General features: G+C 35.7%; 1 protein-coding gene across 1 annotated transcript; it reads right to left on the reverse strand.

The window, feature by feature from the left end:
- Positions 1–9,574: 9,574 nt before the first annotated feature.
- On the reverse strand, positions 9,575–9,856 carry LOC145679262 (protein CFDP2-like). The gene has a single exon (XM_081749849.1). The coding sequence runs from the start codon at positions 9,854–9,856 to the stop codon at positions 9,575–9,577; it is 282 nt and encodes a 93-aa protein (XP_081605975.1).
- Between the last annotated feature and the right edge of the window lie 62,233 nt (positions 9,857–72,089).

Here is a 72,089-nt window from a genome sequence, read left to right on the forward strand (position 1 = left end):
CCTCAAACGAAAGTGAAGACTATCCATGATTCGCAGTATTAAACTCTCTCTCACCTCTGTATTCTCCTAACATGTCTCCCAGCGATTACAACATTTTTTGGCGTCTCAATCACTTCTTATCTTAGTAGGATAGCTTTACCTAGAGGCCACTGATTAACCTGGCATTGTATTTTTCACTTTTTTACCTTTGGAATTGACAATCATCGTTTGGACATTTCAGTCGCACCTACCTAATATTAACAATGTTTCTACGATAATTTCGTAACATTGTATTATTTCTTTGTTGATTAGCTTGGTTAGGCTTATTTAAACACTTTTTTCTTTGCACCGACGTGTAACATCTCTTGGACGAAAATACACCAGCTCTCACTGGAAATCAAATCCAGAACCAATGCACTTGAACCATTTGACCACAACAAGGCACATTTAAAAAGAGGTTTCGATTTTGTTCGGAAAATTGTGATTAGGTGTAACATTAAAAATACATTTAAGAAAGGGTACGGAGCAAACGCACTGTACTTTCTCGCTTGAATTTCTTACACTGACTCGTGTTAGGCTGCAACTATTATTGAAACATTTATTTGGGAAATTGCGAATAAAATAATATTTTGGAAAACTTTGCTAGAAGAAACTTCAGGCCCAAAAGTAAAGTACCCATTGGTCATATTTTGGTTAGAAATAACTTGATCCATATATTGGAATTATTAAGGATATAATTGTATGCGAACTATAAGCAAAAGCGTCTGAGTAATTTCTGAGAAAATCATGAAAAAAGTCACCCCAAGAATAAATTATCCTTTGTGGATCTTTTCAGGACAAACAAGCTATGCTATATTGTTAGTGTTTTCATAAAACATTTATTTATGAAATACGAACACAATCGCCTGAGTCGTTCTTGAGAAAATCGCAGGGTAAAACTTACTGTCAAAAGTATTATACCACTTCTAGATTTTCCGGATGAGGGAATTATACCATATAGCTAGGTTATTTATGTAACATGTATTTATAAAATATGAACAACAAACATCTCCTGAGTTGTTTTTAGGAAGGTCATCGTTAAAAGCTTACCCCCAAAGGTAAACTCTTCTATCTGTAATTTTGACAGTATATCGAATAATTTTTAAGCAAATCGTCGGGAAAAATTTCACTGTCAAAGTAAACTCTCTCTTTTGGATTTTTCTTTTCGGAACAAGCGAGTTATGCATATTGTAAGAGTGTTACAGACAATATTTTTACTGAAATTAGAAGAAATTTGTCTCAGTTATTACTGAGAAAATTGTCAAAAAAAAGTTCCACCCTTGAGAAAACCACTTCTTCTGTATGTTAACGGAATAAACGATTTATGCTGTATCTTAGTTTATTAATGAAACATTTCTTTACGAAATATGAACAAAATTGCCTGAGGCATTAATGGGAAAACCATCGGGGGAAAGCTCACCCTAAGAGTAAACTACTCCTTCGAACGAGTTGTCATATTGTTAGGTTATTAATAATACGTTTATTTATGAAATGTGGTTGAGAAAATTGTGGAAAAAGAACGCATACCATACAGTAAATTACACCATATATATTTTCTCAGTAAAAATATTCATATACGGTGGATATTTGTTAATAAAATATATATTTATAAAAAATAAATAAAATCGTCACAGCTTTTTTTTCTTGAGAAAGTTGAATTATTTTAAATTTTAATCCTTCAGTAAATTACCCTTACTTTTAGGTGTCGAAGGATATAAAATTCGAAAGATAGTATGTTATTAAAACGTTATGTCTAGAATTCGGTCCAGATACGTTGAACAGTATGGCCTCTATTTGAGTGCATGTAAAAGCGTGACGAACCGAGAGACGAATAGATGGACAGACATCGAAAAATAATTTTTTCGATATGTAGGAGCATTGTAGCTTGAATTCATTGAAATCTGGTATTCGGTTTTTATAACTATCACCACACTTTCTTCTTTCGTCGCTCGACTGTGAAAACGAATAGGCCTATACCGACACGTAAGGTGATAATTTGTAATCCCAAAAATTTAATTTGTTATGTTTAATGTGTTGTCACGCTAGAAAAAAAAGCTTATGCATGTTACATCATTTTATTATCAGTTTTTCACGCTACTGTATAATTCGGTATGATTATAATTAATACCCATGGCATCCTTTGGAAGCATTCGTGTTCCTCACAAATAGAGCTGTTAATTTAGTTTTGTTTAAAGAAAGCATCCTTTATTTCCTTACACAGACTTATGATTGCATTTGTTGCATTTGTGGATATGAACCAAAGGAGAGAGAGAGTCAATACTCTAAAAAGAAACACACACACTGAAACACTAGAACAGTAATTTAACATCAGCTTTTTTTTTTCTTCATGACAACGAGCTATCGCTGTGACTGTGTTCGCCACGCTGTGTGTAAGGCAGCAGGTCGCGCATATTTTGTTTTTTTTACTGTTCCTGACTCACAGACACTCGCAGTGAGTTGAAGTTACTTCTGCTGACGGAGAGGGAATGATTAAGCATATCATACCATAAACTGAAAACAATCGCTATTAGTAATAATACACTAATTCTAAATAAATACGTCATCAGAAAAAACAAAAAGTTATTTCATTATTATATTGTTTCGGTTCTTATTAACATAAAAATTATACACTTTCTACAATGTTTTTTAAAGAAAAAATTGGATGGGATCGCATGGGATTCGATCTGGTGTGAAAACAATATAAGAATTACTAGTCCGCCACTCTACCCACTTGACCACACAGACTACCTTTTGTTGCCTGTCTTTTTCTTAACAAATAAATGCTCATGGCTATAGAGCATGTCACTTCCAAACTTAAGACAACAGTTTTTCTCTTTGTTTCTATACTTCCGTATAACATCTTGGTTACAGAAGCTAATTTATATTTGGTAGACAATTTACACCCTAGATTTAAGCCAATAAATGCAATATATTAGTCCACTTTCCAGTTCCTTGATTCAACTAAAGTTATTCCCTCTGCAATCGTGCTGTGCTACTGCAAAAAATCCCTCGAAAACATTATTGCCAGTATACACAAAACCGAACATAATTTTGTTTTTTGCTTCTATTTTTATTATTTTATTATATTTTTTGGAAATATCTCCTTAGATGGATTGCTTTCTATTATCTCCACATACTAATAACTGAATTTTACCCATAAACATAAGGAAAATGGAATAATTGCGAAAAATCGTGAGTTACAGTATACGCGCAATATTTTTTGCGCACGGGAGTACAAAATGCAACAACTGGGCACACGAAAGCTGTAGAAAGGGAATTTTTGTTGTTGTTGTTGTTGTTTGCGTTCATTGTGATTCAGGTAATGACTATTTTTTTAACTTGTTGATTGGGCCTACCATAATCTCACTTCTGTATACTGTTCAAGCAATGAACAAAAGGTATATTTTTAGTAAAATTAACTATTTATTACCTGTGTTTTAGCATGTGAAGCAGTTGGATAGTTTTAGTAAATTGGCCAGCTTGCCCCTCATACGGGGCACATTTTCCAACGTCACATGATCACACTTAACCATTGATAGTGAAAATCAATTTCCATTTTGTGAAACAATAACTGTTCCACTTCGCTCATAAAGGTATAAGGAATATAATGATATCCTGCTTACCTCTAAATACGTTTCAGATAAAATACCACACATGCAATTAAAAAAGTTGGCAAATGTGCCCCGGTCTCCCTATAATTTGAGGGAGTTTTTCTATTGAGTTGTGCTGTCATTACGATCCTTTAGGGGAGTAATGGCCAATTTGCAATGCACTAGGGGCCAGATAAACATTAGAATCATACTTGGTGGCCAGGCAGATTATAGATAAATAACTAAAATAATAAAACGCAGTATAACCATGGTAATTGAAGAACGATTTATTATTGTTAGTTGTTTAACCAGAACTTGGCGTGATTCAGGCGAATGTTCATTGTATTTCTTCTGATGTCTTATGATCTAATATTTTTTGAGATCGTATTCCTTAAGAATTGATAAAACTTGGAGACAAACTAACAAGGGAAGTACTTGAAGTGATACGAGGGGATCTGCATGTGTTATATATAGGTCGTTGGAAAGGTCACATCGAGTACACTTCACATGTTAAATATCTTGCTTGAATGGGACCTGTGGGGGCGTAGTGACCATTTGAAGAGGGCATGCTATAAAACATAAGAAAACGTGTACAAAATAGTAAGTTATGATGTAATTGTTTTGAGACGTGGCACATATAGGTTTAAAAGATAGGTAGATACGAATCTGTTATCAAATATTTACAAATCAAAATGGCGGATCCAACATGGGGGATACGAATTATAAAAAAACAAGCTATGGATCTGAAATTGTGTATATAGAGATATTCGACGTCGCTATATATGAATAAGATACCAAAGTGTAAAATTCAAAATGGCGGATCCAAGATGGCGCACAAAGTGCAAAAGTACAGAATGGAAACATGCGCATCGAGATGAGCCTGGGCTCCGCTTTGATCTTCTTTTGATTTGGAAAAGCGTATCTCGTTCTCGAATTAGAGACGAGATTGAGACGAGGTCGAGACTAGTCTTGGTGTTGGCACAATCCTGCTCATGAGAGTGGACATTTGTCACACATATGGTTTACAAACGTACACGGTATTATTTGAAACCGGCAAGATAGTTGTAGAAGCATAACGATGTTTTAAACTGCAACGCACACTTTTCACTGTCATTGTTCGTATCATCAGATGGTATCTGCAAATAATCGCAGCGTACCCTAAGGCCCCATTCAAACGAGATATTACAGATGTAAAGTGTACTCGATGCGAGCTTTTCAACGATATATAACATATGCGGATTCCCCCGTATTTCTTCGGAGGCGGGGGAGGGAGCGGGATAAACTAATTATTATCTATGATTGCAATCTGTTCGTGTCATAAAACTTTCATGTGCGCTTCAAAACCTGCCCTGCATTCCGTGCCTCAATTTTGGCATGATTGTATAGCAAAACACTTCCCTGTTTATTGTAAAACATTACCTGCCCCTACTTGCCCCGTTATGTACTACAAGTATTTTTCTACTACATGTGTAAGAATCACATACATATATCCGTTCTGTATATATTATTCGCACTTTTTGACCACCACATTCGATCCGTCATGTTGCACTTTGCACTTTTAACATTGAATTCGTACTCAGCGACCGCGAAAACTTCTACCTACCCTCTTTCAGTTCCATAGCAGTGTTTTGCATTTTCTCCGCAATCTTGGATCCGCCATTTTGAATTTTATACGTTTGATATCCGATTCTGTATTAATACATAGCGACGTCGAATATCTCTATACACACAATTTCAGATCCATAGCTTGGTTTTTGTAATTTGTGACCGCCATGTTGGATCCGCCATTTTGATTTGTAAACATTGTCAGATTCGTATTGAGCTACCTTTAAAATCTATATATCCTTTTCCACACGGCAACAGTCATGGCTTCGTTGAGAACACTACTTTTATTTCTTCTTGTACGCACCAACAATGACCTATCACAAACTAAAACAACTGCAAATCGTTGAACGAAACTTACACAATCACTACACAAAAATAATAGGGGACACTTCTATATCGATTTTAATCAACCCGCACAATTGTGTTTCTCCGTGTTGAAAGTGATATACCACGTCTCAAAACAATTACATCACAGCTTCCTATTTTGTCCACGTTTCCTGGTGTTTCAGATCATGCCTTGATCTGATCTTCAAATGGTCGCCACGCCCCCTACAGGTCCCATTCAAGCGAGATATTTCACATGTGAGGTGAACTTTATGTGACCTTTCCAACGATATTAACACATGCAGAACTCTGCGTACCACTTCAAGTACTTTCCTTGTTAAGTATTGAGATTTATTGTACTAAAGGACAAACAAATAGTCGAATTTCCATTCCGCCTTGAAACTAAGATTTTCACTGTTTACTTTCCTGAATTTCGGAAATGTGATAGGAACAAACTTGTTCAAATGCAGCGAAACGATAGAAGACAGACTAATAACTACTGGACATCACACCACAGAGTGTAGGTCGAAAAATATGATAGCACGGAAACAGTGATTGAGAAGGAGTGTAAATAGCGTTGTCAATCCAATTTAAAGAATTCTGCTAGGCAAGTGATAAAACATCGGCAACTACACTGCTAAGTGCCTGAGTCCGCAAAAACGATCATCACTACGATTTGAGTTTCGAGATAGGTATATTATAACTCCCAGGTTCACTCTTACTATTACATACTTGTATGCTGGTACCAACGGTGTGTTTCTGTAATCTAGCTATTTTGGAGGTAAGACAGTATGGTTTCGATCGGCGTATACTATGAGGATTTTGCATAACAGTCTGCAAATCCGACAACTGAACCGGGTTCAAGTTCTTCTCGTTAATTCGTAAGTTGTTGAAAGGGCATGGATGGATATGTATAGTGAAATGACCCCACATGAATCTTGAGATGACAAGTGGCTGGTATGTAGGTAAATCCAAGATACACTAATCTCTCACGTTTCAAACCTCAACTCTAATTAGTTCATGAGAAATTGCACAAAATAGGAAAAGTGGATTAATTTATTTCTCAAGAATGGTTCGATCGATTTTGTTCAAACTTGGATGTATGTATAGTTGTATACCAGGGCTTTATTATTATTATTATTATTATTATTATTATTATTATTATTATTATTATTATTATTATTATTATTATTATTATTATTATTATTATTAATATTATTAAATATTTTGTCTATTGGGAGGTCCTGGAACTAATGATGTTGTTTTCTTTTTTCTTCTTAAAACCATTTCAGACCTGATTTTTTGTTTACTCTCCGGTGTTATTGTTATTTTGAATTATTATTCTTTATGACTTAACAAATGAAATACAACCGTCAATTCGTTTGCGGATGTCATATTTAGAGAATTATGGACGAAACATTTTGCGTGCATAAGGGTTGAAATACGTATGTAAAATAAAAATGGGATTAATCGAACACATCATTTTGATCAATATAGTTTAGAAACTCAAAATACATCACTAGAACACAAGGAGAATTTATTGCAAATAGCTTGTTTCGCCAAGAATAAAACAGCCTACGTGGGTGAGCTTTGTCCATTGTGATAGCTCCTGCAAGTAGTCTACAAGAAATGTGCATTGCTTCCTGACAACAGATTAAAACACCACAGAAATATTGGAAAGTGATTTAGAAAAGTTCAAAGAATTCTGACATAGAAACCCAGCCATTTAGAATCCTCCAGAGTAATTATATTAAGCTTAAAACTTAATGTACACAAATGTGACCACCAGGTCTGAAAGGGTTTTGGGCCTGGAAATGTTTCTTCCACGTTTCTCGATTTTCAGCTTCCTTTTTCAACTCCCAAATTTTCTTCTAATTTTCAAGCCATCGATCAGTTGTGTTCTTCTTCTCCCTACCCCTCGCTTTCCTTCCATCTTTCCTTCTATGGCGGTATGAAGACAATTTCTTCGCAAGATGTGTCCCATCCAATTGGCCTTTCTACAAAGGATGGTGGCTAGAAGCGTCCTTTTCTCTTCTATTCGTTTTAAAATGTTAAATGTTTCTTTGGCTATGTTAATTCTCGACCTGATATATCTTGTGCAATACGTGTCCGTCAAAATACTTCCCAGATGTTTGAAATGGTCGATCTCTTCAAGTATTCTTCGTTCTACTCTGATCCGTAAGGGCGAATTTCCACGTAATATTCCCATGACTTTCGATTTTTCGATGTTGATTTCCATTTCATATAGTTTCCCAGTGTCAAATACTTTGTCAATCATCTCCTGTGGTCCTTCTTCCGTTCTAGCTATAATAACCGTATCATCTGCATACCTGATCTTGTTCATGATCTGCCCTCCAATCTTGACATTTCCAATTCCCGTTAATGCTTCCTTCTTTAAACATTCACTATAAATGATGAATAATTGAGACGACATACTACATCCTTGTCAGACACCTCTTTCAATCTCCACACAATTGGTTTCTCCTTCATTGAAGCGCATCTTGACTTGTCCTATGTACAAGTTGCGAATGAGGCATCGGTCTCACCAGTTGACCCCTATTTCTTCAAGTATTTGCAAAAGCTTCTTCCAACCGGCCCTATCGAAAGTTTTTTGCCAGTCTATGAAGCACAGACACAACTCTTCCTTTATGCCCAGAACTTGTTCTGAGATAATTCCCATCAACACAATGGCATTTCTGGTGCCTTTTCCTTTCCTGAATTCGTACTGATCTTCCTCCAACATCTCTTCTATTTTATCTTCCAGTCGCCTGTTCAGTATGCGCGCAATTATCTTTCAAGTGTGGGAAGTAAGGCTAATGGCTCTATGATCACTGCACTTCTTTGCTTCCTTTATCTTGGGTGATGTAATCATTGTAACATCAAGAAAAGTCTTTGGCCATTCTCTATTCAGGTAGATCTTGTTAATAAGTGACGTGAATACTTTCAATGCATTGTCTCCAAATTCCTCTAGCAAATCTGATGGTATGTCGCCGTCTCCACTTGTCTTTCTCCTTCGCATGTCCTTGATGGCTTGTACTACTTCACCTTTCAACTGGATCCTTTTTCATCATCATTCACCTCTTCCTCTGCTTCAAACGCAATATCTTTGGGGCGGTTCTTTTGGTCATATAGATGTGTTATGTAATCCTCCCAAACTCTAAGAATTCTTTGATGGTCAGTGACTACATGACCATGTTCATCTTCGAATCCAAATGTGCGTATGCATTTGTTAGCTTTTCCTCCTAATTCTTGTGCTTTCTGATACATGAGATCATATCTGTCGCACCGTTCAAGTTTCATTATTTCTTCAAGTATGTGTTCCACTACTTTTCTTTGGCTTTGTCCATCTCCGTTCTCAATTCATTCAGCCTTCTGTATTCTTTGATGTCCGTGCTTTTCGCCCTTTTGCGTTCTCCCATCTTCTTAAGCATCGCTTCAGTTACCAACGGTTTTCTCGATCCTCTTTCCATCTTGCCAATATTGTTGTGGAGTGCGTCAAGTGGAATCTATTTAACTATTCCCCAGCTATTTTCTACATGGTCTACCATATCTTCAATCGCGCAGAATTTTTCTTCAATCTCTTCTTTCACATCATTGTCCATATTTCTTAGTCGCTCTAAGTTCCATTTTCGATTTCTCATCTCACTTTTCTTGATTGTCTTTAACCAGGTTTGCACTTCCGCCACTAGGAGGCTGTGATCCGAATCTGTATCCGCTCCCGGTAGTGTCTTCATGTCTTGTACACTATTCCTGAAACGTTGCTTCACAAGAATGTAATCGATTTGGTAGAGTTTCTTATCTCCTGGACTTCTCCATGTGTACAACTTGGTTTTTCTTTTCTTAAACCACTTGTTCGTCATAGCCATATCATTTTGCCTACAGAAGTCGATAAGCATTTGGGCCCGTTCATTTCTTCAACCTAGTCCAAATGGTTCTACCACCTTATTTGCGGTTCCTTCGCCTACTCCGCTGTTAAAATCTCCCATTACTATGGCGTCGATCTTACCTCTTCCCTCCTGATGCAATATGTCGCTAATTTAATCATACAATAATTCTACTTCATTGTCATCATGGTCGCTTGTTGGCATATATACTTGTATTACCACAATACCCACTGGTTTTGCCCTTAGTTTTACAAACATCAAGCGGTCACTCCAACTCCAGCCTTCCACTTTGGTTACAATTATTGCTACTTCGTTCTTCATTGTTAACGCCACCCGAACAGAAATTGTGTAATTTCCCCACACTGTCTCACTTTTTCCTGGCCATCTCACTTCACTTAAGCCCACCATGTTCACTTTACGTTTGTCCATTTCCATTTTTTAAATTTTCAACTTTCTCCATACGTCGTTAATTCCGTACGTTCCAGATTCCTATGCTGAAAAGAAAGCTATTATTATTATTATTATTATTATTATTATTATTATTATTATTATTATTATTATTATTATTATTATTATTATTATTATTTCTTCCTCTGATGATTCTTCCCGTAGTATTCCCCACCCGGAGATCCGATCTGGGGACTATTTTGCCTCCGGAATTTTTTACCTCAGGAAGAACCATCATTATATTTGTTCTCCTCCTTCGTCCCTTCTGGGAAAAAGATAATGTGGTAGTATTTCCATTTCCTTTCCACATCCCCATGCCGTTGACTACCTGGTGGGTCATCTGCCTTTAAGAGTTTCTCCTTCTAAGGGCAAGAATATGCCCTGATCTCCACCGCTCATCTGCCCACCGAAAAGACTTGGCACTTGGTAGAGACTGACTGCTTATCCCGGGAGTCAGTCGGTTCCCACCTACGTTAGCCCCCTACGACGTTGCCCGCCTTCTCCCTCGAGGAGGTGTAGGTTGGGATTTTCCCTTCGTTGAGGATGAGACCCGAAGGCTTTTCTTAAACCTCTCCAGTACTTTTAGGAAGCATTGGAAAAAGCTTTTAGGAAAAGAAATAAAATTAACCATTTCCAGTTTCAACATTTATCGCTAATGAACAAAGATGGCAATATATAGTGATAAGCGGCTCTCTACAATCGATTCAAGGTATCATGAGAGCACACCATCACAACTCGCAACTCTCTATCAAAACCTCAAGTGATTTAATTTACTATTACTTCCGGTTTCAATACTGATTTCAGTAGAACAGAAACGGTAAAAGATATTGATTCAAGTTTTTGCAATCGATTCAACTTCGGAAAAGTGCTTTCTTTCTACTCTCTTAACCCTCAATTCAAACTGGAAGTGGTTCAAATTTAAGATTTCTGGTTGCAATGTTTACCGCCACATATTAAGAACAGTAAGGCATTCCGAGTACTGGCTTTCTGATATGGATTCAGCCCCCAAGAAACAGGTTCTATCTTTGATCTTATTGTTCTATTGCAATCAGCAAATATAGATTTACTACTTCAAGTTTGAATATTGAATTGCCATACTTTGGAAGTCCAATATAGTTTCACAGTGTGAAACGAAACTCACTTTTTTGATAAATTTTTATCTTAGGACAAGAATACAGGATTTTCAATAGAGAAGTGGGTGACCAGTCCTTCCTTTAATTAACACTGTAATTAACTTTTTTCAATCATACACGTACGTACACGACCCCCTACATGTTCATTTATCAACTTTGTGCCTGATGATAGATTTGAGCAGAGCTTTTTTGACGTAGAATTAGGGCCGGTGTCACCGGGATTTTCTATCCCTGGAAAGTTTTACCCTCTGGAAATCTTTACCCCCCTTGTCGGTTTCTGATCATTTCAAATTAAAAGTCAGAAGTCATATTAAAAATTTGTATCATTGAATACGATCTCTGTGTGTCACCTTGAGGAAGATTGCTCTAAGTCCAAACTGTTATTATGAGGTAATAATTCCCTAGGAAATTATTACCTTCCTGTCGATTTCTGGTTACTTCAAAAACAAACTTAAATGTTAAATTATAAATTGATACCACTCCGTGGTTCCTCTTAACAGACGCAGTCACTTGGGAAAGATGGCTCCAAGTCCAAAGATTTAATAAGGGGTAATAATTCCCTAGGAAATTATTCCTCTCTGTTGGTTTCTGGTTACCTCCAAAACAAACTCAAATGTTACATTATAAATTGATACCACTCCATAGTATCTCTTAACAGACACAGTCACTTTGGGCAAGATGGCTCTAAATCCGAAGATTTGATAAGGGAGGTTAATAATTCCCTAGGAAATTACCATCTCCATGTTGGTTTCTTCGGAAACAAAATCAAGTGTTTTACTATGAAGTTATACCTTTGCGTGTTCTCTTTACAAACACACTTACTGTGGGAAAGATTACTTTATATCCGAAAATTTGATAGGAGCAATATTTCCCTAGGAAATAATTACCCCTGTCGGTTCGTGGTTACTTCAAAGACAATCAAATGTTACATTATGTATTGATACCATTTCGTGTTATCTGTTGAGAGACACACTTAATTTGGGCGTGAAGTTCTGAAATCTTCTTGAACTTACTTTGCATGACTTGATATTTTAAGTGTACTCCACGATAATTCTGACCTTGAGGCTATTAAAAATAATATAAATTCATTCTTATGTTTTTTTCTTTTTTTTTTTTTGTAAATTTTTAACCAGGTGCCTTTCGACAGTTGCTATTTTAACTTATTTGTATTTTAAAATTTGAATTACAAGGATAATAATTAAATATTATCCGTTTATTCGAATGATTAGTTTTACAGAAGCATTTCAGAACTTTTATTAAATTTCGAAACTGGAAAGTTATTGAAGAATCGTAACTGTTTCCCTCGTAATTATTTCCATATAGGCATCGCAAAATAAATTAAATCGTTCGGAAACTACTACGGATACTCCTATTCTTGAAACAATATTAGTCAATCTCATTTTCGCGAGAAACTGAACAAATTCATCCCATCTCCTTTACGTACAAAGCGAATAAATCGCATAAAGCTTAGAGGATCCACCCTATTTCCTCTTATTTTTCGCCGTAAGGAGATAAAGAAGAAAATTTTTCAGTCACGTCGAGAGTGTGATTTGGCGTTTAAATAACTGTGACAACGGGCGAACTCTAAAAAGAGACAAACCGGGACGGGTAAACAAATACAAGTGTTACATAAAATCATAATAACTAACGCTGTGTTGTCAAAGCTCTCGTATGTATTGGTGTTGCAGACTCCATTTTAAAATAAGCAGAATTTGTGTTGGGTCGTTTACAGGATTGTATGTTCATAAGTATTTAATTTTTAAATATGTTTCTTTTGTATTAGTCGAAAAGGCAGCGGCTTTATGGCTATGTTATAGAGCCCTCCTTGATGTGGAGCTCAAAAGTTTGTCTTTACATAGGACACACTAATTGTGAAAATTTGAGTGATGCATTATATGCTCTATGAAAAGTAAGATAGAAACTAAGGGTTTTGTACTAAGTAAGCAAAATTAGAAGCTTTGTAAATGAGTACTTTGTCAAAAATTATTTTTCACCAGTACCACGGAGCTGCTATTGCTGCGTGGTGAGTCATTTTGTATAGGTATCCGCCAACGCATCACAAAACTTACCTTTTAATTTGCGATATTCCATATCACAGATTTATTTTGGGATATAGCACCAGCGAGGCAAATTTTTTGTTTCGCAATATTCCTCAGTTTTTGCAATAGATTCCCTAAAAAAAAGTTCGTAATTCATATTTTGCGTTGCGTTGCAGTACATTGATATTGCGAAGAGTGATATGGAATAAAGCCCTTGGAGGAATATATATTAGAGTAAAAATAATGATTTTGCATCAGATATGTCAGGGCTCTGAAACATTGTAGGGTTTTGAAACATTTCTTCCAATTTGCTTAGTAGAAGTGCTGCCTTCTGTTGTTCCTATGTCAACTATTCTTATCTTCCTCGCTAACTATATTTTGTTCCTCGCAGTCACTTATAAATAAGTTTTATCACAGTTTATTACCCGTCATAATAATCACTTCCGTTTAATAAAAACAAAGGAAGTGTAGTTATTTGACAACTATATTAAACAACACAATTAGTATGCTACTAAAATGACTTCCCATCATATCAGGTAGAACAAAATGTAGATATGTAATAACGTCTTTACAATCCTTTCTTTCGGTTGGAAGACATGGTTCTTAGTCATCTAGGTTATTCTTCTTTCACATGTTGGTATTAGAAGAAAGTTTTCCTTGCTTTGAAGTTATTCATGATTATATATTATAGTATTTTTCATACTAAAAACTTAGGCAACACTAGATCTGCATAACACCTTTCGTCGCCTTGTAGCCTCTGACCCATCCTCAGTGACGTACGATTAATATATATTTTTACTATAATTACACCTAATTAGATTTTATGTCCTACTTTTACATCTGTATGCTTGGGGTCCAACTTAAACATGAAAGCGAACTTTTAATAAATTAACACGAATGATTGTAAACTAACCTAAATATTACAAATAACGCATAAGTATTTAATAAATAAAGTGTTATTCAATAAACAAATAAATAAACTTAAATTAATTATTTAACTCAATTGCTTCAACTTAATTGCATTGAAAATTATTTGATGTAGTAGCATGTGCAAACTGGCAACAAAGAGGGATTTTTACCTGTTTCCCTGTTATTCCTGATGGATTGTAACCCTAAACAAGAGGAATATTTCTGGAAGTGGGAAGAAGGTACATAACAAGTTCTATTATAATTGGATAAGTTTCATGTGGGTTATCGTGAGACACACGAGAGGATAGATAGAAAGATACCAATGGAGTCGAATGATAGAAACTTCGGTAAGACTAGTTTTATTTAATTTTCTAACTTCTAATTTGAAATCAAAGTAACAGCAAAATTATTAAACAAATTTAACTACAAAACATTTACCAGCATCAAATTATTAGGTAGAAATTGAACACAATACAGTGTCTCTTTAAAGTTGATATCAAACTGTATTAATTAAAACCGTTTGATCTGAATTATTTTCCTTGGTAACCGATAATAATGACAGAACGAAATCGCCGTCAATATGAATGCATTCCATAATTAATATTTTTCAATGATGCTAAATTGTATTTTAACATATGACTGTATATTCGAAGTAATCAGAAACTGAAGAGGGAGGGAAAATTTTCCAGAATAGTAATGTGTTAGGGAGAAACCAAGAGTACAAAATGAGTGCGACTCCAGAGAGAAAATATTAAATTGTATTAATTAATATCGTAAAACTTAATTTGTATGGGAAGTAAATAAAAAAACTCTCAGCGTGTTACACCATCGAATAGAAGTTAAATGGTTTCAAAGTGAGAGCGTCATACACGAGATATACAATTATGTTAATTAATCCTCTAACTTTAGACACTGTCTGTAAAGTAACCAGAAACAGACATGGAAATAGTCATAATTTCCAAACAAATTTCACATCCAGCAAATTATTGTCTAGAAACCGCAAGAGTCCAAATCGAGTGTGGGTCCTAATAGTTTACACTTAATAGTTTCAATTAATACCATGACCGTATCTTACTTTTGAGGTAATTAGTAGCTGACAAAGCCTTAGATTTTTCGTTGTGTTTCAACTAATCAGAAACTGACCAGTGGAGGCCCCTCCAGTTTTTTGAGTGACAAAGTACTTGAAGCTATTATTTATATATTTTTGAAAGTTTATAGTTAATTGGTGATATACTTATCAAAGTTTGGGTTTTGGTTTGCCCCCCTACTTTTCATTTCTACACCCGCCTCTGAAACTGACAGGAAGAGTAATAGTTTCCTAGAATATGTATCCCAGAATTTTTGGACGAAAAGTATGACAGCACGAACTGAAAATATGTCATTAGGCATACGATAGTAGAAAATTTATTATAACACCGACCTTTAAAAAAAAGCTAGTAGCCTACAGGGTGAAATATTTTCAGGAGATTGTAAGAAAATAAAACAAATTTCTTTTAAGAGATTGTCTAATGTATAACTAGATTGTCTAATGTCTCTAAAATTATTATAATAAATATTCTAATATCTAACATTGTCTTTCAAATAACCAGAAAATGAAAGAATAATATTCTAGAAAAAGAAATCACTTCCCCCAAGCAAATATTCGTACTTAAAGCTAACTTGTTCAAAATGACTGCCAATCGAAAACGGTAACATATAATGATATCCCTTTGTACTTTAATATCTAACCGTATGTTTTAAGTAGCCATTAGACGAAATAGCCACACACTTTTGGATTGAAATAGAAATGGGACAAAATAACTGTGATTTCTACCAAAATACATAAAATTATATTAATTAATGGTAGCGTCTAATTTTGCCTTTGAAATAACGACAAACCGACAATAACGTCCTACGAAAATTTTACATCCTTACCAAATTCTCTAATATGAGTCATCTTGCCCAAAGTGAGTGCGCGTGCTAAGAGATGTTACGGAGTGGTATCAATTTATAATGTAACATTTAATTCTGTTATTGAAGTAACCAGGAACCGACTGCGAGGTAATAATTTCCTAGGGAATTATTACCCCCCCCCCTCCACATTAAATCTTCGGATTTAAAGCAATCTTGCCCAAAGTGAGTGCATCTGTTAAGAGATACTACGGAGTGGTATCAGTTTATAATGTAACATCTGAGTTTGTTTTTGAAGTAACAAGAAACCGACAGTGAAGTAATAATTTCCAAGGAAATTATTACACCCCTACCAAACCTTCGGATTTAGAGCCATATTGCGCAAAGCGACAGTGTCTGTTCGCTTTAATTAGTATATTTGGAGGTCAATTAATATCAAGAAAACAGTCATTTATTTTCCTGACCATCGGCGCAAATCTGTCTTCAACATGAGGGACGGATAAGACCGTTCCCATATTATATATATATATATATATATATATATATATATATATATATATATAAGCGATGCTCAAAATATTTAAAACAATGCTATGAAGGATCAGGGGAGCAAAATCGTCTTCAGTGGCGTATTTACGGGGCTATCAGGCTCAAGCTCCCACCGAAATAAATTTGTTAGTTTTTCGCATTCTATGTGTAAACAACAATAATCCTTCTTATCATTTCTAAGAATGTCATTGACTTTCCATTATCTTATGCTCTTTGTTCACAAATAATACTGTATTTGTCAAATTTCATTCCATGTAAGAACTACGTCCTTTTGTTCTTTCTTTCGTCCTTTCTACTTTTCTGTTTCTTTTTCTTGATGGACAAACACCGTGTGCGTGGGTTTTCTCGGGGTTCTCCCGTCTCCTCCCATTTTCTTCATTCCACCATTTCATTCACCACTCATTATCACTGTCTTCTTTAGCCTCACCGGCATAACCGTGGGACGTAAAACTCAAAAATTTCATTTCATTTCATTTTTCTTTTTCTTGATGTTACTTTCTTTCGTTTCGCCTATCATACTTTATCGACCGTTGTCAGTTGTGATTCAAATCGGACGCCATTAGTAACAGCAAAACTAAGAGGAGTTGATAAACGAAACTGGTGTTCTACACCAACTTACGCGGATATCAACATGACGGGACTTTTGTTATTATAACAAAGCAAAAATTATATCGTTTAGTTATTTTTAAAAGAAGGAAATGTTTGAATTAAAGAAAATCAAAACGGGGTAATAATTATCCGAGAAAATTAGGTAGGCCAAGAGGATGCTTCCTTTTTCTTCTATGAATAGACTGTCATTATAACTACAATTTATGCATAAATTAAAATATTTAACTCTCAAATTCAGGTGGCCAATTTCCCACTTCCTTTCCTGTGTTGGGCATAGCCCCTCAAAACAAAATCCTAAATACTCCATTGGTTGTCTTCAACATTGGGATGTAAGCAGATTTGAGGCTTATTCTAAGGAAGAGAGATGAAACTCACATTACGGTAGATGAATTTGATTTCTGAGGTGAACCTGTTGTAGAGTATATTATATATTATGTGATGTAGATGAAATAGTAGTACATATCAGTATTACAAATCACTGTCGTGAATACATTCTGAAATCTGAATACATGCATATTTATAATTGGTATGTTTCTAAGTAGGCATCCACCAAGATCCACGTTAATATTGTTTTATAATAATATAATAATATAAATAATGACCTCCCAAAAACTATGAAGAAAGAATATCAATTATGAATGACGCAACAATACTCTTATTTGAGTAAAATGGTGATAATCTCAGTAGCATTACAGGAATCGTTACAGAAATCTGACGCATGTCATATATTCTTTAGTTAACAAATGTAACCTTAAGATTATGTAGAAAACATATTCCAGCAATTGAATTCTTTTCTTTGCTTACGAAGCATCCTCTCTCAAAAGAAAACTTGGGGACACGCGGAAATGCCTAAGAACAAACCATGGTTCGACCACGAATGCATTAAACTAGCAGAGAAGAGAAAACAGGCACAATTTCGCTAGCTACAAAATCCGAATGAAATAATTATACATTTCGTAGACATCAGGCGGGAAATTTCCAACAGTTTTAGAACAAAGAAACGCGATTTTTTGAAAGCTAAAATTAAGGAACTTGAAGGTAATAGTAAAAAAAGAAACATTCGGGATATGTATAAAGGGATCAACGAATTTAAGAAAGGCTATCAACCTCGTGCTTATATTTAAAAAAGCTGACTGAACAGTTCTCACTGATACATATAGCGTTTTAAATAGATGGAAGGATTTCTTTGATGATTTGCTTAACAAGCAGCCAATAACTAGTGTGCGTGGAGAAAAGGAGATACACACCGCAGAACCGTATATTCCAGAACCCAACCAAATAGAAGTAGAAATCGCTATTAAAAAGTTAAAGAAACACAAATCTTCGGGTGTAGACAAAATTTAGCTGGAGGCGAAAAATTATGGAACAAGATACACAAACTCATCATCCAACAAGGAAGAATTGCCACAAGAGTGGAAAGAATCAATCATTGTTCCAATCCACAAGAAAGGCTACAAAACTGGCTGTAATAATTATCGAGGCATCTCTTTTTTGTCAACATCCTATAAAATCCTTTCAAACATTCTATTAGCAAGATTGACCCCATAAACAGATGAAATTATTGGACATTGTTAGTGCGGACTTAGACGAAATCGATCAACTATCGACCAAATAGTTACCATTCGCCAAATACTCGAAAAGAAGTGGGAATACAATACACCTGTGCATCAATATTTATTGATTTTAGAAAGGCTTATGACTCGGTTAGGAAAAAACATTGTACAATGTTCTTACAGAATTTAGAATGCCGAAAAAGCTCATTAGATTAATTAAGGCATGTTTAAATGAATTCCAAAGTAAAGTCCGGGCAGGAAAATGTTTGTCGAGAATGGCCTGAAACAAGGAGATGCGTTGTCGCCATTGTTATTCAACTTGGTTCTGGAATACGCTATAAGGAAAATCAAAGATTACAACCAGGGCCTAGAGTTGAACGGTGTTTACCAGGTTATGCCGTACGCTGATGATGTAAATTTAAAGGAGATGATAGGAGAACAATAGAAAGAAATGCAGAGGTCTTATTAAACGCTTGGAGGGACATGGGTTTAGAAGTAAATGCAGAGAAAACTAAATACATGGAAGTGCGTCGGGACCGTAATACGGCAAATTACGAATATGTTAAAATATTAAATAATGCTTTTGATAAAGTAGATACTTTCAAATATCTAGGATCAATATTAACAAACGAAAATCATATTCAAGAAGAAATTAAATGTCTACTAAAAACAGGAAATTCGTGTTATTATTCAGTTCAAAATCTCTTGTCGTCGTTAATTCTGTCGAGGAATTTGAAGCTTAAAATATATAAAACGATAGTCATGCCTCTTCTTCTGTATGGTTTCGAAACATAGTCGCTTAATCTAAGGGAAGAACATAGACTGAAAGTATTTGAGAACAAGATACTGAGGCGAATATTCTGACCCAAGAGGAACAGAAATGGGGAATGGCGGGAACTTCACAACGAGGAACTACATAATTTATATGGATACCAAACATTTTTAGGGTCATCAAGTCCAGGAGGCTTAGGTGGGCAGGTCATGTAGCTAGGATGGAAGAAAGTAGAAACGCTTTCAAAGTCTTGACTGGAAGACCAATCGGAAAATGGTCATTAGGAAGACCAAGGCGCAGTTGGGAGGACAATATTAGGATGGATCTCGCAGAAATAGGAATCCAAAGTAGAAACTGGATCCAGTTGGTTAAGGATAGAGGTCACTGGAGAGCTTTTGTAAAAGCGGCATTGAACCTCCGGGTTCCATAGGCCATCAGGTTGGTTAGCTTACGAAGCGTGAGTAGATGCCTAGGCTGATACTACAAATAGATGAAATGCGCAATTTACTGAAAAGATGAGTTCTACTGACATTGGGTAGTCTATATACTCTTGGTATGCTAGGGCCTAGGGGAGAGGAGGAGATAAGATTTCACATCAGGTTACGTCACGCACACCTTCATTTTCATCAAAATGGAAAAGCCAAGGGAAACCAATTCCATCTCACTTTCCTTTATGGCAGTCGAACACAAATAATCCAACTTATGTGCAAAAAGCACTTTTCAAATCGGATTATTGGGATAGCCTCCAGTTCCAATGTTGGGGTGACATGTCCTTCCATTTCCCCGGAACTTGTGCCCGTACCTACAGCTGAGACAACTCTCCAACATGAGGAGAGGGACATATCCTCCTCTGGCATTTGTTGCAAGTTGTGCCCAAGTAGCAGAAGTGGAATTATTGCATATTGATGAGCCTACTACAGCACTTATATACAGGGTGACCGCGTGACTATGTTACAAAATTTAAGGGATGATTCCTGACATGGAAACAAGAAAAAAAGTTCAAATAAACTTTTGTCCACGTAAATAATTTCGGAGCTACAAGGTGCCGAAAGCGTGGGAAACTGACATTCAAAGCTCTATAGCTCGACTATGGTGAATGATAGAGCTAATGCGGCATGGTCACGTCAAAGACACCGAAGCTGCTGTATTCAAAAATGCTTAGGTCGAGATCGTGCAATTCGTGCACAAGGGATTTCCCAAAGGAGCGTAGGGATTCCCGGATAATCTGTCAAGAAAGATACGGATGAATAGCTGTCCCAACTGCTAGCAATAATGCGTCTGTACTAAGTCGATATCTCGCACAAGCACAAAATGGCGAACAGTTTTATACGTGCCATGTGTGGTTGCATAACGCGCACTAAATAAGAATGGGAAACATGAAAGGAAAATGTGAATAATTTAGTACAAATGTTAAATACATGATATTACGCTGTCCTATCATTGAACATACGCATTTAATAAAAGGCAATAGTCATGAAACGTTCTAAAATGTTGTAAAAGGATCACACTATTAGTCTTTCTTTCATGTATTGTTGTCATTGAAAACAAATAAACAAAACTGAGCGAAACAACCATAATGCAAAAGAGGTTGTTTCCTAAAAACAAAAGTCACAAGAATGGGAATAATGTCTTCAATCAACATTTTACAGCAGGATTGAATGCAGCCAAGAACATCATCAATTACCTGTAAACGAGACAAATCTCCCAATTATCCTACAATAGGTGATGGACATGGCGTCCCTCTACTTCAACACAGGCGTTACAGCGTCGCAGTAAGATCTGACGCATCCGCTGTAACAACCCAGGATCTGTTCTTATAGTATCACAGACAGCGAGTATTCGTGCTAAGTTCTTCTGCGTTGTCTATAGACGTTTCATAGACAAGTGTTTTGACATGACCCCACAAGAAAAAATTAAGTGGATGCAAATCTGGGGAACGTGCATGCCAATTACAACGACCGCCTCTTCCAATCCATCTGTCACGAAACGTTTGATTCAAATACTCTCGAGCACTAGCTGAAAAGTGGGCTGGGGCGCCATCATGTTGAAACCACATCCGTTGACGAACACCGAGAGGGACATCCTCTAATAACTCTGGAAGTATGTCTCGCAGGAATCTCGTATACACTGGTGCAGTTAATCGTGGTGGTAGTAAATATGGACCTATTATCTGATCACTGATAATACCCGCCCACATATTTATGGCGAATCGGTCTTGGTGGCCCCTTTCCACAATTGCATAAGGATTTTCGTTTGCCCATACATGACTATTGTGACTATTAAATATCCCGTCTTTCGTAAAACAAGCTTCGTCGGTGAAAAGCAGGTAGGAAGCAAACTGTGGATCAATTACAGAGCGTTGGAGAAACCACTCTCAAAACCGAACGCGAGGTTGAAAGTCAGTTGGACGTAAGGCCTGAACCCTCTGCGGGTGATAGGGGTGTAACTGTTGCTCGTGTACTACTTTCCAAACAGTATCTTGTGCTACTCCCCTTTCACGTGCTACTTTCCGGGTACTTACTGTTGGGTCTTGGGTGAAACGGTCAAGCACTTGTTCTTCAAAGTTCGGAGTACTTGTGGTTCTTCGTCTTCCTTGGTCGTAGTATTGAGGTTGTAAATTCCCCGTGTCTCGTAAGCGTTGAAAAAGTCTGGCAAACATAGTATGGGCTGGATGTCTTCTTTCTGGATACTTCAGTCGATATTACCTATTAGCTTGTCGACTGTTGCCATTTGCTTGACCGTATACAAATATCATGTGCGCAAGTTCTGCTATCGAATACTCCATTTGATCTCACATTCGAACAAGCAAAGCACAAACTGCACTAATGAACTCGTACGCTACGAACAAAACCACATGAAGAATGACCTTCCACCTTCCACAACACCTTCTAGTAGGGTTGTCTCATACTTTCCTTACCTTCGATTGTTTTCTACGACAGAAGGAAGAACAAATGCTTGTGATCGAACCTGCAAACTGTGGTGTACTTCAGGTGATAGCACCGTCTGTGAAAACAAAATATCTTCTAAACGATAACAATACGACATGTTAAGCATTCTAGACAAAATCTCGGAATTAGTCCTGCAAAACATCGGAAGCAGCGACTAAAACAAACGTCCTGATAAATTGTTTTTCCTTGTTCTTTTTCAATGTTCGGGTAACGCACATTACGGCTAATGATAAGAAACGGATATTTTACTGTTGTTCTCTGGCAGTGGTCAAATTAACATGGGATGGTGGAAAAATCCCCCTCTCGTAAAAAGTATCCTCGGCTCGTATCATCAAATGAAATAAAGTTTCTGCCTGGAAGAAAGCACCCATATCCCCCGGTTTTTCCCCTTAGTTTTACTTGCTTTCAATGACAAAACTACATGAAAGAAAACAATGATAGTGTGATGTTTGTACAACATTTTAGTACGTTTCATGATTATTCCCTTTATTAAACGCGTCTATACGTACAATGAACAGGACAGTGTACTATCATGTATTTACCATTTGTACTAAATTATTCACATTTTCCTTTCATATTTTCCCCACTCTTATTTAGTGCGCGTTATGCAACCACACATGGCACGTATAAAACTGTTCGCCATTTTGTGCTTGTGCGAGATATCGACTTAGTACAGACGCATTATTGCTAGCAGTTGGGACAGCTATTCATCCGTATCTTTCTTGACAGATTATCCGGGAATCCCTACGCTCCTTTGGGGAATCCCTTGTGCACGAATTGCACGATCTCGACCTAAGCATTTTTGAATACAGCAGCTTCGGTGTCTTTGACGTGACCATGCCGCATTAGCTCTATCATTCACCATAGTCGAGCTATAGAGCTTTGAATGTCAGTTTCCCACGCTTTCGGCACCTTGTAGCTCCGAAATTATGTACGTTGGACAAAAGTTTATTTGAACTTTTTTTCTTGTTTCCATGTCAGGAATCATCCCTTAAATTTTGTAACATAGTCACGCGGTCACCCTGTATATATATATATATATATATATATATATATATATATATATATATATATATATATATATATATATATATATATATATATGTGAGTGTGTGTGTGTGTGTGTGTGTGTGATAGTGTAATAGTGTGTGTGTATAAGTGTTAATATATAAGGTCATTGTGAATACACACTTACTAAATAAAGTAATTAATGATACATTTCTTTAAGCAGTCCAGTGGCAGATCTAGACCGGGGCCGGGGGAACCTAGACCCCCCAGTTTTTTGAGAAACAAAAATTATTGACGCTATTGTTTATATTTTCTTTTGAAAGTTTATAGTAAACTCATGATATACCTATCATTGCCTGGTTCTGGTTATCCGCCCTGTTTTTACCTTCTAGATCCACCTTTGAAGCAAACACGTGCATCATGATTCGTAACTTATCAATCTTCAGGAGAAAAAGTTTATTTAACAATTAGCATGAAGTCTGATATTACACTTGACACATGTTTTAGTAATTTATTTATGGTACTCTCCACACCATTTTTTGTGTTACACTTTTTCCTACTGGATGTCCGATATTGTTTAAGCGAACACAATTAAGAATATGTTTGTTGGTTACCTTCCGGGTTTCTTCCTATAGGTAGTCGCTTTGTATATGTTTCCATATATGATTGGATAACTGTTCTTGTAAATGTCAAAAGTTCTATGCTGTTCGCGTTGCATATCGTTGCATTGAGAGGATACAGTTGAAATTGCTGATACCATTCCTTCATACGAATGTGGACTCTGTAAACAGCAATATTATCATCTAATGTGTCAATACCCGTATCAACATATGTATACTGCAGTGTAAATTGGTTGACCTATATCAATTTTTCTTTATAGCGCTTCAGTCCAACGCTTTGCTTTCGCTAATGGAGATGCATCTACCTTATTCATAAAAGAATTAACAATACTATATTCTCTGTGCCTTACAATTGTTACTCCTGATACTATATCTGCTATCAGATAATATTTGTCACTTAGCATTTTCTTAATTTTTTGCGGTTGTTTTAGAATTGAAATAGTAAAGGGTTGTAACGAAATAAAACAGTATGGAACATAATGGGTATCATTTCTTAGCGGTTTGCGTTGACGCACAGGAAAATTTGTGCGTAATCGTAATGGACATAACTATTTTAATTGTTTGCGATGTGTTGCAACACGCAAATTTTGCATTGAATGATACTGAATGTTGTCTATTATTTCATTTGTGTGTGTGAGAGTCAGGCCAGTATTCAGGAGGGTCTAGGGGGCGGCCAACCTCCAAATTTTTCCTGCCCCCCTAAAATTTTCACGGTAGCCTTGCAAATGAACGACAATATGGTGATGAAATATAATATGGTTGAATGGCCCCCCCTTTACTTCAGCTGAGCCCTCCTACATTTTTGGGCTGGCTACCGGCCTGTGTGTAAGTCATCTTAAACGTAGGCGATGCAAATACAAGAACCATATATTGTAAATATCGTTTTCTATTTACATCCAGATTGCAATTTCAGGTACACCAACAACTTCTGTAGGTTATACTCCAACCATGCCTACAGTTCCCATTGCTCCATTATTGGAACGTCTGAGTTTTATGATAGTTAACAATATAAAGCTTATGCGTAGAAGATATATATTATTTTTGAATATGAAAAAATGTAATACAATAGATCAATTGAATAAATGAAATTGATCAAATTTAAAACACTAAAAGATAGAAAAAACAATTCACTTTTCCGATTCAATATTTTGCTGAGTTTCCACCAGATTCACTCATTCCATATGCACTAAATAAACAAATGGCAAACAGAAATTGCAGGTCCTGTGTTGCCAAATACCAAACCCATCGAACACCTAAAGTAATTACTTTTAAATAACATAATAGGTAAAAGAAAAAAATAAATGTAGACCGTCCAATTTTTGGGGCAATGGGAAGATATGGGTTAAAGTGGCAAGAAACCGACAGGGAGGTAATAATTTCCTAGAGAAATATTACCCCCTCCCCGCCCCCGTTATCAAATCTTCGGATTTAAAGCAATCTTGCCCAAAGTGACTGCGTCTGTTAAGAGAAACTACGGAGTGGTATCAATTTATAAGTAACATTTGAGTTTGTTTTTGAAGTAACCAGGAACAGACTGCGAGGTAATAATTTCCTAGGGAATTATTACTCCCTACCAAATCTTCGTATTTAAGGCAATCTCACCCAAACTGAGTGCATACACTAAGAGACCACATTCAATAATACGAATTTTTTAATGTGACTTCTGACTTTTTCTTTGAAATTGTCAGAAACCGACAAGGGGGGTAAAGATTTACAGGGGGTAAATCTTTACAGGGATAAAAAAATCCTAGTGATGCCGTCTCAACCGTACATGCAATACATGCATTTACACAGGGCAGCAAGTTTCGCTGGAAGATAAGAAACTGGCACAACTTATACACAACTGAAATACATGAAAAATGTACTCTTTAAAAATGTAAAACTTATCGACGGTCAAAGTTAATTCGTGACAAACATAAGGCGACTTTGTACGTTGTTACCGATCTTCAACTCTTCTTCATACTCTTTTTCTTATTATTGTTATTAATATTTGATGAGTCTCATATTTTTAATACTGTTACTATTATGATGATGAGATAACTTACTTATAATCGTGTCTTTCAAGAACGTTCTTTCTAAGGAAGGGGAGAGCTATGAGTTCGAAAGTATAGCTCAATGATTTCTACTGGTAGTTTTATGCCATAGGAGCGTGCTTTCACGATCAGAAAAACTACAGAAAAAAGCACCACGAGAGAAAGATGAGAGGGGATATGGTAGAAGAGTAAAATAAGCAAGTGTAAGCTTTTGTAGTCGTAAATACAAAAGTAGTACGCCAACAAAATAATCTATTACACTACCCGTGTTCTGTTTGCCTCTCACCACTGTTTTTTTTTTTTTTTTATTAACGTAAACTTACCTGCATGCTCCTTTCCTCTTCTTGTGATTTACTGAGAAAGGAAGCGACAAACTGTGATCTTTCAGAGCATTAAGTAGCAAATGATTGTTCTAAGAAATTGGGAGGTGGTTTGGTAGCCACTGTATATGCTATTATACACCGACTTTATTTCACATTAAAACTTGCACTGAGAAAATCGCTTGCACTGAGAAAATCAATTATCCAGAGTGCGGTACATTTTAGAAATATATGGAATCCATATGTTTACGACGGAAATCTATACAGAGCAGAAGTTATCCGTATCCCATGTACGTACTGCCTTTTTCTTGCTGAGATATTAGCTACATCATACCGCTGCAGGATGTCTGACACCTATACGTATACGTGTGTTACATACGTCATTACGCCTATATATTATATACGCTCATTTGTATGTGAGATCCTGATATCCTATATACTTTCTTTGTTTCATACGGAAAATACGTATAGATGGAACACTTATACGGAAAGTATTATAAAACATATGCTTTCAGTTATACTTTTGCTACAGAATGTTACATAGTCATACGTTATGTCCAAAAACTAGAGGATTTACACATCGTAACCTGCGTTTTTATGTACGTCGCATATCCTTTTTTCTCTGTGTGTAGGGTCTAAGGATGTGATATTGGTTCATGGCGGTCAGTCGGAAATCTTGCTGATCCCTTCTTTCCTGATAATGTGCTGTTATGTGAGTGTCGTAACTGACATTAAGCTATACTGTATATAAGTAATAAGGTAAGAGACGTGATACGCAAATTGAAATCATAATATTCTTGATTATGCAGAATCTAATTTCATTAAAGTTACAAGTAATTTTTCCAAGTCACAATGCAATAGTTAAACCAATTACTGTTACTCATAATATTTGCAATTTGTCAGATACAGTTATATATATATTATAACGTTCTTCACATATTGCTAACATATTTATTGTAAAAGTTATAATAGTTGTAATGAACCTGTTATAGAACAAACTTTTAAGTCAGATATAAATAAAATCATGTACAGATTCTGTTAACGATATACCCTTCGAAAAGATTTCTTTTTATCATTTACAGATCTTTTTTCTTCAGTTTTTTTAATGCAATAAAAGTGAGAGCATAACGAGATTCAGGCTGGACGACTAATTACTCCATTAACTAATTGGAAATATATGAGAACTAGACGTGTGGAAACTCACACGCATGCACATACACACACAAATACACACACGCACAGTTTATAATACACACTCGTAGACCTATACAGGCATAGATTAAAAGATTATCTACAGATTAAAAGCAGGACTCTTTGCTTTATTGTATAAATTAATAATAGGGGAAGTTAGATGTTTTAGGAAAGCATTTTCCAGAGAGGCACTGCTAACTTTTTCACAACATGTGTTAAGTTTCTCGCGGATAGCTAAATAAAACAATTTTTATGATTATGGAAAATTGTATTTCGAAAAAAAAAAACAGAGACAAGTAAAAGTATACAGAAATATTAATTGTTCTATTGTTTGTAAAAATGTTCATATTGAAGCGAAGAAATTATACTAAAGACTATATTCGTTGAGCAGATTCATAAGACAATAACACTATTTAGCTGTCAATGCTTGCATAACACTTTCGTCAAGGCCTTAATGTACACTCACCCACAAAAGTATCTTCCCCTAATTGCTCTAATTCCATTACTTCGGGTCCAGGTAATTTGCAGTTGTGAGATGCAACCCAACTTACACGTAACTTTTCTCGGCACTAACAGCAGTTAGTAGCCCCGGTCCAGGTGTTTATTTATCCAGGTAAAATTGTAAAGTAGGTGACTAACGAAACAGTTCTCCATTCTAAGATGAATCTCTATGGTTCGGATCTCTATGGTTCGTATTTAATGTATTATTTCTTTATATACTGTATGTTTAGAGAAAAAATACTGACCACGGATGAATCAGAAAATGTTTGAAAGTAGCTGCAAATATCAAATCTAGACCAACTGCTGGAAATAAGTTAGTAAATGATTGCCTTCATTGAGTGACCTTCTCCAATTCTCCTCATTCCAACATCTTTTTCTTTCTGGAGAAGAGAAGATCTTTCTTGTCACGCTGAGTATGTATTGAAATTGAAACAATTGAAAAAGTTTCAAACCTGGCCGAGATTCGAACCCGGGCCTGCCGAAGAGAAGTTTTCGATATGCTAACAACTTACCTACCACGTCACTTAACCTTTTATCTAAACTTTTAGCTAGTTAAAATCGTTGCATTTAAGACTATGCAAACTACTAATGCTCATATGAGAAGACGTTCCTTCTGAGTGTCACAATGACTTACTCGAGAATTCCTTCTTTAACTCAAAAGCAAGTTATATAGATCTTCGTCAATGAGGAAAATATCACGAAACGTTCTTCAAATTGAGGCTACCACACCGTTTTTAACTGCACCCGATTTACATTACTACTATTCTTCCACATCGTAACTTGTATGGTCCAAAGAAGAAGAGCCAGCAGCATTTACGCCAATCCCAAGAGTTTCAGTATTCGCGCTACCCTAGCCAGCTGTTTGAAGTTGGTCATGTGAAATGTACAGAAAAATTTGAGCAAGAGAACAGAACATAACCAACCCCTGCGGGGCTTCTAACGCGTTCCTACTACTAATACTACTACTACTACTACTGTTACTACTAATGTTATTATTATTATTATTATTACAATTATTATTATTATTACTTTTACTATGGATCTGTATAGTAAACTGCAAGCTTATTTTAACGAAAAAAGTGTTATGAAAATTTAAAAAATCCTTGGGCAAGGTGTGAACCTATGACAAAAACTAATTTCATTACTAGAACGTAGAACACTCGGCTACGAGGGCCGACAGCAGTTGGCCTTAATTTCCTCTACATGTAGGTCATGACTCTTGATGTCTTATCTGTATCAGCCAAAAAGATCAGAGGATATCTGAAATTCTTGGAATCTCCCGCACACTAAGTTCTGCGGGATCGTTAGTTACGCCTCTGGAGCCGTTCCATACACTACAAATTAATTAAGGGGACAATATTGACAAGTCTGCCAATAATATATGAATATCATTCTAGTGACCGTAATATTAGACATTTTTTAGTGAAATGGTCTCACGACTCATTATTGTTTTATTTACCATTAGTGAGCTGTTCTGTTTATGTAATGTAGTGAACCTGTTTGATGCTTCACTGATAATTTCATTTTCGTATCGTAATTGGAGAAAGACAATTTTGTCTTAAAATGGGAATCTTTTGAAAGGCGGGGAGCTTTCCAGGGGGCCAGTGGCCCGCCTGATCCTACAAGTTACGGCCCTGCGTCGTGGCAATAATTTTTTCTTAACTGGAAGGTATTGTTTAAGTAATTGATTTTTAAATTCTGTTAATCCTTTATTATTATTATTATTATTATTATTATTATTATTATTATTATTATTATTATTATTATTATTATTATTATTATTATTATTATTATTATTATTATGGCAAAGTCGAGACTTGGCTACATATTTTATATTTTATGATTTTTCTGATTAGATTCCAAGTCTTTTTGTTGAATAATCAACACACTCCACTTTAGGGGGTTTGGAGGTGGCAAATATCCTGTTGCTTTTCATTTGTTTACTTGCACGTTACACAAAGCCTAGATACTACATTTCACCTTTCTATATCTACGGGAAGTACCCTAAAGGTTATGATGATCATAAGAGAATAAGTGAATAAGTCATGAGATCAATGAACTTTGCATATTAAAAACATTTAAAATATCAGGTTGTCAGAAAAGTCATGACGTGTTTCGGTAAAATATGACAAATAGGATCATGCAATAGTTTGTCATAAATAGCTAAGATGTTGGGCGTTTTGTGTAGTAATATTGCTCTTTGTTTGGTTTGGTTTTACAGATTTCATCAGAGATGGCGTGGGTCAATGAAAACTTGACCCATCACCCATTGCGACCCATTCTGACCCATGATCCATCACTCACCTTGGCTCACTCTGACCCACTACCCACCATGACCTACTCCGACCCACCACCCACCATGAACCACTGACCCACCAAAACACATCGTCATCAAATCTGACACATGATCCACGTCCTCTTTTCTACGGACTAAAGAGTTTATACCTGTAATAAAATCAGGTTCTCAAATTCTAGCTAATCGGCATTTGAATTTCTACGGTCAATCCCTCAAGCACCGCTCTGTTACAATAATGATGGATCTGACCTTTACGATATAAAATGGTAAAATTTTTGTCATGGGCAAAATTACAATGAATTTCAATTAAATTATCATGGTCTAATTATTTCTTTGTAGAATTATCGATACTTTTCAGTGGGAAAACGAATGAAATTTGAAAGTCCCAAATGAAGGTACGTAGACCAATATAAAGAAGCATACATTACAAATTTTATGTCTATTTTTGTCACAACTTTATGGGTTGATTGGCCTGTGCTCTAAGCGCTACATATAATAAGCAAGCTTTTAGCAATTATTATAAAGCGCATGGGAAGCATATATGTATATATGATGCGAAGCACTCTATTTTTTGTTGAGTTGATTTTGAGTTTAACGTCCCATTCAGCAGCGAGGCTAAATGAAACATGGACCTACCCTATGCCGTAAACGTCGCCAACACCTAGTGGCCCACTTACGGCTAAACGTCGATCGTCAATATAGAGACGAGTGGAAGGATTGCCGCTAGTGTCCCACAGGCGGCAGGATTTCGTCGAGTCGAAACAGGTATCTCGCGTCGGGGTATTGAAGTTACCACCGCGTAGTAGCGAGGACTTCGTTTTGGTCCGCGCTCCTTCGATTCGTCGCGGAGAATCGCGAAGGGACCAACACGAACTATCGCCAGTCATGTGCATGCGGTTATTATTATATATTATTTCTTCCTGACGAATTGTTCCTAAAGTGAGCTCTGGGGATCAAGAATAACCTTTGCCCCCACATCATGAAGTGAAAAATCTTGAGCGATAATTATACAAATTTAGATGGTAACTGTCGTCGATCATAAAATTACATGGCGAACGCATTTTTTCTTATCCCAAACAGTCATCGTCTCATATATACGGTTAAAAAAGCACTCTGACCAAATTAAAAAGATCTCAACGATTTATCCCTTTATAAGCGACGTCTCCTTCACCGCCTCCGTGGCGAAGTCGGAAGATCACCCGCCCAGTAATCATAAGGTTGGTGGTTCAAGCCCCCTCCGGGGTACTTTTCTGGTACTTTTTTTAGTGTTTCTTAGACTCACCTTAATGTAAACAAATCACATATAGGCGATTTGCCATATTTTGGGGGAGTAATTTTGTGGTTCATTGGCGTTTTGTCGTGTCAGAAGATGCTGTCTACAATGCAATGAGCTGAGAGGGTCGGTGGGTCAGAATGCGTCATAGTGAATGGTGGGTCACGGTGGATGGTGCGTCGCAGTGGGTCACAGTGGATGATGGGTCGCAGTGGGTCATATGCTGTTGACCCACTCAAAAACTAGATCAATTTTACCCACAGTCCCACTGCAACTCTGGATTTGACACCTCATAGAAAATGGAAGACCAAACATTGCATGTTCACCATATTTTATTGTTTCACTTCAGACAAGGGAAGAACGCTCGAATAGTTTTTGTGATTTTTACTGTCCTCTATGTCTGTGTTTTTGTTCCTGTTCTTAAAGAGTTAGTGGAAAAACTGTAAAAGTGAGTACAACGCGTCAAAATAGGAAACAAGGTACTGAGGAAGGTTTGTTAAATTAATTAACTTTAAAAATACAATCTAGTGCCCTGAAACACCAGATTCCAATCAATAAGAGTATCTGTCCAATGCCGTGCTGTGAAAAATCATGGCCCGATGCGAGAGCATACGGCAGCGCCTCCGTACATATGAGTTGTGAATTTAAAGTTGACTTCTCTAAACTATTCTTTCTCCATAATACTTTACTATTTTATCATGACTGAAATCAGAAAGTTTCAGCGTTATTACACTTTAATCGTAAAAGTGTGTAATTACTGAATTCACTATAGCTCCATTTTTTCCTTCTCCCAGAACAGTGATATCCTAGAGTAGTGGCTTAAGCGTTAGTTTCATAACGTTAGGGACGCGAGTTCGATTTCGTCTGTGGCAATTCAGAAAATTTTTATAATCTACATAACTGGTATTTCTGATGTATAGTAACATGAAAAATATTCAATTTCTCTGGGTCTAAGAGTTGAGTCAACTTCCTTTACAGGTGAAATGCCAACAACACAAAATTACGTCATCTCTATTAACCTTCGTAGCTGTCTGTCAAGTAACGTGTTTGGACAAGAATTGATGAACACATAAGGGCTAAACACGTCCTTACTGCTGTAGTATGGGCCAAAAATGAGTTTCAATGAATTGTTCCTAACTGTGCACAAATTGCAAATAGTGATCGAACTTACAATAGGGATCGCTAGTCACGAGAATGATCCTATTTAAGATGTCATCTCACCTTTCCACTTAGAAGAAGGGCGAAACTAAATGCATTACTGGTATCAGCTAACAAATCTTTATATTCAATTTCTTGTTGTCATAAAATTATAATTCTATCTGTAAATCCATAAACGTAATAATATTATTGCGTTCATGTGTAAACCTAAGAAACATCTGACATACTGTATACTGTATCTTTTGTGTTCCTATGAATACCTTCGACTATGTTACTTTTTCTTTCCATTGTGGTAATAATAATAATAATAATAATAATAATAATAATAATAATAATAATAATAATATCAAAGAAATAACATAATTACAATACAAATGACATAAATATTATCATCCCATTCAGAAAAAATACTAATTACCAAGACGGGATTTTGAACCCAAGTAGCTGCAATGGAAGTTTCCTGCTTTCACAATTTTTAAAAAACAAATCGTCCCAACTGGAGTATTGTTCGCTACTGGCACCTCATATCCTTTCGATGTATTTCCAACACTACAGGAACACGAACACAGAAATACTGAGGCCAATTAAAATTCCGTTCTTGCTCTTCAGAGGAATTCGAACCTCTAGTGGATTACGGCTCATGATCAGAATCCGAAAGCCCGGGATCACTCGGCTAGTGCCACCTGTTCAATTTGCCACAAACTCCTCATACGAATATAAGAAAATAAACTAGTAGTTGTGGAACATAAACATAAAACTGTCTATTTCTACACTTGTGGATACAATTCCAAGAATGTGAAAATAATTTCTATTGTATTTTCTTCTTTGGAAATTAGAAGTTATGGTAAAGACGAAATGTAATGTAAATCGGGACCATCCCTGCAACCGATGACCAGCGTCGTAACTTAGATTATTTTCTGGGAGGAAAGCAAACATTAAGAAGCTTATTTGGGCCCCCTAGAAAAAGTTGATTTTCTAATTATTGGGCCCCTCTCTCCAACTTCCTCTTAATCTTTATGGGCCCACCGGAGCCTGTGGGCCCTCCCGCACGGCAAGGTCTGCGGTTCCGTTAGTTATTCCCTCGGCCCGTTCCATACATGACAAAATGATTAAGGGGACAATATTGATAAATATCAAAGCCATGTAGATAAATAATACTAAAATGGGTCCACGACTCATTTTTGTTCTATTTACCTTTTTGTGTGCTGTTTTGTTTATATAATATAGCGACCCTATTTGATGCTTCATTTTTAATTTCATGTATGTATCGTATATGGAGTAAGAAAATTTTGTCTTAAAATGGGCCCCCTCGAACGGCGAGAGCTTCTCTGGGGAAGCAGTTGACCCCCACAAATTACGGCTCTGCCGATGACGTAGGCTCAACATGAAGAACATTTCGTGATATTTTCCTCATTGAACAATGTCTATAAAACTTGTTTTTGAGTTAAACAAGGAAATCTCGAGTAAGTCATTAAGACACTCACACAAGTTGCTTATATTTTCTTATTTATATTCTTATTTATATTTTGTTTATATTTGTTTGTTTTTGTTATATTTGAGTATCTTGTTTATATTTTTCAATGAAACGACTTTAAATAAGTATTAGTTTGGGTAGAATTTTAAATGGCACGGTAGGTGAGATATTAGTGCATTGAACTTCTATTTCGTGGACCCAGGTTCGAATCCCGGCCAGGCTGAAATTTTTTCAAGTGTTTCTGTTTCAATTTCAATTTCAATGCATACTCAGTGTGACAAGCAAGATCTGTCTTCCAGAAAAAAATGTTGGAATGAGAAGAATTGGTGAAGGTCTCTCAATGGAGTCAATCATTTACAAAGTTATTTCCAGTAGTTGTTCTAGATTTGATATTTTCAACTGCTTTCAAGCATTTTCTGATTCATATGTGATCAGTGTTTTTATTTCTTTGAATATACAGTATATAATGAAAAATACATTACATACACAGCAATATTGAGAATAATATATGATGTTCATTGGATAGGATCCGAACCATAGAGATTCATGGTAGAATGGAGAGTTGTTTCATTAGTCACTTACTTCACAAAATATTACCCGCATAAACACGTTGTTCAGGGCTAACAACTGCTGCCAGTGCCGAGACCAGTTACGTGTAAGTTGGATTGCATCTGTCTAGACGTTCTCACAATTGCAAAGGACCTGTACCCCAAGTAATGGAATTAGAGCACTTAGGGGGAGTGATACTTTTGTGGCTGGGTGTAATATAATATGTATCTTTATTTTCCAAACATAGTTCTAAATACACAGAGTGGTCCGAAAGTGTAGAAACTCTATATGAAATGGTAAAATACTTTAAAATATAACCAAAGGAACAATGGGTAGGGAACAGAGATAGGGGAAAATGTTTGAGGACCCATCGTAATGACGTACGACTGCTTGAATTTTACTCAGTTGTCTTAAATAGAAACAACAGCATGTAATAGGCCGTTTTAATAGCATTTGTTTTAGAAATTGAATGGGACTGTTATTTTTGCTCTAGCGCTAAACATTAGGAAGATATGAACAAAACTTCCTTGTTATGTAGCGTCGTGAGGACAATTGCGGAGCTGCTTGGAAGGAAGAAGTAGCGAATTCCAGTCTAGGAAGCTAGTTTTAACGGCGAAGGGGTTCGATGTGCTCGACACACATTACCCCAAAATCATAAAAGTCAAAAGCCAACTATTAGACACTGGCCTCCAATGGCTGTTGCGCGAAGAGTTTAGTTTTAGATGATTATTGAGGTACTTTAATGCCTGGTACTTGTATTTTACGAGTAGCTTTCATTTAAGATAAATACATAACGGGTTACTTTTTTAAAAAAAAAATGGAAACTACTAATACACTAATAACTAACCAGTTATCCAATTCCTTGTAGTGCATAGGCATGTTACTTTCTATCTCTTTCTTGCAAATATGGTAGATATTAATATTTATGAGCTAAATTCAATAGTCGTGACATTATTACTATCTGATAGGAGTCTATAAAACTGTAAAGTTTCACGGATATTTATTTCGTTTCTTTTCAGCTGCGGGAGATAATTAAAAGATGCCCCAAGAACCTGCATTTCTATTTATTGAAGATAAACCAAATGTATGCAGGACAATTATATTAAGCACAATCAAAATATTTTTTTTAAAAAAATGGAAATACTAGTACTTTCAGGATACACATTTATAAACTAAACTATTCACAAATGGTCCATCATTATATATGATATATCACACAAAAAATATTTATAACTTCAATGTACAAAATAATGCATTAGTCTAACGTCGTATTGGTGGACATACAGCTCCTTTCACAAAACCGTTTCTGTAAAATTCTAGGATTGGTGGAATCATTAGTAGTAAATGTAAGATTCTGGTTTTCATTCACGCTTTGTTAGTTGTGTTGTGGTCACTAGATCCGTTTTTCTTGACGTAAAACCAAAAGTAGTATTGTTTTTAGTCCTGAGCATTAGGAGGAGGTTTTCTCTTCATTTTCTTCTTTCAAGCTTTTCTTTTTATATTTTGGAAGAAAGTTTCTTTATCATGTAAAAGAAAGAAAAAAAAACTACATTAAGCGGATGAACATCTCGATACAATATAGGTCTTTTTTTTTCCTTTCTATACGTTTAATACTCTTTTTCTTCTTTCGTTTGAACTCTGGCATTCCATAAGAGTTGAGCCACTTAATTTCCGTTCGACTATCAAAGAAGAAAACTGGTGGCGAAAGAGTCTCTGTTTCTTTCTTCTATTTTTCCTTTTTTTTTCTTTTTTCTTTTTTTTTTTTTTTTTTGCTCCGTAGCGATAGACGTGAGCCTAAAGCTAAAGTATAGAAATCTTGAACTCTAAATGGAATGTTCCGCTGCTCTATATATTTTTTTCATTAAACAGGATTAAAAGCGTCGCAGGTCTCTAGGCTAAAAGCTCCTCAATCGTTTTTCTTATACTTCACTTTACGTATTGGGTTACTAGTGTCAAATGTTATATACTACGACCTACCTATATTGTAGTGATTAAAAAAAAGATATATATATATAACTGGGTGATGTATTAGAGATATGAAAGTAAAGGGTTAAAACTTAATAAATCATTCATACAGGATGATTCAAGAAATCTTATGTGTCATTATTAGACAATAATGTTTTATACACTTTTAGTTATATAAATGAAAGGAAAATCCAGAATAATTATCGAAAAATAATGTAAGGGCAGGCTTGCTTCGACTCGGACAAATAATGATAATGTCTTAATCATTGCATTCGTTAATATATTAGTTTCTAATCTGTATTTGTAATACTATCAATACCTTTATATATATATATATATATATATATATATATATATATATATATATATATATATATATATCTTAGTGCGGGACAAGAATAAACCCGTACTTTATATATATAGGGTGTCTCACCTAACTTTGCGACTGAAATATTTCAGAAATGACAAACAATTTGACAAATCTAGTTACGCAACAATATATCCATATCAGGGGCCTATAAAATTCTGTGAATAAGTGTCCTAGGGGTCTCATCATAAATTACCCAGAGACCAACTTGAAAATTTCAAATGGAAACCCTCTATTTATATTGCAGATTCTGATTCTGCGATTGAATATAAGAAATTTTTAATTGAAGCACCTTTCCCTTATTCTACTAGATGGCGCCATAATCGCAAAAAAGTACCATCGTATCAACGTCCCCTAACTGCGATCTCAAATATTTCCGAAATGACAAAAAATGTGACAAATTAGTTACGCAAGAATATACTCATGTCAGGGGCCTATAAAACTCTGTGAACAACAAGTGCCCCCAGGGGTCCCATCATATGGCACCGGGAGCCAACTTGAAAATTTCAAATGGAAACCCCCAATTTTTATTGCAGACTCTGATTCTGCGACCAAAAATACGAAAATTTTATTTAAAGTACTTTTCGTTATTTACCTACCCTAACAGCACAAGATGTGCTAGGCATGTGCTATTTAGGTGTCCCAGCTACTTTTTAGGGCCCGGCACTTGGCACATATGATATTCATGTGCTAAGTATGTACTTACATACCTACAGTTTTAGGTACTTGTTATACGTAATTGATATTTGCAACTACCACCATAAATATATCATTTATGTACCTGGCTCAGTTTTGCACTCTAACAGTCATTTCTTTTTATGTCGTTACTTGGGATATATATCTGTCATGTTCTTGGTACGTTCTTTAGGTACATACTGTTTCAGATACCCTAACAGCACAAGATGTGCTAGGCATGCGCCATTTAGGTGTTTTAAATTCATCTCTCACATTTGATGCATTTTTTGCTTCTTTTCCTAAGCGATTGTGTACTAGAAGCAACAAACGCATCAACTTTATTAGATGGCAACTGTCGCCGATCATTTGAAAGTGAATATGCAAGAACCATGAAATAAAGTAAATAGACACTCGTCATTTTGGTATAAAATTATATGGCGAGAAGATTTTATGTGATCCCAAACGGTTACCGTCAAATATACGTGGTTAAAGAAGCAATCTGATTAGCCAAATTGAAAAGACCTCAAGAATTTATCCCTCTACTAGCGACCTTCTCTTCATCACCTCCGTTGCCAAGTCAGAAGAGCACACGGCTGGTAATCTAAAGGTTGTTGGTTCGCGTCCACCCCGGGTACACTTTTTTCAATTATTTAAAGTGTTTTTAGACTCACCTTAATGTAAACACATTACGCATTTAGGCGATTTAACATATTTCTGGGGAGTATTATTGTGGTTCATTGACGCTTATGGCATAGGAAACATACCTAGAACATACTAGGCACGATCCCTAGGTACATATCAATACTGTGCCTAGGACGGACATAGGCTGTGATTATAACTTTCTATCCTTGTAATTTCTCTTTTAGAGGTACATAAGGCACATACTGGACACATTTTCATGTACTTAAGGGAACATGATAGGCATATGCCTGTTATGTAATTGTGCTGTTAGGGTAGGTGGCACTGTAATCACAAGAAAAAGAAATATAATGTACGTTACCTGGTATTGATAATAAACTAAATATCTCGAGAAATACACGTGCAATTAAAAGGAACGAAATACGTGATCAATATTATAAAAAAGGCTTAGCATAAAACAAAATTGCTTTCATTCACATTTCATTGTGACCGTGGTAAACCATTACGATATGGAAAGAAAACTTTTGTGCTTTACAACGAGAAACATCTTCCTTAAATTGTAAAGGTCAAGTAGACCAATATGTTCGTTAAATATCACATCACACGGGCAGATTAAGTAAAACCATTATTTCACACTAGTACGAAAAAGCACAAATGACGAAGCAGAGTTCACAGGAGAACAAATTTACAAAACGTGGATAAAGCACAAAGACTCGTAATTGATATAGAGGGCTATTGTAAATGGTCTTCTCGATTTCATAGGTTAATAACTCACGTTTATTTAGTTACGATGACATGCAATTTATGTTAAATGAGAGAAAACTCAAAAAGTTCTTTTTTTTGTTTATGAACACATGTGTGTTATGTTCCTTGTCAAAGATGCTCAAGATGAGAGTCATTTGTAATTTATCATACATCAGTATGCTAGTCTAATTCTTGACACTCTCTTTTCTACATTCCAAAGTCAGTAAATCCACCTGCTTCTTAAATGCGTTCTCAAAGTTCGGTTAAATTGTTAGGGAGGAGTGACTGATACACTTGCATTTAACGTAACCTTAACTTCGTTGAACCCTAACTACATTCCGTTTCACATGAAATTCTATAATAAAGAACGTTGTCCTGTCTTCGTTTCCTGCTATCTTGATTTACTGTTATCCTAGCTGCAGAATGCGTAACTACACATCAGCTTTACCAGACCCGTACTGTCTTTCTGTTTTTTCTCGAAGAACTTGATTATCGTGAGTCCCGTTGCTTCTCACGACTTGGTTGTCTAAAACTGGCAGATGAACAAAGTGTAACTGATGTTTTACAGCCTGTGCTCAAACGGCTTACCTTTCTTGATCTGACAGTGAACAATTCAATGTTAAAAGACAAATACTGCATTCAATAAGTGCAACTTCATCAATAACCCTTTGACGAAAATCATCCAAAGTGGTTCGTATTGTTTGGTATACACAGATTTTTAGATAAACCCAGAAGAAGAGTCTAGTGGCGATAAATCAGGAGAACAGAGAACGAGCGGGCCACTCAACCTTGCATTAGGAAATTCCTTGTTAAAAAATTGCCGCATATTTACACTGTTGTGCGGTACTGCATCATGTTGCTGGAAACATATGTGTGCAAAATTGTCTTCTACAGTATATCTCATTGCTGGAACTACTTGATTTCGAAGCATCTCCTCACACATTACAGAACTCAAATTGTCATTAATAAAAAGGGACCAGTGATTGTATTATTTAGCACTGCTTCTCAGATATTCACTTTTCAGGATATAGAGTGTGTTTGAAAAGACCAATGAGATTGCTTTCAAATCAAAACCTACAATTATGTCTGTTACTGTAACCGGTTAGTTGGAACGTAGCTTCATTAGAGAACACAATGTTGGTAAGAAAAGTAGGATCATTATTGATTTACTTCATCATATCTTCACAAATTTCTACACCGCGATCAAAAAGATATTCATTCTGCTGGTATATCAAATGATTTTTTTATGGGTGAAACTTTATTTTCTTCAATATTGTTTTTGCAGACATGGGACTAATCTCATGTTGTTCAGCAGCTTTATAAATACTAAGTTGAGTATTTTCAACAAATGACTGTAACATCAAGCGTTTTGTCTCCTATTTCGGTCGACCAGGAATGTTACACTGTTTTATAGTTACCGTTCTCTCGACGCGATGCACTTGACCCCATCCTCGTATCATCAAGAGCGTTAGAACTTTACTTTGAGAGCTCTAATACAAACCAGTTGAAATACATCTTGAGTGTTCAGACGTTCTCTGTAATAGTGATTACTGCTAGCAATATCTAATGGCTTCTACGTTACTGGACGGTAATTTACAATGAACGATAAGTATTTACAGAATATGCCATAGGAGTGACACATACGTATGTCTTCTGGTCAAATGTTATTTGTTCCACTAACTTTATAAGAGCTCATTTGCTTTCTTTTCTAATGACTAATCTATCTATCCATCAACTTTACATGTTTACATTACTTAATTATGCACATCTTTATAACCATAACAACAAAAAATAATTTCCTTTTAAACTTTAAAAGATCCACCGATCATCATTGCGTGTTCACTTTCATTTTTACCTGTCAGGTAAAATCACACGGTCTATATTCAAATCAAATTGTCATTATACATATCTACATAAACATGACAAAAATGAATAACTTAGTTGTCTTTTGACACTATGTCCGATTATTAATTGAACCTTTGTGTCCCAACGGAGAGCTACTATCAACTTTCATAGTGTCCATAATCTCACACAAAAATCTCAGTTCTTGAAGAATAGTTTTACAAATATGTTCATAACTTTATTTGTTTGCAAGTCTTAGTACCAACAACACACAGCATGTCCAGTTCTTAAACCAGCTTTTCATTTATTAACCTCAGCTGACGTACAATGATATTACTAAATTATTATTATTATTATTATTATTATTATTATTATTATTATTATTATTATTATTATTATTATTATTATTATTACGATTTATGTTGTCTAGAAGGATAATGAAAAAATACACACAATAAAAGTTGCGTATTTTCGATCGCAGAATCCGAATCAGCCTTATGGTAGAGGGTTTCTATTTGAATTTTGTGAAGATGAAGTCTTCTTTTAAAATTATTGGACAAGTATTAAAATTGCAAGGTATTTATCGAGGTATCATCAGTCTCAGGTGACGTACGTGCGTCCGATGATGTTATTTTTTTTGCGATTACAGCGCCATCTAGTAGAATAACGAAAAAGTGTTTTAAGTAAAAGTTGCTTATTTTCAATCACAGAATCAGAATCTGCAATAAAAATAGGGGGTTTTTATTTGAAATTTTCAAGTTGGCCCCTGGGGCCTTATGATGAGATCCCTAGGGGCACTTGTTGCTCACAGAATTTTCTAAGCCGCTAACATGGGTACATTGTTACGTAAGTAGATTTGTTACATTTTTAGTCATTTAAGAAATTTTTCAAGTGGCAAAGTTAGGTGAGACCCTGTATATATATATATATATATATGAAGAATAAATCATATTTTAAGTGAACTAGTTTGTTCCGTTATCTAGTTTACTGTCATTATGTCCGTGTTTATTTACAGTGTCTCAAATCCTACCGAATCCTTCCTGTTGGTCTGGTGATTAAATTAATTCTCAAATGATGTGAACCTATATTATAAGAAAGCCGGTTGTTTGGATTAAACTTGTATTTAAAAAAAGATCGATAAGTCACAAACTTTCCTCCGTGCACAAAAATAATTAGGAAAATTAAACAAATGCTTAAGAATATTTTATTTAGGTTAGTTCGTAATAGGCCACTACATTTTTCCATGTTCTCCCTGTACATGATTAACTATCGTATTTAACTCAATCCATAAACCAGTCATTTTTTATATTGAGTGAAACCATCTAGTCATTCTACACTCTTTCCGAGGGAATCTATGTAATAAATTTACGTTCTAATGACTCATTAACTTGTGAAATATCAATAAAACAAATAAAAATATCGTATTTGGAAAGCTAAAACGAAAACTAAAATTTTCTGAGAAATCCTCTAAAATCCCTAGTTTTAAAATTCCATCCTCATCCATCGAACAATGTATTTTCTATCAGACGCAGTCTTACCTTCAGTTTACGAGATCATATTGACCTCTTTATACAAGAAAAAACTGTAATTTATAATTATTACAAGCCGAGGTGAACCAAACTCAAAAGCTGCCGCCGTACAAAGCCTCTGTTGTCGAGCCGAGCTTGGCCATCAAATATTAGGCAATGGACTACTTGCTTACCGAATTTAGTTCAGATCAGACTATATATAGTGGTCTTTATTTCTTAGACGATGGTCTACTTGACTACTGAATTTTGTTTAGGTCCGGTCAAAGCAAAGCAAAGGGTATATGACAGTTTCTATGTTGGAGTATCAGGAACATTCTGTCCCCATACCTCTTATCTTGGATAGTCTTGATATGAGTTGCATGAGTGAAGAATACAACTGTCGCGCCATAGTTAGAAATTGTTGTTTAAGTGTTTTTTTTTTTTTTTTTTTTTTTTTTGCGTGGGCAAGCAGTTGTTACTTGAAGTTCTGTACATATATTATGCGTATACCAGACTGCTGTTGGTGATTGGATGGAACAAGAAAACTGAGAATTTCATTGGTGAATTTGTGTTGCTCTATGTACAATGTCACCCATCATAGTTATGGCCAAGGGGCTTGATTTTTGCACAATGCAATTAATCCATGTTATCTAGAATTTCTGCCAAGATTTCCGCTAAAGTTTGAATTTTGTGGAATTTTGGAGTTAGCGACTTTCAATCTAAGTATGCCACGTTTCAAGACAGAGAGGATGTTTTTGAACTTGTAGATCTTTGAAGAGGAATAGAAAGTCCTTCATGATTTGCCCAAGGAGTCATCGAGAGAAGTATCTCCATGCTGTTGGGAGTGGTAGTGCGTGCTGAAGTGTTATTCGCGGAGGAATTTTCAATGACATTAAATCCTCTAGAGGTGTGATCTTGTTTCGGTTCAGTTGTAGTAGATAAGGTCGAAAGTGGCGTCGATCTTTTTCTGTTAGGGAAATCCTTCGTGCCTTGAAGTTGGCCAGGTGAGCTTCTTCATAATTTGCACATCGTGTCGGATTTTCACGGATCTTTTTTCAAACAAAACTTAGAAAAATGGTTTTGATCGCATGAACACATCTTGGGGTGGCAGAGCAATTGATATGACAATGACCAAGCCACTGACGTCTAGAAGATTGTACTATTTGACTTGCACGATAGACTTCAACCTTCATGCGATAATGTAATATAGATTGCATGTTATAGATATATTCAACCTGCGGAGAATTCTGTACTTTGACAGAAAAGAGCGGGATTGGAATTCCGGTAGATAGTGAATTTGTTTGGTCAATGTCTTTCTTCTGTTAAACAGATGCAACCTCATAGCTTTCTTGTCGTAAAGTTTCTTTGATTTCCGCCACTTCGGTATCTAGAGGAAATCTCTTGATTACTAATTTAATGGCGTTATTGACGCGGCGAATTTCACTTGCGTAGACCGCTTTTGCCTCCTTGAGATGGTTCTCCAAGAGTTTGTAATCATCTAATGTTACACGTTAAAAACGGATATATTCTGGTGTGATCGTGACGTGAGATGGTTAGAGTATTACAGAAACCATGAAGTTTATGTTGATAAGTAGTGTAGACAAGTTAATGTGGAACTCGCTTCGAATCAACATGAGCCCGGCTCTAGGAAAAGAGGATTGAAGTTTAGCGTTGATTCCTGACTTAGAAAATTGTCGGTTGGCCAAAGCAGCAAATGAGTTTTGAGTTGGGTTGTGAAACTGGAAGAGTCCTGTTGTTCCTTGAAATTTTTCTTAGCTTTGGAAAGAGATTCACTGTCCGGATATTCTACCATATCCACATTGGAGCACTCTGATTGCTGGATCGTATAAATGCTGGAGGATGTGGTGTATTGAAGTTCTGTAGATATGATGATGTCGTATCCTCTGAATGCGCCGGTTGAGACTGCATTTTATCTTGAGGTGCAACTGGAAACAAGAATTGCAAGTTTTAGTAAACTGATATATCATCTGCGAAGTTGAATTGGCTTGTTGAAGATGAAATGTAGTCTTCCCACAGGATGTTATTTGGCATCATATCCATAGAATGTTAGGTTTTCATAAAACTTGTGAGATCCCAGACATCTGCAGGATTTGGCTTTTCTTCCATATGTCTTTAAGTTGAGAAATCAAGGATAACTAGTTGGTTTCAGTGAATATTTGGTAAATACTGGAGACATGTATTTTCTGTTGACTGTGTTGGCTTCCTCTATTGTGTAATGGTCAATCAGGTCAAGCAATACGACTTGTTTTATTGACTTTTCACTCATGAAAAATATTTAGGAAGTCACCCGCTAGTTCTGATAATTCTCACTCTCATTGGTGGTGGATTCGAAGGCTTCGTACGGTGCTAGAATCAATGCCTAATTGTACAGTGCGATTTTGTTGAAAAATTAAATATATTTCAGGATATGATAACGTGCCTACTTTTGAGACAATTTTTTGACTTATCCCAGCAGAAATAGACCGTTCCAGATACTAATTGAATTGTACAGTCATTAGTAACGCATAGGCTCCACGGTCATTTGTGACAATCCCCTTCAATGTCCAACTATCTCTGTCATCGAGATAGGTTTTCAATTCAGTATTCCTGTTTTCTGATCATATCTCGTCCCAAGTTCTGTTCCCGTCATTATCTTCAATACGCGTGATCCATGTAACATCGGGATTTATCATCTTTGAAACTAGGAAATGTATTTTATTTTAGAGCACTAACATCTGGCGTAATATATACACGAATAAGTTCTAACCATCATTGTGTCACAAAGGATTCTCCGAGAAGATGATACAAAGGGATGTGGAGATGGATTGATATATATGTACCTAGGTATATATACAGGGTGTTAATTAACTTTACCGACAAAACTTTAATTGGTGATTTCTCACATCAAAATAAGAGAAAAGTTCATATATAGAGAGAGAAAATTGGCACGTCCTTCACCTTACAAAAGAATGTCCTTCACAATTCCAACAATATACATACGCAAAACAAAAATAAAATATTTAATTCAAGTGCTTAATATTTAATAATAATTTTTCTTTTTGGGATCTTTTTTTGTCTTAACTTGTATTTTTGGTTTCTTCTTACCTTTTCTATACTTTCCTACTTTTCAAGTATTTTTTCCTTTTGGCTCCTGCTGAACAGCAACTAAACTCTTCTCACGAACAAAGGCTTTCATCGCTTGAACACGCTCGTACACCGGTTAACGACTCATTGTAAACTAAATGGCAGACCTCTGTAATGTACACGGCATGGCAACCATCATGCGCTGCAGTTTGGCAGTGTTGCCGACTTCAACTGTCTTATTTCCCGTAGCTCACTCTGTATATGGAAATTTTCACGTACATTACGTAAAGCTTCCTTTCGATTTGGTTATCGCATGTTTTTCTTTAAACTGCTTTAAAACAAATCAGCACCATTTACAGGATGTGTGCTGATTTCATTTAACTACACAACCATTAGGTTTTCACCTGACACAGGGGCTAATATGTATGTATGGTTTCATATGACGTATGTATTCTTTCATATGTGTTTTCTCGTGAAATCTCAAATCGACCTTCGGATGATGCTTGGGAAACACTCTACTGCAACCGAAAACGCGCTTTAAGAAATTATTCGAAACTACTTTAGCGGGAAACACCTCGACTACCACTTGAATACAATCACAGAACCGAATACAGCTCTAACAAAGTATAATTGCAATGCGTGTATGTTCAGTAATTTACAAAGATCAAATGTTGCAGTACATGGGTGTTTCTATTATTTTGATATACTGTATTCATATATAGGGTGGAGTATTTATCTTGAAATATAATATTATGTTTATAACTTTTAAACTACTAAATAAAAAGCACTGAAATGTTGTACAGCATAAATATCCATTGGGAAAGTTGTTTTAGATACTCTAAATACCATCAGATTAGCAATGCTGCCAAACCACCATAAAGTTTTATTGTTTTAAAATGACATTACGTCAACAGTATTACATATATGGAATCTACTTGTTGAAAAAACTTATTTGAAGACAGCATAATTATAATTTAGTGTTGTAAACGAAATACACTACGGTATCGAAACATCCATTTTTTAGAGGCTTCTACAAAAGGGATGAGGCAAGTAAGACAATGGCGAAGTATACATCTAAAATACCTTAGTGTCGAATATTGTGGTCCTACTGTGATGTATTGCGGATAAGTAGGAACAAAGTTATAAAAAAAATGAAAATTTTACTTTTTACAAAACTGTTACGTCCAATCACGTAGAAGATTTTCAATAGACGTAAAAATCATATTTTGAAAGCAATTTAAGGTTTTAAGCTGCAGTATGCTGTATACAGGGTGTTCATTTAGCCAAAATTCAATAGTGAAATCCTGGCACCTAAACAATAAAAAAAAGTCCATGTGAACATAGGGCGAGAAATGCGTTATTTCAAAGTTACGAGATGCCGAAATCGAGAAAGTTGTTACTTTGAGACTGACTAGCTTGAAAATTGAGAGATATCAACGGCGGTTAAAGAAATATTAAAGGAACTAGTACACTATCTAAGTAACCATTGTTTCAGAGTTGGTTTGTACCGGCCCACATGGTTTTACAGAAAGAGGTGGAAGAGCGGAACCTATAACATAACTCCCTCTATAAAATCCGTTGCGCCGATACGTCCCAACTCTGAAACATGGTCATTGAGATAGATAGTGTACTAGTTCCTCAAATATTTCTTTAACCGCATTTGATATCTCTCATTGTTTTTGAGCTAGTCAGCCTCAAAATTACAATCTTCTCGACTATGTTCATATGGAGTTTTTTTTTATTGTTTAGGTATGAGGATTTCACCAGTGAATTTTGGCTATATAATAAATAAATACCCTGTATATGAAATACTTAGGTAGAGTTTGCTATACTGCTTAAAGTGACGCATATGTGGATAGTTTTAAAAACTAGACCCAGTGTTGTTTTAGTGTACTTGTATTACATTACAGCAGAAGCTTTTGGTAGTTGTAATTATTACTATTTCTAGCAATTTCGTACAAATGTTTTGCTAAAAACGTAATTACCTTATAACGTAGTATATTTTTTTGCTTAACTATACCATATATGTATAATTAAATATATGAATACTTGTAATTATTTGAATTTGTATACAGGAGAGAGAGACAGAAAGAGAGGAATAAATAGAAAGTTAAGACTAAACTCCAGAGAGAGAATCTTTCAGAGAGCAATCTACAAGGAATGATTTTCAGAGTCAAATTAATGTATTCACCAGAGACACGATTTTCTGACCTTTGGCCTTGGGAGATCTAGCAAATATATATATACTGCATCTGTGTACAGGAAGGAAGGCAAAATACGTTCTTAGCAACCGCAAGTGATGGATATCGTGGTAATTTTCTCTGCTGATTTCAAGATTAGAGCATGAGTTCCATTTTCGTAATGGGAAAGCCTACTACATTGGATTTCTTGCGACTACAAGATATTCCAAAATTTGTTATTCCAATTTTCTTTTCACATCTAGGAGAGACACATTTGATATATAAGGTTAGATAAATTAAAGTGGTCTAAAGTTTAAAACCACAATTCATTCAACTTTAATTCAACTTATTTGCAGAAAGCAAATTGAAAACTTATCTTGTCATTTATTTTTTCTAGTTTAACGTCCAACGACTATGCACCAAGCCAATAGGAGACGATGATGATGAGTTGGATGATAGTGTTGAAATGATAGCAGTATGTGGAAATGACTAAATCTCGAAAAAAGACTCGTACACGGTGTTTGTCCATTACAAAGCGCATTTAGCTGAAGCTGAAATCGAACCAGGAACCCCACCGCTAGACATGAGTGCTCTAAAGCTGAGCTACCGTGGCCCATGTTTTTCGTTTATAAGCAAATCATTAAACAAAAATATATAATAAACTCTGGTGAAGATAGTAAAGAGTAGGAAGCGACATCGGATATATAGGAATATAGAATGGAATATAGGTAGTCACCGTAATCCGTTATCGCATTAACGAACTGACTCATTAATTAGCTCGGTCACAAGAATTCCTGGGATTATTTTGTCAAATGTTGACTAAGACAAATTAACTACAACTAAATACAATATTTTAACGGACAAGAGTCACAGCACGTCGTCCAAGTTAGTAGAACATTTTTAGATTTCGAGAAAAGGAGAGATATACATATTTGATTGATCTACTTTGTCTCAGTACAGAATCGGACATCGAAGGAAGAACTAAAAGGATATGAAGTCCATAACATTTATCTTTTATACCTTCTAGGCTAATGAAGGCAAAGAGATCATTCATGGTTATGTGTTTAGTGTGCGCGTCTTTAACATAGGAGATCCTCGGCGGGAGCGCATGTGGTTCGGATTCCACGTTAAGTCGTAGCTTCATGTCTCATATAACCTTGCTACTGAAGGGATGCTCAACTCAAATCCGATTCAATAATGGAGAGAGATAATAGATGGAAAGTAATTATTGAGAAAGAATTCGTGAAATGAGAATGTAGGAGAAAACAGGATAATCCCGAGAAAACTCATGGGTACGATGTTGTCCAGTACGAACATTTATGGTTTGGGATCGAACGAAGTTTCACGCACCAGAAGTGAGCGTTCTATCACTAAGCGACGGTACATCCACCTAGGAGGAGGAACTATGATTTTGACAGATGTACTGGTATAAAAAAATGTCAGGCTAGTTGTAGGTACGAATGTAGCAACTAAATCAGTGCGGATGAAAGATTTGACATTCACGTTTCATTCTATTCTTTGAGAGATGCAACAGAAAAGAGACCTTTATTTTAAAGAAAAGTACAACTAGTCGAACTATAACGAAACTACCTAAAAGAATGTGTTCAGGATAATGAAAAGAGATCAAGCGAAAGTGGAGACGAGAATGAAAATGCAAAATCAAAGATAGGCAAATCTCGTAGGAAGTATTCTTTTCATTATTTCTTCAATGTTAAAGGAGAAAAGGTTCAAATGTGCAAAATATTTTATTTGTCGAGCCTCGACATATCCCTAAAACCAACTACTGCAACGGCTTCCGACTACTGCAAACAAAACCAAGACTATGAACACAAACACTGTAGATCAAAGAGGAAAAAACGGTAATAGTAGTCGGAATCCAGAGGGTGAAGCAGATTTTGCAAGGGAACAGATAGAATCTTTCCTAACAGTGGAATCCCACTACTGCCGAGCTGATACCAGTAGATTGTAGTAAGTCATCTGAACATTGCAAAAATGTATGATCTCTGCATCGAAAAGTGCCAGAATGAAAACAAAGCACCAACTAAGAAATCAATGTACCAGCGAATATTTGGAACGGAGTTTAACTTAGGTTTTCATTTTCCAAAAGTAACAGATGCGATGTGTGCGAGGAGTATAAGGTGGCGAAAGAGACTGAAACTTTGTCTTAAACAAAACGATAACTATGAGTCGCATATTTTACGCAAGACCCAAACTAGAGAATACAGAAAAAGTGAGAAAGAAAACGAAGATCTTCCAGTCATTGTCTCCGATTTGCAAAACGTTATAACATAAACCGTAATTCCCATATATATCATATGCAGTTTTGAACTTTTTGAGAAAAAATCCGAGCATCAATTCTGTTTCAATGAAATATTCTCTTCCAGGATATTCCTGTGTTTAGGAAGCAGATCTCGTACACAGTGCAATTGAAAAATCAATGATCAAGACGGACCTTTGCTCTCCTTTGGGCTCGTAAGAATATTGAAGAGCGTAGACCGTCACTCTCAACCCATACCATGTTACTCAGATGAGGTCGAGTGGCTTTAAAGAATTTGGAACGACTGCAAAACTTCCAAACTACAAAACCATTCCACTCACTCAATTCCCAAAACCATTCCATTCCACGTAGCTAACTTGACGTTTACTCAAGAATTCATACCGGGTTTTTAAAGTCAAGCCATGTCAGTTACGAGTCTGTTAATCTTTTGTCACTCGCGCTGGAAAAAAGCAAACAGGTGAATAAAAACTAACGCTGTTTACGAACTGTCGCATTAGCGGAGTCATCCTCGCAGCTATTCTTCAAGTGGTTCCTCCCTGTCTTCTACCTCAAAGCTCGCTGTCGTGTGGCAATTGTAGTAGCTTCCAGTACAGGTAGAGGTAATAGTTTTGTCTGTGTTTGCTTTTTTCAAACGCGCGAGCACTTCCGTGGTAATTGTAGCAACCATATATTTTTATGGAGTTTGAAATTTTCCAATACGTGATCGTTAACGTGATAATTACTGTTTATGAGTGAAGTTTTGTTTCTGTAAGCAATTTATCGCTTCTTGAATACAAGTGAGATACAAAAGTGGCTTGACAATATTGATGATGAGTGTGATGTTCATTATCGGGAATTAGTGGTTGTTGAAAGCGATGCAGATTTAAGTAATGAAGAAGTGAATGAAGAAGATATTGATCATGATAGTGAAGCAGATGGGAACAGTATAGATGCACACACAGATGCAATCGATATGGATGTGAGCTGCAGTCAAAGTGTAAACACATTGTGAAAGAGATGCCACAGCCAAAGCTTAGTGCTAAGGTTATCATTGAAGAATTTGGTGCTTTCTTGAAATTTATCGATACAGCCATGATTGATGAAATTGTAAAATGTACTAACAAGTATTTGAACAAATTACAAACAAGTTTCGACAGAGAATATGACTAAAGCAAAATCAAAAGCGTAAATAATGGCTTTATTTGGAAACGTCAGTTATATTTAAAACTTAATTCGTTTTCGCAATAATGTTCATTATGTTATTTTGTTTAAATATAGAATTAAAGCATATGTTGTAAAATTATATGTATATATGTGTGTGTTACTTCAAATAAATGTTACCAAATATATTGTTTGTATCTTAAAATGTCCATGTTGGATAAAAGCAAACGCGCGATTATTTATGTTACTAAATATAGCGCAACTGATATAAGGTTAATGCAGCAAATATCAAATTTCTAGAAACTCCAAGACGACAGGCTAAAGTAGAATTCACCCCCATTTTTCAGTAGTATTTTGGGTGTTTTTGACAATAAAATGAAAGCATTCTGTGAGGTTTTCAGAATTAAAGAAAAAAAAAAGACATTGAAGAATCCATTCTATTCATACCCCTGGAAGACTGGGAGTATTATACTGCTCTGTTAAACTTGTAACTAGTATTCGACACCTATTTCATGTAATTAGAATATAAATAGTTAATCTACTCAATTTCAATTAAATCCTTATCGTCTTAAGTCGTGCCTGGTTTTTTCGTCATTTTGGTTTGACAAGCTTTGGCATTTTACTGATTGTCCAAAACAAAATAAATAAATAAATAAATAAATAAATAAATAAATAAATAAATAAATAAATAAAAGAATAAAGCCCTATTTCTAACACCAATTATTTAAATGTAAACCTTTTAGGCAGTTAATAATTGTGTAAAAACATCATAATGATTAGTTTATAAATAAAACAACAATAGCCTAATAAAACTTTAAACGTGTTTTTCTCAAAATATAATCACGTGCAATTAGAACCTTGTCAAAATAAGGCCACGACTTGGCGGTAGCGCTAAGCGGTTGCTCCATTAATAACGCCTGGCAAGAACAAGACTGAGCGTTCCAATGAGGTGCGCGTTGTCTTATTTGGGAATGAGCGAAACAACAAACACAACAATGTTATCAATAGCTACACGAATAGTTTTTCTGTGTCCCCAGACTTTTGAAGACCTTACTTTTAGGATTGCTCTTTTACATTTCAAATTAATTCCACTAGTTAATTTTTGGGTGTACCTAATTAACCATTCCCTCTTGATAATCATAATAAACATAGTATTGAGCATGAGCTTTAGTATCAGTTTCATCTACATAGGTAACAAGATTATTATACAGCAACTATTTCTAGGTTCCCAAAATGAATCATTTTCTTAATTTTGCGAAAACTATTCATGGGCGTACTTTCTCGTATAGTTTTGTTCACGTTATGTGTTAATTAGTATATGTCTCGTCTCCGAATATTTGTTTCGTTATACGCCCATAATATATAAACTGTTCTGTCCCCGGTTATCCGTGAACGGATGATTCGGGTTGCGGATTGACCGTGAGTTGCACGAAAAAAAAAAACCTCTGGAGTCAAGCTCAATTATTTTTTAGAATCGCTGCGGACTGACAGTCCGTGTGCAAATAAGTACTGTATGTTCTAACACAAAAAGAAATTGCAATGTGAAAATCAATATTTCATACAATAATGCAGCAATAGTTTTCGAAGTGCAACTTTACTCTGATAAGCAGACGCCGATTGTTGTTGGGTATAAAAACGGGAATTTAACGCTGAAATAGTTTTTCTTTTCGTTTGCACATTATTTTTAGTATTTTTCGGGTTATCCACAATTTTCAATATCCGCGATTTCCTTTCCACCCAATTCTGCAGGTAATCCGCGGTTTTATTGTATCAATATCCTATTCTGAAGGATCAATATAGGGGTTCAATATAGGAGTATATGATCTGATTGACCGTGAAACACAAGTATGCATGGAATTTTATATTTTCAACATTGTTCATTTATTATTAATATTGTCACATTTATCTTAAAGAACAACACCAAGCTATTAAGAAATATAGTTTTATTTAATTATATCATCGAATTGTGTTTTCTTTGAGAAATAATAACCCGTTTTGCAGGAGACAACAAACTTACTTTCTGATAAAAAAAAGTAGGTACATTTCAGATTACTATATTTTTCTTCATGATTTAAACACCTACTTAACATAGCTGTGATGTAATATCGAACGAAAACTTGTTCCAACTAACGAAAGTATCGTGAGAATTACTGATACCAAGCCTCTCAACCAAGAACTTTCCCCAACAAGATGCCAAAAAGAGATTACAGCGTTCAAACCGTCCTCAAAAGTTTTTGTTCGATAGCAGGGAGACGGAGATTTGGTTGGACATAGAGTACATTGCAGCAGAGGGAAGATGGAGCGAGAGAGAAAGAGAGAGAGAGAGAGAGTGAGTACAAAAACAGAAGAGAAAACTTCATCAGAAGGATCTTTAAATACGTAAAAACCAAGCGCACGGAGAGAATTGGAAAGCTACTGTACTCATAGAACTCACACTGTTTCTTTATTTTAAATATAGATAAGATTTTGTTTGCGGCCAGTATTCAATCTTTTCAACATCTGCAGCCAGATGGCAGCATCTACACTGTGAAACAACGAGAACCGACCATTCGCACTAGCTGAGCTAAACCAGCCAACCACGTGTGTCAACTCTGACCTTTTAAGCGGTAGGCAAAGCTAAGCGGAAGGCGGGCGCTGCGTCCCAAAGATGCATGACGTTTAAAACAGTAGAGCATTTCATGTGAATGTGTGTATGAGGGTGGATTGAAATGAGAACGAGAGAAGGGAAGGGAGAACAAGAGACGGTAGAATATGTCGAATAGGCAGTTTGTATACGGTTACACCGAATTAGTCAGAGAAAATGGAATTTTCTCTATGTGCGTATTATTTTTCCAGAGTCGATTAAAATGTTAGAAAAAAACGAAAAAAGAGGAAGAGCGGAATTTTGCCTCTTTTATCCCCACACTCTATCACATTCCATATACACACATTCCAGTCATAATTAATGCCTAAGTCAACATAGCTACTTTCTCTCCCTCTCTCTTCTTGCAGTATTAATTCAAAATGTTTCCAAGTGAGAGCATCTAAATTTTTCAGAGCGCTTACGGTATCTTTGACTTTGAAGCGCTTCGTTTTTCTTTTTTTGTTCACAGATCCCCAAAAGAATGAGAGGAAACGAGATCGTTATCACGAAAAATCGTTTGAAAAGGATCAATCGACTGTAGTCAATGAGGACCGATATAATCTCAATGGAAACAAATTGCTAGTTTAGCCTAACAAGAAAACCAAAAGGGAAACGCCATTCTTCATTCCCTTTTAAAGATTATGTACGACAGATGAAATTCTCTTTTTATTTTTTTTTTAAATATTCACTTGATCCTTTTCGTTATTCATTTGATATTTGACAAAAAAGAGAGATGATTTTGCGTATCAAAATTGGATCATATTGGATGAATATAACAGCTACTAAATTTTAAATTTGCTTTAACTACCATTCTCAAAAATGCCACACTCTTGTATCACAATAAGTTTGCCTATTGGAGAAATTTTGTTGTATAATGGTGTTATCTTTACAAAAATGCTATACTACGGTTAACTGTCTAAACAAAGGAGGAAGAGAATAATGTTTATTACAGTTCTTCGAGAAAACAATGCACATTACACCGAATTGCAAAATTACGTTTGAGAAGAAGCAAATAGCATGAAATACTCTCTAAAATTTCTGGTTAACTTTGTTTCACTGCATACATTTATGTACAAGAGGGTTGTTCCAACCATTTTCGCCTGCCACCTGACGTATCATGCTGGAACTATGGGTTTGCTGGTGGAAGCAGTGTTGTGTCTGATGTTGTAGGTGTGTGAGTGTTATCAAATGGCGCCAAAAATCAACCGGTATTGGAGGTTAGGTAATGACCTTTCTCTATGCAAAGTTTTCGTACGTACGCATTATGAAACAGTATTGGGAGAATGGATTAACATTCGGGGTGACTATTGTGATAGCTATTGCGGAATGTTACACACAACAGGCTCCCAGTGAGAAACATTCACCCACGAAAACCACCAGGAGAAAGGAACAACCAGAGAAGCACAGTGACACCTGTAGTGCAATGGGAGATCCGTCGATTGACGTGTCAAGAAAATCCCCCGACGCAACGTGGTATGGGCTACAGATACCACCTCGCACCGTCAACTGTGAACAAAACAATTCTCAAGCACCTCAGGTCGAAGTGTGTGCGGAAGGCCCGTGTACACCAGACGCTACTGCGCTACATTGCCGAACGTAGGACGAACTGCAGGAAACTGTATGAAACGTCCCTCGCGAGTTCCAAATAGAAGACAGTTGTTACAATGCATGAATCATATGTCTATTTCACTGCTGGTGGTCACATTCGGACTATCACATGCCGTGACATTGATGGCAAGAGGCACAGCAATTTTGTTCGTCAGTGCAGGGAAAGTTTCCCTCGTGGCTCTATGGTCGTTACGGGACTCGGATATGAGAGTAAGTTGCTGATATTCACGGTAGACAAAAACATGAACGTGAATGCAAGATATAATTAATAAAAGGAAAGTGAGACAATAAATATAAGCTACGCAGTCCTATAAGTCATAATATATGATAAAAATGTCAATTTGAATAGTATGTAGCCTATGTATAAGCCTACAGTATATGTTTCGTACCTGAGTACGTGAAAATTAAAAAAAGATAACTATTTCAATACTTTAATATATTTTTTATTGTAGGAACAATACCGTATGTTGTTTTATTGTTCTAGTAGCTGCCACTCTCAGGTTTACTGCTGCTGCTGCTACTTTTCGCATTTAAATGTATATTTCTGGTTACTTGTAGCAGCCTCGAGAATTCATCCTGTTTGACGTTGTTGTGATTTTTCCTCTTATTTTCAAGGTTCTGTGTAGTGATGTCGAAACTAACTTTCAATAATAATAATAATAATAATAATAATAATAATAATAATAATAATAATAATAATAATAATAATAATAATAATAATAATAATAATAATAATAGTTACCAACTTCATCAATAAATTAGAAGTTGGGACATTTTAAAGTTCTGACAGGGTCACGTCAGGACGCGGAACATTCTGTTCAAAGCGGGACTGTCCCGTCAAAATCGAGATTAGTGGCAACCTTAGAATGCAGTGACATATACAGGTCACTAAGTGGAATGATCACAAACCACACGTTTTTTTTTCTAATGAAAGTGTGGTGCACTTTCAAACTATAAGGACCTAATGTTGAAACTAAAAGTGAAAAATGTACCACTGCTGATTTTAATATAGAAATAGTAGCAAAGATTGAGAGGCTGAATCCCTATATAGGGGTCCAAAAAGTGTACTCACTGCTATAATTAAATAATTTCTAAATAAAAAGACTTACACCTACTAATCTAACTCGTAGTATAGTGTAAGGACGTAAATTTGCCGTGGTAGGTGGAGCTGGTAATTTATACCGCACATGCATGGGTGTTTAGTGGTGGAACGAGCCAGTTATATTAGCATTCTGAAGAGGGCAAAGTTGAAAGTGTACATACAAGACTGCTACAGATGATGAATGTGGACGACCCAGATCGAAGAATGAAGTAATGTGAATGGTTCTAGCACATGGTTGGCCAGGTTACGGAATTTGCAGAGTAGTGTGTGTAGGCTGACGAGACACAATTCAAACTTAACGGTACTGAACCACTGCAATTGTATCTACTGGGTTCCTACAAGTCCTCACGGCTATGTGGACAGGTCAGTGAATCCACTGCGAGTTGATTTGTGGTGTGATCTATCAGTGCGTACTGTGATTTGTCTCTTCTTCTTCGAGGATACCGTAACTGGTGAGGCATATCTTGATATGCTTCACTAAAGTCAAGAAGTCTTGTTATATCTCGATAAAACTCTACCTGACGGTGGATTTGTCGAAAAAGTCCTGTTCAGTACCCACTTCGGTCTCTTGATTTGACACCTCTGGGGACCGTCAAGAATGACGTGTATCGACAAAAACCAGTAACGATCGTAGAGTTATGTGCTTCCATTACGCCAGATACACTAACATCGTAGTTCGTGTGCAGTTCAGCGCCATCGGCGTTGTGTAGAAGCTCCTGGTAGTAATTTTGAGCACATACCATAAGCTTCTTTTATTGCCAAAATGGTCAGATCAAGTTAAATTTGTCACGAGATATGAACTAGCAAATAGTGAGTACATATTTTGGAACCCTCTGTATAATAAATTGTTTCTCCTGATCTCTTACAGGTTTTCTGGTGGTGTCTGTCGATGTACGGAACAAATGGTCATTCTATAAGGCTTCTCATAACTTACGGATAGCTTACTTCGGAAATCTAATAGTAAAATTTATTTTAACTTAAATGGAATTAACCACTTGCCCGACGAAAGGCCAGCTTAGCAGCGAAAGAAAATATTTGGACCCTATTTGTCTTTTAGATGCTTATTTACGACACTTTAAACAATTAAAATAGAAACACGGAGCCTTCAACAATTGTTATCGCATTTTCCTTGAGATGAGGACCGTTAACGATAGCTGCCATGCTAACAAAAGCATACATTTGGATTAATTCGATTAACCTCTCTTTAATGATCCAATGTACTTTTGGAAAATGGTTATAAAACAGTTAATGACCTAACGAAGTATCTAGCGAAAATGTGCAGCTGCTGTGGAACTAGTTCACTTCACCACATTTAATAACGTCTGCAGAAAAACAGTAAAATGAGCACACGACTACATGTTTATATTGGTAAACATTGTTAAAAAAAAAAAGTGTCAATATGGTAAAACGTGATTAGTATATGCGTTGATAAGGAATGTTTATGAAATAAAATGCAAATCTACTTACACTGGTAAAATTAAAATACTTTAACAGTTAGGATAATAATGCAGAATGGAGAGTGAATTTTGCTTTTGTTCCTTAAAATTACAACTTTTTAAAATATTTTTTTTGCATGTTTTCATCTGATTAGACGAGGAGATATCAAAAGAAGACATAATAACTCTTAAAGAATATTTTATGATTATTTACGTAAAAAAGAATAACAGAACTTAGATTAGCGTTAATATGTCACCAAATAATAATCCTAACATGATCTGGCCCGTCTGCCCTTTTTACTGCTGTCCAAGGTAAACTTGACTAGAACGGTGGATTCGAAGTTATGCTTGAACATTGTGTAAATCAGAATGTGACTTATAGATCTTTATAGTGAGTAAGAATACGCTCAGAGCTGATTTCTCCTTTTGTCTCCAAATCAGCCAATTGAAATTGTACTTCACAATACACTTTGCTTTTTTTAAAACGAAGCTAAATGTATCAGTTATCTTTTGAAAAACATTTTATGATCTTTCATAGATATGCCGTAAACGTGATCTCATATTTCCATGAACTTTAATGTTCGCCCAAGGCCAAAAAATTGTACATATATATGTATGCATTATGTTTTACTCACTGTATTCAATATCGTTCAGTCTTCCATATTTTAGAGGAGGTTAGCTAGGTTAGCCCCCAATGGACCTCCCAGGACTAAATGAAACTAGTATTTCCAGAAGCTTCACATATCCGCAAATCAGATTTAAGATATTAACACGAAGAAAAAGTGTTCCGAGATTCAAGATGGCCGAAAGCCGCAACATCCTTTACGTATGAAATAACTGATATTTTTTTTTCAAAAATTTATAGAACAAAAATTTACAACAGCACAATTATAAAACATATTTTGTTTTGTTTGGTATATAACAGGCAATTACGAGCATATATTGTTGTCCCTATATTTGTTTAGGTTTAGAAGAGAAAAAGAAATATCAGAAATATACATTTTTCCTGTTTCTTTGAACTTCCCTTTTCGTTTACAGAGACACCACAGTTACTTGGAAGTCAAATTTATTAACAAATTATTCTAGCATGTATCCTCCTCCGTCATACCAAAATCTGTGAGTAACACTTGATAAATTACGGAGAAAAAAAAAACAACAGTTATTCTGATTTACACAATGATGATTTGAATTTACAGAAAAAAATATTTTAAGAAAACATTTTGTATATCTTCATTTTAAGACAAAACATACATGATTGAAACATATTCAAATTTATAAAAGAATGATTTCTTTAATTGATATTCACACCTTTTGAATTCACAGACCAAAAATAATCTTATAGAAAAGTTTGTTTATCTTAATTGTAAAACAATACATACATGATTCAAACATATTTAAATATCTAAAAGAATAGTTTCCTTCCCAGGATCACCTTCTGGATTTACAGAAAAAATAATTTAAATAAAAAAGTTCGTTTGTATTAAATGTAAGACAATACATGAATGATGCAAATATATTCCAATTTCTAAAAGAATGGTTTCCTTCCCAAGATTGCCTTGAAAGTATTCCATCCATGTGATTTAGATCCGTTTTAACATGAAAATTATTGCAAATTTGTCAGATATGGAAATGGATAATGGTGCATTATGTAGATATTAAGATGTTCAAGGTACTCTATATTTTCTATACCTTTACATTGATTAATTAGATTATCTTTTATTGTGGACAAGAATTTGTTAATGGAGCTATTGAAGATTTCTAACGAAACTGAAACTTACTGAAACTTACTGAAACTAATATATAGTTATCAAATTGGATAATAAAGTCCATGAAAATAATACATTGCTTGAATTACAATTCATAAAACATTTAGGGAAGAAAATGTGGAGTGATGCATGGTAAATGAAACACAACTAATATAAAGATTCGATTACATAATGACAAAAATAAATGACACTGCCATATCAAGTAGATAAATGAACATGTTTCAAAACAATTCCAAAATATTGAATGTTGTGAGAAAGCACTTCAAAATTATTTCTATCTATGGCACGTTGTATTGTAATTTTACGAATAAGAATTTAAAGACATATTTTTAAGGTCTCATAATTTTTGTCTTTATGTAATGATACATGTAATGCAGGGATGCAAATTACCACTCGCCTACTCACCCGGGGCGAGTGGTTCATCAGTGCGCGCGAGTCACTATTATTTATTTCAAACTGTAAAAACTGGAATGTGGACTAGTAGCTTTTTTCTTAGGCGAGTAAAATTTTTTGCTTATTTATGTCCCTTATGTAATTATATGTAATATGTAATGATACACTTACGATCGCAATACGGCCTATCAAACTTCGCACTCATTTTCTGAATCATCTGAAGTATCTGATAAGCTACGTACTGACAGGACATCAATATTATCTTCATTTTCATCATCAACAACTAAAGTATGAGTACTCCAATCCGTAGATAAAATGTTCACTATATTTTCAGGTAAAATATGTCCCTCTTACTACTCTGGTTCTATAAAACTTATCACAAATTTGCTAACCATGTAGAATTGGGCTTGAAATGTCTGGAGTTTGTATATATGTTTGCTTCCATATACTACATCAGTAATTTACAGCTTTGATACCAGGAAGTAGCGAACGTTTACATGGTGGCAACTTGGAGAGTTCTACTTTGGAGAAACATGTTATAAGTTTACCTTCGCCAACCTTTTCCCTAACATAAACATCCGAACTACATCAACGTCTTTCAAGTTAAAGTGTCCATACAACGAAGTAAAATTATTTAATTGGATTGTTAATGCTTCAGAAACATCTCATTGGTTTCCTAAAGGAGCGAAAGGGTCTTGAAAGTTTTCTGTTCTTCTCCATTTTTTTCAAGGGTATCACTCTGCGTTTCCCCTTAAAAGCGAAGTTACAGTCTTCATCAGTGAAGCAACGGAATTCCAAAAGAGCATCACAAAAAATATGGGAAAATTTCCTGGCAATATCGGAAATATTTAAAAGTCGTCTGTTGCGTCCATTTTCAGAATCCAAATAAAGTAGCAAGGAATCTAACATTTGTGCATAGTAAAGTAAAATAAAAAAAATTAGTATCGGAGCTTCGAACCACTGCATTTTTTTATAAAAATTTCTTCTCTTGTACAGCCACCAGCAAAAGTATCCCCCCGTAAGTGCTCTAATTCCATTACCTACGGTCCGGATAAATTGCAGTTGTGAGAACGCCTGGAAAGATGTAACCCAACTTACACGTAACTATTCTCGGCACTGGCAGCAGCTGGTAGCCCTGAGCAACGTGTTTATGCGGGTAATATTGTGAAGTAAGTGACTAATGAAACAACTCTCCATTCTAAGATGAATCTCTATGGTTCGGATCGTGTTGTCCAATGAACATCATATATTAATCTCAATATTGCTGTGTATGTAATGTATTATTTCGTTATATACCGTATGTTTAGAGAATTAAAAATACTGATCACGGATGAATCAGAAACTGCTTGAAAGTAGATGAAAATATCAAATCTAGAACAACTGTTGGAAATAAGTGTGTAAATGATTGCCTTCGTTGACACACCCTCTCTAATTCTCCTCATTCCAACATCTTTTTCTTTCTGGAGAGGAGAAGATCTTGCTTGTCACACTGAGTATGCATTGAAATTGACATTGAAATGTTTGAACCTGGCCGGGATTTGAACCTGAGTTTACCGAATAGAAGTTCAATGCGCTAACTACTTACCTACCGCATCACTTTATCTTCCACTTAAACTATTAGCTAGTTAAAATTAATTCAGGAAGACTTATACACAAGATACTAATTCTCGTATAAGGAGACTTTCCTTATGTAAGTTTCACAATGACTTACTCGACGTTCTCTTCTTTAACTCAAAAACAAGTTATATGGACATTCCTTAATGAGTAAAATATCACGAAGCGTTCTTAAAGTTGAGGCTATGTCATCATTTTCAACGACGGTCCAGATTTACATTTCATTTCTTTCTCACTTTAATTTCTAACTTCCAAAGAAGGAAAGACGGCAAACATTATTTTCACATTTTTTGAATTGTACTAACACGGGTAGAAATAATTCTATTTTATCTTCCGTAAGTACTGGTTTATTTTCTTATATATGTATGAGGAGTTTGAGGCAGAGTAGTAAAGACTCGCAGAAACTCGGGTTCGAATCCCGTCGTGGCAACTATTTTTAATCCTTTTGGAAGGCATTGTTTACGTAATTGATATTGTAATTCTGTTATTCCTTTATTATCATTATTATTATTATTATTATTATTATTATTATTATTATTATTATTATTATTATTATTATTATTATTATTATTATTATTATTATTATTATTATTATTATTATCAAGTCGAGATTGGCTATTTCATATTGGGTTGTTGAAGAATCAACACACTTCATTGTATGTTGTTAGGGGAGGGAAATATCAATATGTTGTTTTTTTATTTGTGTGTTACTAGCAAGCTACACAAAACCTGGATATTACATTTCAGCTTTGTAAATCTGCGAGAAAGATCCTAAAGATACTTCCGGTGCCAGGAAATAAAAACACGGGCCACGCATGAATCAGAAAATGCTTAAAAATAGACTAACTAACTAACTAACTCTATGGCCTATGGAACCCGGAGGTTCAGTGCCGCGTTCACGAAAGCTCTCCACTGACTTCTATCCTTAGCTAATTGCACCCAGTTTCTACTATGTATTCCTATCTCTGCGAGATCCATCTTAATATTATCCTCCCATCTGCGCCTAGGTCTTCCTAATGGTCGTTTTCCTATGGGTCTACCAGTCAAGACTTTGAAAGCGTTTCTACTTTCTTCCATTCTAGCTACATGACCTGCCCACCTAAGCCTCCTAGACTTGACGACCCTAACAATGTTGGGTAAACCGTATAAACTATGTAGTTCCTCGTTATGAAGCTTCCGCCATTCCCCATTCTCGTTCCTCTTGGGTCCGAATATCCTTCTCAGGATCCTGTTCTCAAATACTTTCAGTCTATGTTCTTCCCTCAGAGTAAGCGACCATGTTTCGCAACCATACAGAACAACAGGCATGGTTATCGTTTTATATATTAATATTTTAAGCTTCAAATTCCTCGACAGAATTCGCGACGACAAGAAATTTTGAACCGAGTAGTAACACGAATTCCCTGCTTTTAGTCGACATTTAATTTCTTCGTGAATATGATTTTCGTCTGTTAATATTGATCCTAAATATTTGAAAGTATCCACTTTATCAAAAGCATTATTTAATATTTTAACGCCTCCACAATTTGCCGTATTACGATCCCGATGCACTTAGATGTATTTAGTTTTCTCTGCATTTACTTCTAAACCCATGTCCCTGCAAGCGTTTAATAAGATCTCTGCATTTATTTCTACTGTTCTCCTATTATCCCCTATTAAATTTACATCATCAGCATATGCCATAATCTGGTGAATGCCGTTCAACTCTAGGCCCTGGTTGCTATCTTTGATTTTCCTTATGGGGTATTCCAGCACAAAGTTAAATAATAATGGCGACAACGCATCTCCTTGTTTCAGGCCTTTTCGACGTGGAAGCCCGTGGACAAAAATTTTCCTACCCGGACTTTACTTTGGGATTCACTTAAACATATCTTAATTAATCTAATTAGCTTTCTCGGTATTCCAAGTTCTGTAAGAACGTTGTATAATGTTTCTCTCCTAACCGAATCGTAAGCCTTTCTAAAATCAATAAATAGTTCATGTACCGGGGTATTGTATTCCCACTTCTTTTCGAGTATTTGGCGAATGGTAAATATTTGGTCGATAGTTGATCGATTTCGTCTAAATCCGCACTGATAATCTCCAATAATTTCATCTGCGTATGGGGTCAATCTTGCTAACAGAATATTTGAAAGGATTTTATAGGATGTTGACAGAAGAGAAATGCCTCGATAATTATTACAGTCAGTTTTGTCGCCTTTCTTGTGAATTGGAACAATGATTGACTCTTTCCACTCTTGTGGCAATTCTTCCTTGTTCCAGATAAGGAGAATGAGTTTGTGTATCTTGTTCCACAATTTTTCGCCTCCAGCTAAAATTAACTCAGCCGGAATTTCATCTACACCCGGAGATTTGTGTTTCTTTAATTTCTTTATAGCGGCTTCCACTTCTATTCGATTGGGTTCTGGAATATACCGTTCTGCGGTGTGTATCTCCTTTTCTCCACGCACATTAGTTTTTGGCTGCGTGTTCAGCAAATCGTCAAAGAAATCTTTCCATCTATTTAAGAGGCTATCCGTATCAGTGAGAACTGTTCCGTCAGATTTCTTTAATATATAAGCACGAGGTTGATAGCCTTTCTTAAATTCGCTGATCCCTTTATACATGTCCCGAATATTTTTATTTTTACTATTATCTTCAAGTTCCTTAATTTTCAAAAAATCCCGTTTCTTTCTTCTAAAAGTTTTGGAAGTTTCCCGCCTGATATCTGCGAAATTTTGTGTAGTTATTTCATTCGGATTTTGTAGCCACCATAATTTTGCCTGTTTTCTCTTCTCTGCTAGTTTAATGCATTCTTGGTCGAACCATGGTTTGTTCCTACGTATTTCCGCGTGTCCCAATTTTTCTATTGCTGAACTTTTAATGCTATCTCTAATTTCAATCCAAGTATCCTCAACACTAGTGCACTCCGAGTCTTCTAAGACCGAGAATCTATTCGAAACTTCAATCTGGTATTCCTCTCTTACCTGGCTCTCTTCTAATTTCTTTAAATTAAATCTCTCCGTTTTCGGACATTGAATATTACCTTTATTCAACGATAATCTCTCCCGTATTATCGCTACTACCAGGTAGTGATCAGTGTCACAATCAGCCCCTCTAAACGACCGGACGTCAATTATGCTAGATTGTCTTCTTCTATCTACTAAAACGTGATCAATTTGATTATGTGTTTTTCCGTCTGGTGATGTCCAAGTGTATTTATGAACGTCACGATGTGGAAATTTTGTACTCTTCACGATTAGGTTTTTGGATGTTGCAAAGTTCACGAGTCTAACACCGTTGTCATTACTTTCCTGATGCAAACTTTCGTTCCCTATAATCGGTTTGAAAATATCCTCTCGTCCTACCTTCGCATTGAAATCCCCTAATAGAATCTTCATATGGTATCGCGGGAGTTGGTCAAATATCCGTTCCACTTCTTCGTAAAAACTATCTTTTATATCGTCACCCTTATCTTCAGTTGGAGCATGTACATTTAAAACAATAATATCACACCATCGTCCCTTAAGAGTAATAAAAGAAAGTCTGTCAGTAACAAATTCAACCCGTTTAATTGCTGGTAATATTCGTTTGTGAACGAAAAACCCTGTTCCTAACTGGTGATTTTTATTTCCTTCCCCGTAAAAGAACGTAAAATTTCCGGAATTCTCAGATCCATTTCCTTCCCACCTAACTTCCTGAACTCCTACTACGTCCATCCTGTATTTCTCTAACTCACTCGTTACAGATTTTAACGCGCCTGCCCTATAAAGACTTCTAATATTCCATGTTCCAAATCTCATGTCCATTTTGTTTTGCTGATGTCGTGCCAAGTTATCAGTCCTTGTCCGAGGCTTTTGTGAATGTTTCTGAACAAGTACCTTTTTTTACAGGATGAGGGTGTTAGCCTTACCCAAACCCCCAAGCTGGAGGACCACTCCTAGTCGTCTGTCCGCGACTGCTTATTCAGTATATTCGCAGCTAACCTCTATATCTAGAGGCCTTCTCCTCGATCCGCAACCTGAGGACGCGCCATGCCGTGGTGACAGGAACCCACGTTATACGGCTTAAAAATAGACGAAAATATCAAATCTAGAACAACTGCTGGAAATAAGTTTGTAAATCATTGTCTCCATTGACAGAACTTCTCCGATTCTCCTCTTTCCAACATCTTTTTCTTTCTGGAGAGATGATCTCGTTCGTCACAGTGAGTATGCATTGAAATTGAAACATTTGAAAGAGTTGGATCCTGATCGGGATTTGAACCCACGTCAGCCGAATAGAAGTTCAATGCGCTAACCACTTACCTACCACGCCACTTCATCTTCAGCCCAAACTATTAGCTAGTTAAAATCATTTCATGTGAAATTATGCAGAAAATACCAATGCTGGTATAAGGAGACGTTGTTTATGTAAGTGTTACGGTGCCTTACAAACCAGAAAACTACAATTACAGCTACGCGGGTTCGAATCTAGTCGTGTCATTTATTATTTTTTCTTTATTGGAATATATTGTTTACGTAATTGGTATTGTAATTCTGTTATTCCTTTATTCTTCTTTTTATTATCGTTATTGCAAAATCGAGACTTGGCTATATATTTTATATTTTATGAAGATTCTGATTGGATTTTAAGTCTTTTTTGTTGAACAATCAACACACTCCATTGTAGGGGGCTTTGGGGAGGGAAATATCATCCTGTTGCTTTTTATTTGTTTACTTGCATGATACACCAAGCCTAGATACTACATTTCACCTTTCTATATCTACGGGAAGTACACAAAAGGTTTTGATGATCATTAGAGAGTAAGTGAATAAGTGATGAGATCAATGAACTTTGCGTATTAACATTTAAAATATCAGGTTGTCGGAAAAGTCATGACGTATTTCTGTATAAGAAGACAAATGATGATTTGTGGATATACTAGAGTTATTCGGATCCATGCAATAGTTATGTCATGAATAGCTAAGGTGTTCAGCGTCTTTTGTATTAATATTGCTCTTTGCTTTGGATTTACATATTTGACAACACATAGAAGATCAAAAATAGCATTTTCACAGTATTTTATTGTTTTAGTTCAACGTGCGAAGAGTGTTTGTGATTTTTACTGACCTCAATGTTTGTGTTTTTGTCACTGTTCTTAGAGAGTTACTGGAAAAATTGTAAAAATGAGTGAAATGAGTAAAATTAAGTAAAACACGTAAAAACAGGAAACAAGGAACTGAATAAGATTTGTTAAATTAGTTAACTTTAAAAAAATAATCCAGTGCCCTGAAACACAAGATTCCAGTAGTGCCGTGCCATGTAAAACCAGAAGCCTATGCGAGAGCATACGACGACGACTCCCTACATATGAGTGAGGTTGCTAGAAAAGCCACGAAACTCCACCAAGAAACTTTTCAAAAATAAACCCTGCTTTTCCTTGATTTTGAGCACTTTTATTACTTTTTCTTCTTTTCTTTTTCACGAATTTTGCGCTCCGTTACTTCCGCGCCCGGGGCCGTCGCATCGCTCGCTTCCCTCACGACAGGGCACTGTGCCTGTCAAGTGTTCGAAACTCTCTAAAGGCCTGTTTCTTCTTCATGTACTGTTGATAGAATTCAAAGAATGTGTGAAAATAATTTCTTCCGTCTTTTCTTCTTTGGAAATTAGAAGTTAAGGTAAAGAAGGATTATAATGTAAATCGGGACCATCGTTGAAAACGGTGACGTAGATTCAACTTGAAGTACATTTCGTGATATTTTTCTCATTGAGGATTATATATGTATAAATTGTTTTTGAGTTACCAAAAAAAAAAAAAATCTCGAGTAGGTCATTGTGACACCCACATAAGGAACATCTTATGCGAGCGTTAGTATCCTGTGTATAAGTCTTCCATGAAACGATTTTAACTAGCTGATGGCTTAGGGCGGAGATGAAGTTACGCGTTAGATGAGTGGTTAGCGCATTGAACTTCTCTTCAGTAGACCCGGGTTCAAATCCTCGCCAGGCTCAAACTATTTCAAATGTTTCAATTTGAATTTAAATGCAAACTTTGTGTGACAAGCAAGATCTCCTTGTATCCAGAAAGAAAAAGAAAAAAATGAAATTAAATCTCTAGAGTTTTACGTCCCACGTTTATGCCGGTTAGGCTAAAGAAGACGGTGATTATGAGAAATGAATGAAATGGTGGAATGAAGAAAGTGGGAGAAAACGGGAAAACCCCGAGAAAACCCACGAGCACGGTGTTTGTCCACCACAAAGTCCAAACGGCGCGAGCTGTTATCGAACCAGGGACCCCAAGCACCGGAGGTGAACGCTCTACCACTGAGCCACCGTTCCTCAAAAGCTGATATCAGATCCTTCATTACGTGAAACTGGACATTGCCATCTTCTATGAAAAGGGTTTCCTTCATAAGAGGTGGATATGGAGCATCTGGGACATCTCTAGTAAGGTATTGCACTAGTTTGCTCTTGTTTGTTTTCGACATGAACACATCCCTGCGACTGTGAGGAACACGTATTATGCAATATGTGATGACTTCATCGAAGCTCACAAGTTGTTCTTCAAGCTAAGATGTAATAAGTATTTTGAAAGCAACATCACCCTGCTCTTGGCATTTTATAAGTAGCCCATCGGGTGCTTTCAACTTGATCACTTTATTTTTGTGGACCATGGATTTTAGATTAAGTCATGGCAGTCTGTCAAAGAAGTTTTTTTTTCTTGGGTTAAACCTCACTTCTTTAATATGAAGCCTTCCCTGTGGAAATCTCTTTTTCTCTCGTTTCAATGCTCTCCAAAGCCAGAACATCGCATGCAATATCTGAAGGAAGAGGAGCACCAGTCGAAATTTTGTACAAACTATCTTTATCAGCAACTCTCAATGGATTAATCAAACCCTGTAGTGCTTTCATTACAGGCTGAACTACAATTTCCCTTCGACAAATTTCTGTTGACGAAAGTTCACGACGTTTGCCGTTTTTCAGAGTGCCTTCACTGTGACCATATCGGTCATTTCCAGTGTCATTTCATAATACTTGCTTCTTTCAGAAGTTGCACGGATCCAACGCTGGTAAGCACTATAGTTGATCATAATGCCACTGAGTCCAGTTTCACCAGAACCAATACGAGATTTAGTAAATCTCATGAATGTTTCATTCATAGTCTTATCAACATAACACCTGTTAGCTGGAATGAATGAGTAAGCTACTGAAATTGCCCCTTTATTCAAAATCTGAGTTGCTGCTGGGTGAGTCGTTTCGATGTTTGCAAGGAATACATCAAACATGTATGGTAACGGGCATAATTGTGGCACCAAAACTGAAGAATAGATCTGCCATATCTCCCATACACTTATAGATCTGCCATATCTCCCAAAAAGACTAAAATTGTTTGTCTTAACTGCATAAAACAGCATGAATACAAGTCTAGCATGGTTCATAAAGCTAAACCAAAACTTAGCACTTTTGCTTATTTCGCCTTTTCTTACTTTCTCTTGAAAGAAAATGTAGTCTTTATGTGACGTTGGATAATAGGATCTTGGAGAGCTGTGTCTAGATTGTCAATATTGCAAGTTTTTACTAGAGTTTCAAGTAAACGACTGTTGAAAATCTCATCAGTTTGGTCGCTATTTTATGACAGATATGCGTCCAAAAGGAGACGTTCCAATGCTTCACTGACTATCTTCAAACACTACATAGATTTGTTGCAGCTTTTCTCATTAAAGACACCATTTAGGCAGCTAGCAGAGACTAGATTGGCTTCTAATATTATTTCGGAGTAACCTGATCCTTCCATCTTGCGATCAATCATATTTAATAAGTTCATTATCGTAAGAAAGGCTCCAGTAAACACTATATGATTTTTATATTATTTTGAATTGCTCCATATAATTAGAAGTGCTTTCACACATGGCCTTAGATCAAATGTTGTGATGGTGTACACTTGACCCACACAACGTTGCGAACTACCAAGTTTCATTGTTGCCTAATTTACATTTCAGTAATATAGTGAAGACATTCGATCTGTCGATATTATCGAAATGCCTATATTAATTAAAATAACCTTATTATTATTTTAACTTTTCTCTTACAACTACGACTCAAGTACTACGAAAGTAGTTGTCTTGAGAAGGAAACCATTCTTTTAGAAATTTCAATATGTTTAAACCTATACGTATAGTCTTAAAATGAAGATATAGGAAATGTTTTTTTTTAAATATTTTTTTTTCTGAAAACCCAAGCATTTCACGAGAATTTGTGTTACTTCGTATAAGTTTTTTCTCCGTAACTAATCAAGTGTTACTCATAGATTTTGGTATGTCGGAGGGGAATAGATGGTAAAATATTTTGGTGATAAATTTGACTTCCAAGTAACTGTGGTATCTCTGTAAACGAAAAGGGAAATTTAAAGAAACGGGAAAAATGTATACACCGTATTTCTGACATTTCTTCTTTTTATCTTCTAAACCTAGACAAATATAGGGACAACAATATAAGCTCTTAATTGCCTGTTATATACCAAAGAAAACAAGGTATGTTTTATAATTCTACTGTTTTAAGTTTTCGTTCTATAAATTTTTGAAGAAAACAGTTATTTTATACATAAAGAATGTTACGGCTAGAGGCCATCTTGAATTTTTGCTCTTCGGAACACTTTTTTCGTGTTAACATCTTAAAACTTATTCATGGATGTTTGAAGCTTCTGGAAATACTAGTTTCATTTAGTCCTGGGGTAGGGTCCATTGGTGGCTTACCTAGCTCCCCTGCTATTTGGTCTTCGTTTATTTTTAGATATACTCGTACTGTTTTTGAAATACTGATACCTTATGCAACCAACATTACGGAACAGTTATTTGGGTTGCATACAGAATAGAAATTGTATTTATTTTAATCTGGCACTAGGTACGCAGATCACACATAATATTTCGACTATTTAAAAACTTCAATTTAATATGCATTTGCCAATGGATAGCTTCAAAAATATTAAAATATTAACTTGATAGCTATACATTTTCGTGCTAGTTAAAGGCGTCAAGTTAGTGCATGTGACGAGAACCTTGATTTTAGTGTCAAATTATCAAAAAGAGTATTCAAACTGCTTTCAATTGGTCATAATCAACAGAAATCACCCCTTTAATATCGTTGTCTGGCAGTGCAACTTCGTCGCCATGGATATAGGGATTAGAAGCTATGTACGGTTTGATAGTCAAAGCTGTTTTCAACAGAAATAATTGTAATCAAGCTGCTAATGTCTCCTAGTCACCTTCTACTTATGGCATGATTTTCTTTTCTACAGTGCACAACAGGTTGCGTATAACTCCATTTCTATGATAATAGATATCAATATATCCAATTACACAAATAAAAAATACATTACCTGGAAGATTTATTGGTAATTTCAGTTAAAAGAAACAGACACACAAAATTTTCCATAAAACGTACAGATTATAATTTTTTAAAAAAAATACTGAACATCTTTCTACGAAATGCCCTCTAAATCTTATTCACTTATAAAATTTCACGTTTTCAATGTTTACACTTCTTTACATTACACTGAAAGGGGAAAGGAGGAATAGCAGTTTCTACGTAGTTGCTTCCTGAGTGACGATGAAGAAATCAACGTTTGGTATTGTCGTAGATGACAGTTCTCACATAATGGATAACACTTCTTGAAGTAATCTTTATTTTTCACATGTTAGTTTTCACAAGTTCACAATACAGAGAAATTGCAATAGATATCACACTATACTTTAGTATTGTACTTCGTATGTTAATATCTGTTAGATAAAAGAAAAGATAGTCGTCGTAACAAGATCTTGACGTGTACTTAATAGCTATCAAATAGTAAAATCCAACAAGATGGCTCTTCGGAGTGTAGAAATGAACTACAAGTTAAGAAAATGGCTTCTTAGAGTGGCTAATGCATTGTTCTAGCAACAGAGAAATTTCCGAAGGGTTGATAACAGTTCATATAAATACTCAAGGTGAGCAAATGCAATTGTGTATATAAAACATATGCAAACCATGCTCTAAGCAAAATATTCAATTCCAGCAACATTGATTTTCTTATCAGAGAACTACATTTCGTGATACAAGCACTGATTAAAGTTTCTCAAGCATGTAAAATGTTGCTAACTCACTATCTAAGAATGTGAAAAAAAAAGAAAAAAAGAAAAAAGAAAAAGAAAAAAGAAAGAAAGAAAAAAGGAAAAAAAGAACATTCATAAACACTATACATATACGTGAGTAAAAGTGCTTTAGTTCAAATAAATTGCGATAAGCAATATTATTGACTGGTGCCTGTTCGTCTTGGCTACACCTTGTGCGATGAAAATAGAACTTGAATGAAAAGATGCTTTGTTATGTCGGGTACGATGGCTAAAGGGAATAATTTTCTCATCAATATTCACCATCATACAGAAAGTGCTTTATTCTTTGGAGCATAAAAATATATTAAAATGGATATTTCTTT

The sequence above is a fragment of the Thermobia domestica genome, chromosome 2 (genome assembly GCF_964235325.1).
Source record: "Thermobia domestica chromosome 2, izTheDome1.hap1.1, whole genome shotgun sequence".
Taxonomy (NCBI): Eukaryota; Metazoa; Arthropoda; class Insecta; order Zygentoma; family Lepismatidae; genus Thermobia; species Thermobia domestica.

What these genes read in the sequence shown, in the direction of transcription:
- LOC145679262 (XM_081749849.1), bottom strand. Translation starts at nt 9,856, where the DNA reads ATGGAAATGGACAAACGTAAAGTGAACATGGTGGGCTTAAGTGAAGTG.